General features: G+C 39.0%; 3 protein-coding genes, 1 long non-coding RNA gene, 1 other non-coding gene and 1 pseudogene across 7 annotated transcripts in view; 5 read left to right on the top strand and 1 right to left on the bottom strand.

Moving 5' to 3' along the window:
• Positions 1-11999: 11999 nt before the first annotated feature.
• PTGR1 (prostaglandin reductase 1) lies at positions 12000-38447 on the bottom strand. 3 transcript variants are annotated; one of them, XM_039870707.1, is made up of 10 exons: positions 38093-38447; positions 33170-33285; positions 31866-31911; positions 30196-30249; positions 27223-27390; positions 23618-23735; positions 20957-21112; positions 18586-18694; positions 15375-15493; positions 12000-12381 (listed from the first exon to the last, which is right to left on the bottom strand). In XM_039870707.1, the coding sequence occupies exons 2-10, from the start codon at positions 33273-33275 to the stop codon at positions 12271-12273; spliced, it is 987 nt and encodes a 328-aa protein (XP_039726641.1). In that variant the 5' UTR covers positions 33276-33285; positions 38093-38447; the 3' UTR covers positions 12000-12270. The 3 variants fall into 3 exon arrangements, with proteins under 3 accessions (XP_039726641.1, XP_039726640.1, XP_039726639.1); XM_039870706.1 differs by lacking the exon at positions 38093-38447 and adding an exon at positions 34600-34681; XM_039870705.1 differs by lacking the exon at positions 38093-38447 and having other exon boundaries at positions 15375-15464.
• On the top strand, positions 13975-14093 carry LOC120608804 (5S ribosomal RNA). Its single transcript, XR_005654524.1, has one exon. It is a non-coding gene; the product is annotated as a 5S ribosomal RNA (ribosomal RNA).
• Positions 26003-26121, top strand: LOC120608797 (uncharacterized; annotated as a pseudogene).
• A 5112-nt stretch (positions 38448-43559) lies between the features above and the next one.
• DNAJC25 (DnaJ heat shock protein family (Hsp40) member C25) lies at positions 43560-59658 on the top strand. The gene is made up of 4 exons (XM_039870708.1): positions 43560-43948; positions 55605-55757; positions 57053-57523; positions 59225-59658. The coding sequence occupies exons 1-4, from the start codon at positions 43628-43630 to the stop codon at positions 59345-59347; spliced, it is 1068 nt and encodes a 355-aa protein (XP_039726642.1). The 5' UTR covers positions 43560-43627; the 3' UTR covers positions 59348-59658.
• A 7823-nt stretch (positions 59659-67481) lies between these two features.
• GNG10 (G protein subunit gamma 10) overlaps positions 67482-71600 on the top strand; it is a 6506-nt gene continuing 2387 nt past the window's right edge. Inside the window, exon 1 of the mRNA XM_039870709.1 lies at positions 67482-67621. Coding sequence (XP_039726643.1) covers positions 67541-67621 — 81 coding nt within the window. The 5' untranslated portion in view covers positions 67482-67540. The remainder of the gene's footprint in view (positions 67622-71600) is intronic.
• Positions 67662-71600, top strand: part of LOC120608755 (uncharacterized) — a 4078-nt gene continuing 139 nt past the window's right edge. Inside the window, exons 1-2 of the long non-coding RNA XR_005654515.1 lie at positions 67662-67796; positions 69892-71600. The exon at positions 69892-71600 is cut by the window's right edge and continues 139 nt beyond it. This is a non-coding gene — a long non-coding RNA (uncharacterized LOC120608755). The remainder of the gene's footprint in view (positions 67797-69891) is intronic.

Consider the following 71600-nt stretch of genomic DNA (forward strand, 5'->3'; position numbering starts at 1 on the left):
TTGTAAGATTCTTGAGAAGAGGCTTGTTCCAGGATGTTTACTTTAAAATGATTTTAATGTTTTTAGAAATGTTTTAATGAGTTTCTATCGAAGAAATTTCAAGTCACACAAGATAAACCTTCTCCTGTCAATGAATTTATTCTTACTATTTTAGAATTCTTTTTTAACATGGTAGGATATACATAACAACATAAAATTGACCATTTTAACCCCTTTTGGGTATACAATTCGGTGCATAAAGTACATTTACATTGTTGTGCAATTATCACCACATTCATCTCTAGAACTTTTTTTGTTATCCCAAACTGAAACTTTACTTATTAACTACCAACTCCAGACTATCTCTTCTGCCAAACCTCTGGTAACTACTATTCTACCTTTTTTCTCTTATGAATTTGACTCTTCTAGGTACGTCATATGTATGGATTCATTCAATATTTGTCCTTTTGTGCTTGGCTTGTTTCTCTTAACGTTTTTAAGGTTCATGTTGTAGCATGTGTCCGAATTTCATTCCTTTTAAAGGCTAAATAATATCCCATTGTATGTATATACTACATTTTCTTTATTCATTAATCTGTCAATGGACATTTAGATTTTTTCTACTAGTTCGGCTCTGTTGTTAATAACACTACTATAAACTGTTGTACAGATATCCATTGGAGTCCCTGCTTTCAGTTCTTTTAGGTAAACACCTAGAAAAGGAATTGGCTGGATGTCGGCAAGGTTCATCTTTATAGCATATGATAGGATTTCCTTTTTAAAGGCTAAATAATATTCCATGTATGTATATGCCATATTTTTTTTTTATTCGTTTATCCACTGATACACATTTAGGTTGTTTCTACCTCTTGGCTATTGTGACTAATGCTGCACTGAACAAGGGAGTGCAAATATCTCTTGAAGATCTATTTTCTGTGTTTGGGGGTATAGACCCAGAAGCAGGATTGCTGAATCATATGATAGTTCAATTTTTAGCTTTTTGAGGCACCTTCATGCCGTTTTCCATTAGCAGCTGCACTATTTTACATTCCTACCAACAGTACACAAGGGTTCTAGTTTGTTTACATCCTCACAACACATTATTTTTTGTATTTTCGATAGTGGCGGTTCTAACAGTTGCGGTTTTGATTTGCATTTCCCTGATGATTATAATGATGTTGAAAATCTTTTCATATGCTTGTTAACCACTTGTGTATCTTCTTAAGGGAATTGTCTATTCAAGTCCTTTGCCTCTTTTAATTGAAGAGTTTTTTTTAGTTGTAGCTGTTTTTTTATATATTCTAGATATTAACCTGTTGTCAAATTTATGATTTGCTAACCATCATCTGAGCCTTCAGTGAGTTATAATCATTTTGCTGCTGGGTGATCTTGCCTCAGTGTTGACGGCTGCTGACTAATCAGGGTGGTAGTTGCTGAAGGCTGGGGTGGCTGTGGCAATTTCTTAAAATAAGGCAACAATGAAGTTTGCCACATCAATTGACTCTTCCTTTCATGAATGATTTTTCTGTAGCATGTGATGCTGTTTGACAGCATTTTACCCACAGTAGAACTTCTTTCAAAATTGGAGTCAGGCCTCTCAAAATTTGCTGCTGCTATGTCAACTAAGTTTTTGTTGACATAAACTCTTTGCTGTTGTTTCAACAGTCCTACAGCATCATCACCAGTAGATTCCATCTCAAGAAAGCACTTTCTTTGCTCGTATGGAGTAGCTCCTCATCTGTTAAAGTTTTGTTAGGAGATTGAAACAATTTAGTCACATCCTTAGGCTCCACTTATAATTCTAGTTTTCTTGTTATTTCCACCACATTTGCAGTTGTCTCTTCCACTGCAGTCTTGAATGCCTTGCAGTCGTCTGTGAGAGTTGGAATCAACTTCTTCCAAATTCCTGTTAATGTTGATATTTTGCCCTCTTCCCATGAATCATGAGTGTTCTTAATGACATCTAGAATGGCAAATCCTTTCTAGAAGGTTTTCAGTTTACTTCGCCCAGACCCATCAGAGGAATCGCTATCTGTGGCAACTATAGCCTTAGGAAGTTTATAAGACTTGAAAATCAAAATTACCCTTTGACCCATGAGCTACAGATTGGTGGTTGTGTTCACAGGCATGAAAACAACATGAATTTCATTGTACATCTCAATCAGAGCTCTTGGGTGACCAGGTGCATTGTCAACAAGCAGTACTATTTTGAAAGGAATCTTTTTGAACAGTAGGTCTTAATGGCGAGCTTAAAATATTTAGTAAACCTTCTTGTAAACAGTTGTGCTGTCATGCAGACTCTGTTCCATTTTTAGAGCACACGCAGAGTAGATTTAGTATAATTCTTAAGGGCTCTATGCCCTTATTTATCGGAATGATAAATGAGCATTGGCTTAATGATGAGCACCCCCGACTCCATTTTGAGTGAGGTTTTTTTTTTTTTTTTTAAATTAATTTTCACAGAGTCAATTATACTGCTTGTTGCCACAGTTCAGTACCTGCATTGTATTGATAGGGACTTTTATTTTTGTTACTGTTTTGTGTTTTCCTCGGAATCATTTCTCAGGTGTGGAACTGCTTCATTAAAGAGGGAAACATGTTAAGATTCTTAAAACACACTGTCATATTGTTGTCTATAAAGTGTAGCACATTCCTAGGGTCTCTCCTTGTGTGGAGACGTTGATGGCTATAAAGGTCTGACCTAAGGAAGCATTTTCCCAAAGCTGGGGCACTTGTGAGTATCTGTCCGAAATGCATGTTCTGGTGCTCAGGTTGTAACTTGCTAGCAAAATAGTTTCCACTCTGCTAACAACTGGTGAGACCTCTTTCTCCTGGACTCTCTTTTTTCTTGTGGGTTCTAAGGCTGAGAGAGTTACAGGTTGGAGTTCTCTAGTGTCCCTATAGAATGGTTCTGACAACCTACAAGCTTTGCTAAATCTGTAATTCTTCTTGGTGGTTTCCCCCTTGATAGTCATGATGTTTATAGTCTCTCTGTAAAATAGAACTGAGGAGAGCATTCCTCTCTAAAGCAGCAGTTAATAGATACATATTCCCCAGTTTTTTCTGTTTTGAAGAATCTTTTTCCTCCCTTGATCTGCCAACATGATCAGAGCCACCTTTTGGCTCTGAGCATCTTTAACGCAGTTGTTTTAAAGTCTTTGTCTAGCAAATCTGACCTCTGGACTTCTTCAGGTACATTTTCTGTTGATATTTATCCCTTTAAATGGGTTATGTTTTCCTGTTCCTTTGTATGTCTTATGATTTTTTATTGTTGAAAACTGAACCTTTGAATCTTACAGTTTGGTAGCTCTGGAGATTATATTCCTTTTTTCTAGAAATTTTTTAAAAAGTTGTTTTAGGGTGTCTCTGTGCTGAGGACTAGTCTGTGGTGAATGCTTAAAGTTTTCTCAGGTCTTTTCTGAGCTTGTCTTTCCCTGGGCAGAAGTAATGGCTTTCTAATGACGCCCTTAGATGCATTTTTTTCAAAGTCCTAAAAAAAGAAAAAAAAAACAAACCCCTAACAGGTGTTCTTGTTTTTTAAATCCCCCTGGAAGCTACTTTAGTTAGTGGAGGTTGGAAAAATGGCAACTTGCCTCTGTGTCTCTTCTTCCTCCACGATCAGAAGAAGCCATCCAAAGTCAGAACCCAGGACTCTGAAATTTAGAGGAAAAAGTCTAAATTGCCCGCTCTGGCTCCAGCAAGCTGAACTAGAAATGTGGGTTTCCTCTCCACAGCCACCTGCCACAGGATTGGCTGGTGAAAGATGGGTAGCTGCTACTGTGCTGAAAGCTAAAAACCATGATTATTAATTGAAGCTTACTAGTCAGGTTTTCCTCTGGAAGCTACAAGTTTTACAACTGACTCCTGTATTTCAAAATAGGCACTTTAAATATTTCTGCTAGTACAATTGTCTAAGTAGAGAAATGATTCCTGGCACCACCAACTCTGCCGTCTTCCCTGACATCACTTCTCCCTTGTCTTTGATTTCTGTCCTCCTTTCTGGCAGATTTCTTTAACTTTTATCTTTCAACTCTACTACTAAATGTCTTGAATGTTTTATTTCTGTTGTCATATTTCCAAGTGCATTTTCTTATTCTGTGTTCTTTTTTTTAACAATATTCTGTTTCTGTTTCATGGTTGACTGTTTTTCCCTCTGAGGATGCTGCTCTAGTGTCTTTTAGTGTTGTTCTGCTCCCTGCATTATCTGTCTGCTGAAATTTTTTTTTTTTTTTTTTACCTGTTTTCTACCTTTCGCATTGGATGTTTTCTTCAAACTTCTGGTAATCTTAGACTACTCTCATTTAAGAAGAGGGCTCTAAAACACTGATCAGGTGTTCCAGTTACTGCAGCCCTGTCCAATAGGAATCTGATGTGAGCCATGTGTGTGACTTCAGATTTTCTCATAGCTACTTTCAGAAAGTAAAAACAGCAGAAGAATGTTATTTTATTTCACCCAATATATCCATATTTCAACATGTAATGTGTAAAAAATTACTGGTGAGATAATGTATATTATTTTTTACACTGTTTCCAAAACCCAGTGTGTATTTTATAGTTGTAGCACATCTTCATTCACGCACCAGATTTTCATTTAAAATACTTAATCCATATATAGATTTAGAGTTGAAAAGTAGATTGATATAATTTTTCTAAACGTACTTAAAGTTTTCCAGTGATTGGATCAAATATCAAAAAATGATTTTCGTTTGATATTTATATCCACATTGACAAACCTGCTCATCTGTTTATTAGAACTGATTTGATTTTGGAGCAGCAGCATTATCAGTTTCAAAACTATGTTTAAGTAAATTCACTGACTGTCAACTCAGTATAATTAACATCAAATTTAGCAAGGCTGCCTAAATGTAAACAAAACTAAGTTTATCAATATCAACAAACCATTCTTCACATTTGTCTTTTTTTGCTGCCAATTTATACAGTGATTTTACATTTAAAATTTGCATATTGATCGATGTTACAGATGTGTAAACTCATTTTTTACTTTTATGAAATATTTTAATTTTAACTGCATTTTTGCAGTAAGTAGGTCACACTGTTTTCCCATTCTGAGGACTTTCAAATTTTAGCTCGTTCATGTACAGTGTGATATTAGGGAGAAACATGAATCGCACTGCCCCTTTTTGTCTTAGATTATTGAATGTTCGGCAGTCATTCTTTTTGTTTCAAGAAAATGTTAAGTTGGAATTACTAATACAGGAAATTTCTGTAAAACTCTTTGATAACTCAACCAAGGAACATCTTCAACAATTCCACAATAAACTTCAACAATAAACTGGAAATGATTATTTTATAGCATTTACATGTATATACTGAAGAATTTTAACATCTGTATCCATGACTCTTTTTTGGAGTCTACTTCAGAAATGGAGCACAAATCTTTTCAATATTAAAGTAGAACAGAGCAATGAGGGAAACATCATTCTCTTGCTTTAAAATCCCAATATATCTGTCTTTTGACTTAAGATAGCTGGAATCCCATTCTTATGATGGAAATGAATTTTTCTATTGCTAAAATTCTTTGACAGATGGAAAATTGTCAGAAATATGTCCTGAGTTTGAGTTTTTAGACAATGAATTGACATTTCTTTGTAAATTTAGATATTCTGTGAGACAGAATACCTAAAGTTTTCATTGGGTAGTGTCTTATGTTACATGACTCACCTAATGCTAAAGATGAATTCTTTGAATCAATTTATCTTTGATATTATTAGAAACTTCTTGTATTCTGTAAGCAAAATTAGGTTAATTGAAATTTTCAGTTTTTTAAAAATGTCTTTTAAAGTTTTTTTGTCATAAATTTCTAACTGAATCACCCTAACTAAAATTTTTTTATTATCTCTCCATCTAAGATTCTTCTTTTTGTCTGTGTGCAAGAATTCAAACTGGTTTATAGCTGGCCAAGTTTACAAGCTCAAATACTGTTAAAAATTGTTTAAATTCTTTTGTTGGAAATTTAGTTTTCATATGATTAATTTCATGGGTTCTTTTTTGACTATTAGAATATTTACCAGACTCACTATATCGTTGCTGAAAAATGACTAAATGTTAGATATTGTTTTAAATATTGTCTAGTGTAGTATCTTTAACACTTTGGTATACAGCAGATAGCTTTTTCATGTTGCTGTGCCTGCAGTAAATTGCAATTGCCATTCATCAGTGAACGTGCACTATACCCTCTTTACTGTTTTTTCTTTATAGTTGTGGTACCAGCTTCTGTATTGCACTGAATTTTGCCTCAGTAATATGCCTTCATTTAAAATTTAAAAATATTTTCCTGTATTTTTTTAACCTAGAAAATTTAATTATAATTAAAGTAGTAAGTATCCCATTTTGTGATTATGATTTACATAGGTATTGCTGTAACTTGTGCTGTCTGCATCGGTATGCGTTAACTTGTGCTGTGTACATAAAATATCCAAGTAAACACATCGTGATGTTGCTTCAGTGCATAGAAGACAATCATCTGAACTGAATCAGTCTGTTGATACTGACTAGATTGGTGAAATGTTTATCTGTAATACTAGAAATAATGCACGTTTCTATACAAGTATTACAAGACATCAGCAATGTCCTATACGATACAACAGTTAAAGTGAATTGTAGTTCTAGCAAAACAATAAAGTTGTGTTTAATGGAAAAAAATATTTACTGTGCTTCGTTTTTTTTAAATCTCGAAATGTGGAACTATCTATATTCTCAGTTCTCAGTAGCCTTAGATGACTACTGTATTGGACAGTACAGAGTTGGAGTAAGCAATGCTAAGCACGGTGAACCCTAAAAAATCAAAGTGGCTTAACTCAATAAAAGTTTATTTCCTAGCATCCTTTTAACATTTTATTGCTTTCGAACATTTTGTACCTATGCCATCTGGAATGTACCACTTCCAAGATTCAGGAGGCAGGGAAAGCAAGAGCTGGAGTGTCCTACAGTGTTTCTAAGCACTGGCCTGGAGACAGCTTCAAACTGTGGGTCCCAACTGGGTGCCAGTGTGTCCCAGTGCACTGAACTCACAGGGGCTTCCCAGGATATTTAAAATTTTAGGGAACCATACCTATAACTATTGGACATGGCGCCAACTGCTACTATAGTGTTGTTCGGACCTATTTAACAAATGGAAATGTCCGTTATTTGTTTTGCCCTATGGGCACTGTGAAAAAGTGATTATGGTACTAAGGATGCTGAACCTCTGGCTTAGAAATCACCTTTATTCTCTACTGGCCAGAAGTCATTCCTATAACCTTAACCTAACTGCAAGGGAGGCTAGGAAATGCAGTCTTCCCTCACCGTGTGCACATAGATTGCTTCTGCCACATGCCATCCTTCTGATCACCACACCGTTCATCCTACACATAAGGCATACTTTATTTTCCCAGGGAGACAATTCATAGTTTGATTTGGTCAGTGTTCAACTCAACGTCCAGGGCCTCTGTGTTAGAAGCTTGAGTACGTGAGAGCAGCAAGGTCAGTTTGTAGGCTTATGAAGGGTGACTGTGTATTCACCTATTTTTTGCCTTTGGGACTCTAAATGTCAGTGTCTGTCAGAATCATTCTTGGAACAGTGTAATTTCTCTAGAAGGACCTTCTAATCTGGCAGAGCCTATAAACCTGGCTGTTGGGGAGTAGGTAGAAGAAAGCTGCATGGTGGGGTGGGAGTTGGAGTTCACCCTCCTTACAAAGACTTCTTAATCTGTTTTTAGCCTCACGTCTCATTTCCACCCTCCTCCCCCGGGGGCCAGGGTGTCCAAGTTAAAAGACTTTTAAGTTGCATTTGGCGAAAGGCGACACCTCAGTTTTCTGTGGTGGTATGGAGGGGTGGATAATCACCTAACCATGCAAGGTAGAATTGGCATCTTGGGCTTGAACTGATCTTCATTCACTTTTTGAAGCACTGTCTTTCTTTTTAGCCGATTTCTACCTCACCACTTCCAGAGTACCTGATGTTTCCACGTCCCAAACCTTTTCAGATTTCATCAGTATCCTTACAGAGGGCAGTTGTGCCCTTCGCTCCTATGCTAAGTCAATAAAAATTCCTCTAAACAATATGTCTTCGTATATTGTTTGAGGTTACACGTGTCTCAATGTTTTATATCAGCTTTATTGAGATAAAATTTACCTTTCAGTTTTATTGAGGTATGATTGATAAAACTGTAAGATGTTTGAGGTATACATGATAATTTGATACACATGCATTGTGAAATGATTCCCCCCGCCCACTGCGTTAACACATCCATCACCTCACACAGTTATCCTTTTTTGTGTGTGTGAAAACATTTAGGTTCTGCTCTCAGTTTTAGTTAGTTATACAATACAGTGTTATTAACTACAGTTACTATGTTTGTAGCCTTTTACCAACCTCTCCCTATTTTCCCCACCTGCAGACCCTGTTTCTATGAGATGCCACATATAAGTGATACCATGCAGTATTTGTCTTTTATCTTTCTGGCTTATTTCACTTAGCATAATGCCTTCCAGGTTAATCCATATTGTCACAAATGACAGAATTTCCTTCTTTTCAAAGACTGAATAATATTCTATCATATATATGCACATATAAACATACTGCATTTTCTTTATCCATCTGTCGGCAGACACTTGTGTTATCTTCATACTTTGGCTATCAGAAATAACGATGCAAAAATTTAGCTCCTCAAAGTATACATACAATTCAGTGGTTTTCCATCACAGAGTTGTACAACCATCACCACTATATAATTCAAGAATACATATAATGTGTGGCCTTTTGTATCTGGCTTCTTTCACTTAGCATAATGTTTTTGAGATGTATTCATGTGGCATATATCAGCACTTGATTTCTTTTTATAACTGAATAATATTCCATTGTATGGATGTACTGCATTTTATTTATTCATCACATGATGGACATTTGGGTTATTCTTTCGGCTCTTATGAATAGTGCTGCTATGAACATTTGTGGACCAGTTTTCGTGTGGATGTAGGTTTTCAGTTCTGGGTAGATAACTATGAGTGAAATTGCTGGTTCATATGGTAACTTTATGTTTAAAACATTTCGAGAAACCGCCAAATTATTTTCCAAAGCATCCACACCATTTTACATTCCCACCAGCAATGTATGAGTAATTGGTAAAACTGATTTTTCACCTCTTTGCCATCACTTGTTATTTGTTGTTTTTATTACAATCATCCACTGGTTCCTCTAAATTTTTCTTAAAGTAGAATCTGTATATTTGTTTCTTATACTCTGTGTTGTTTTGGATGATTTTTCAGAGGAGAACATGGCAGAATTCTTTACCTGAAAATTAGGAACGCTATAGATCTTGTTTAACTTTTTCAGTTGGGCTGGGAATATGCTGTCGATGATGATATCCTGCCTGGTTCTTCATCTAGGAATGTCTATGGGATGTTGACTGTCTCTTTACTATCAAGATGTCACTGAAAAACATTATATGCTTGAGGTACGCACAAGTTCACAGAACATAAACTCAGAATGCCTGAATTGTAAAATATCGCATGCTGGCAAAAATCACATTTTTTGACGCAATTAATTGTATCATATTGAGTCCAATTAGCTCTCTGGCAGTAGTTCTGATCTATGCTGTAAGCATCAGACTAAAATAATGTGGCAAGAATTTTAAACGTATCGATCTGAAATACTGTATTAAAAAGAGCATTGTTTAATACTTTATTTCAAAAATGCATAAATTGTGCATAGATTGATAGTCAAGTGTACTTAAAAATGTTCTGAAACTCCAGCAATAAGCAATCAAAAATGTAGTAAGAAAAAATTCCTATTCACATTAGTGGCAAAATAATAAGATGCAAATATCAATCGAACAGGTGATATGGAACCAAGTATCTCTGAATAGAATACGTATTAAAGATCTATTTCAAATCAATGGAGGAAAGATGGATTATTTCCTAAATGGTGTTAGAAAAACTGGCTTGTAACTTGGGAAAAATAAAGATGGATACCTATCTTACTAGTGGGACCAAAATAAATTCCAGAAAGAGATATAGATGAGAGTGGAGGAGACATGAAGTCTCCTGTCTCTTCTTAAGCTGAAAAAATACATATATTAATGCCCACGTGGGAGGCATTCTCACAAAGTATGTATACTGTGGTTGTGAACCTTATAGACTTCGGCTTTCCTTTGACTGTTTATTTTACTTTGTCCAAGCCAGCCAGGAGTCCCAGCAATTTGGTAGCAAGCAAGCTCATGTCTTGTGGTCTGCATTTTATACTGGACCTATTTTTCTTCATTTCTAAAATTAACTTTATTGAGGTATAATTTACACACAATAAGATGCATACATTTAAATGTGCCAGTTTATGAGTTTTGATAAATGTCTACCCTTATATAATCCTCACCACAAAAGAATATTAAAATCACTCCCTAAAATTCTCTCGTCTGTCTGCAGTCAGTTGCAATCCCCTAGTCCCTGCTCCATCACAGATCAAACATAAAAGTTAAAACTGTAAAAATTTTTAGAATAATTTATCGGAGAAAAATTTCAGGACCTTGAGCTAGGGAAAGATTTCTTAAGTGAAAAACTAAAAGCACTAATCATCAAAGAAACATTATCAAAATTAAAAAATATGGTCTTGACTTCTGGTTTCTGGTCCAGCATGTGTTGCATTTGGCAGTTGTCACTCTGTCCTAATAGGAAAAAGAGTTTAATGAACTTAAAAGGCAATAACTCTATTAGATATGGCAAAGAACTGAGGTCACAGGGCAAACTGCTGCCCTCAAAGCTGGTGAGGCAGACGGGCAGATACAGAGAATCGCTGGTTACTGGAGTAGAAGCCCAAGGGCAGAAACCTCTGTGGGAACCAGTACCAGGGTAGGAAAACGGAACCCTTTTTCTGTTTGCCCCAAGAATACTCAGCAGTGGCGCTTGTGGCTGCAGCATTTACCCTGAAATAACTCGCGGATTACAGTCTCAGCCTTACCCACAGTTTGCCACGAAATTTGTCGCTTTTATTATTTTCGTGTTGCTGTAGTGTAGTGATAGTCTTTGGAAACAAATGACATCATTCTGTTTATAGCATTGTTTTTAGTAGTTTAATTGCTGAAAATGACAAGTCCTAGAAAACGCAGCATTCCTATGTTTGATGTTAAATGAACGCCGGCAGTGAGCTGCGATTTTTTCTAAACAGAAAAAGGGTGAAACTGTAATTGATGAATTGCTGGAGATTCAATGTGGACAAGTTTGAGAGTTAAAAATGCCAGTGGTGCCCAGTCCTAGGGGTAACCCCACGTTTTCCTGAGTTTTATCTCACACATATGTTTTATTACCGACCTATGAGAAGGCGACGCAAAAGGGCAGAGACTATTACTTTTTCAGTTGTATTTGCAATAGTGAATAATTTGTAATATTCAGAATTCAGAAAGTATAAAAGGTTATACAGTGTAAAGTTTTTGTCTTATTCTTTGTCCTTCAGGCACTCCTCAGTTCTCTTGCTTGGAAACAAACGATATTATCACATCTTCGCACAGATTTTACACACACACACACACTTTTTTCTCCCATTTTTTTTCTCTGTATTACAATTTAACCCTTCCCGATTTGGTGGCAGAATTGACATCTGTATGATACTGAATCTTCTTGTCCAAGAGCATGGTATCTTTCCACATATTCAAGTCTTTTGTGTTCCTCAGTAATGTTTTAATCTCACACATTTTGGTAGGCTTATATATAGTCTCGTGTGCTTTTTTCTAACTGTTGTGATTGGTAGATTGCTTCCTTGATCTGTCGTGTTATTAGACTCAGCTGCAGAGGAGGAATAGGGTGGACTGCCCCGAGACCTCTGTATGTTAACAGTGATTATTTCTCTTGTAATCATAAGTAACAGGGGTGGCAATCTTGACCTTAAATTCACCAATTTCTGCAGGGAGGTAGCTAATATATGCCAGGCATCATGCTGGTGTTTTAAATAAATAAATAATGTGTATATGAAGCATGTGTTACTGTCCTTATTTTACAGATGAAAAATCAGAAGTTCAAGGTCACAGAAGCAGTTAACTTTTGCACTCCAAGGTCATTTTTATTTATTTATTTTTTTTATCATAACTCAGAAGGAACTGTAGTAAGGTGACTGGCTATTGTTCACTATGAAATTTTCATTCTCTGTTGCCAATTACATACAATTTAAATGAACTTTATTAGGTAGATCAGACTCATTACAATCACTGATTTTTTAGATAATGAAGGCAGTATGCACCTTTACTAAATGATTAAAAAGAAATTAAGTAATTATTAAAATGATTTCTAGATTCCATGTCACTTTTTTCACACTTTCACGATTGTTTTCCCCACATTATCTCCTTTCAGCATTCCCATAAATGCAGCTGGCATGTTCTCAAATCCTTCAATGACATATTCATGGTACTGGATTTTGCCCTGTATCAAAACAAATATAATAGATTAATATCCTATTCTAAATTTATCAGGTACATCATAGGACACTCGGAACTATAATCGTGGCCTTGTGCTCTGTGAACTAAGTCATTTGGGGGGCATGATCCACATACAGCGTACGTAAAATATTACAAAGTACACAAAAGAATAGGTGTCAGATCACAGTACAACAATAGGGGAAATGTCATAAGGAAGTGAGTAAGCAATTTCTAAGTAAATTATACAAAAAAAGTTTAATGATGTAATGATCTCAGGAGAGGTGGAAGGAGATGGAGAAAGGCGCACCCTTCAGGGTATTATTTGCTTTCATCCTTCCAATGACATAGCTTCATTGCCTCCCTTTGACCCCTGAGAGGCAGAGCCTGTTCAGGAAATGTAAATACCATGGCACTCTAATAATTCATCTTCCCTTCAGGCCAAGATTCTTGCAATATGTGTTTAATATTCATTTAGGAGTGTTGGGAGGGAATGGTTCATTTAGTGGGGAAGGTTTTTCATTCTCTTTTGCTACAAGGCACAATCTACCAAGTGGAACTAATTCACATTTTCAAGTTTTTTTTTAAGGGGTCTTATGTTGAGACCTGAGTTACTTGATACCATTTTTTCCCCCTAATATATTCCAGTGATGGTTTAACACCCTTTATGGATTTATGGAGGGACCATTTGCTTGAGGTCACTCAACTAGTTAGTAAGGAAGCTGGGATTTGAACCCTTGACTAGAAAGCCCAAGCTCATTCCTGCTCTTGAAGAGGCAAAGCACCTGGGAGGGGTTGAAAGCTACAATTCAGTTTAAATGTTAAAGTATAGGATGAATATTAATATTAAATGTTAATAATAGGGAGATTAGGGTCTAGGATATGGAACTGTACTATCTGTGATTTTTCTGTAAATCTAAATTCAAATTTTTAAAGTGTATTTAAAAAAAGGAGAGATGAGAAAAAAAAGTAGATGAGAGAGAAATTAGGCCAACTCACTAGCTACTCAAAACAAAATTATAATTAGGTTCCCTTTCTTGGAGGCGTTGGAGACACCAGCACAGTGGTTTCCTTTTGTCAGCTATGATCGTGGAAGTGCTAGCTTCAATTTCACCAATAGGGACAAAGAGGCTACACATCGGGAACTTAAAAATAATTCAGCTCTTCCCATCTCCCTGGAAAGAGCCCAGCCCAGCACTCCAACTGTTAGACTGGGAAAAACGCCAACCTCCAGTGGTGGCCAGAGGAGCAACCTATTTCTTTGAATTGGGGAAATGATCATAAAGCCAGGAATTAGGAAGTATGATACCACTTTTCCCCTCTGAAACTAAAATAATGTACCGTGGCTCTTCAGATTTCTGTTGACTAAAACTGTGGTTTTGGTGGGAGAAATGATCACAGCACAGGACAAAGGGATTGGCTTCTTCCTCTGGATCTAAAGGCACAGCTGTAAGGAGCCTCTAATGTAGGACCTGGAAGAGCCATGGCACAAATATATACTCCTCTAACATTCATTCATTCGACAATATTCATGTAATACCTACACTGGTTCAGGCACTCGTCTAGGTGCTGAGGATACATCAAAAAACAAAATGCATGTGTCTACGGCCATGCCACCTTGAACAAGCCCAATCCCATCTGATCTCGGAAGCTAAGCAGGGTTGGGCCTGGTTAGTACTTGGATGGGAGACTACCTAGGAAGACCAGGTGCTGTAGGTATAAAAAACAAAAAATTAGGGATTGTAAACTGACAAGGTCCTCGTAATCTGTGAGGTTAACCAAGGGTTGCCTTGCCTGAAAAAAAAAATGCATGAACCTTGCTGCCCTCATGGAGGTTACATTCTCATGGAAGGGAGACGGGCAATAAATATAATAAAGAAGTAATAAAGAAGTGAATTATAGTATATGTTAAAAGATGATAATTACTATGGATTAAAGATAAGGAGGATTGAGAATGAAAGGGGATTGCAATAGGGTCATTTTAAAAGCTGCCTCATTAAGATAGCTTTTTTTTTTTTTTTTGCAAAGATGTGAAGTTGGTGAGAAAAGCAGTTACAGAGGGTGGTGAGGCGAGGGAAGGATTGAGAAGAGTGAGCAAAACACTAAGAAATGAAATTATAGGGGTCATGGGGGCCAGATTGTATATAGCCTTATAGGTTTTATTCTAAGTGAAATGGGGGGTTTCGTAGGGTTTTGAGCATAAGAATAACATGGTTTGATTTATGCTTTAAAAGATCATTCTGGCTGCTGTGTTGAGAATTGTCTGTAAGGGCACAAAGGTGGAAGACCAGTTAGAGGCTACTGCCACATCCAGGCCAGACAAGACGGTGGCTAGACCAGGGCGATGGCCATGGAAGTGGGAGGAGGGGTCAGATTCTCTATGTATTTTGAAAGTTGAGCCCCTAGAATTTCTTGAAAGTTTAGATATGTGCATGAAAAAAAAAGAGAAAGGAATCAAAGACGAATTTAAGGTTTTTGGATTGAGCAACTAAAAGGGTAGGAGTGCCATAACTGAGTTGGTGAGATCTGTATACGGAGCAGGTTTGGCAGGAAAGATCAAAACATTTAACTTTCTACATGTTCAGTCGAAGATGTGTATCACACATCAAAGTGCAGCTGTCAAGAAGCCTGGAGCTCAGGGGAGAGGTCCAGGTGGGAGACAGACATTAGGAGCTGTCAAGATGTCTCATCCAAGCCACGAGCCTGGATGAGCTAAGGGCTAGACAGAGTGTAGATAGAGAAGAAAAGAAGCCCATGACCAGTGCAAAAGCCCGATATGTGGATTTAAGAATGGAATGAGAGGAACTGCAGACAGTGACTATAGACAACACTTCCAGGTATTGTTGTAAAACGGGGAGTAGCGAGATACCCCTGTATTGGCAGTGGAAGTGAAGTCTGCAGTGTCAAAAGGAAACGAGATCTAGTGCACACTTGGAGGAAGTGGCTCAAGGAAACGAGATCTAGTGCACACTTGGAGGGAGTGGCTCTAGGGCCCCTTACCTCTGAGACCCATTTCAGCAAGTCGTTCAGAGCCTTCTGGCGGACATCTCCTTGCCAGCGGTAGACGATGAACCCTTCCATGCGGATTTCCTGATAGATAATAACCCTAGGAGATGGGCCTGTGAAGAAGAGGGCACATTTGGGCAACAGGGTACAGGGAGGTAGCCATGGTGCAAATAAGCCGTGCAAGTCACGTGACTGTTCTAAAGCTTTTTCTTCCGTCTCCTCTACTCCTTCTGATCTAAGGGGCTGCTCACAAATCAACATGCACTTTGTGGTCAGCAGAATAATGGCCTCCAAAGATGTCCATATCCTAATTCCCAGAACCTGTGAATATGTTGTTTTACATGGCAAAAGGGACTTTGCCGATAATTAAGTTAAGAACCTTAAGATGGTCCGATTATTGTGTATTATATAGGTGGGCCCAATATAATTACAATGGTCTTGCAAGAGAAAAAGGGATGCAGAAAAATCAATGTCAGGAAAAAAATATGTGATGAAGGAAGCAGAGTTCAGAGAGAGAAATCTTTCTGTGCTGGCTTTGAAGATGAAAGATGGGACCATGAACCAAGAAATGCAGACAGCCTCTAGAAGCTGGAAAAGGGAAGGAAACGGACTTTCTTCTTGAGTGTTCAGAGGGAGTGTAGCCCTGCAGACTCATTTTAGACTTCTGACCTCCAGAACTATAAGATAATAAATTTGTGTTGGTTTAAGCCACAAAGTTCATGTTGATTTGTTACAGCAGCAGTAGGAAATACATGAGGAATCCTTGCACAGGCCAGGCAGCTAGGCAATATTCACCGCTCATATGCCAGAAACAAGGTCCACCAAAAGCTTCTCAACAGTTCTAGGGAACAGAAAGAGGTCCTGAAGGTAACATATGGAATCATTTCTGCACTGCTCAAGAATGACACACCTGCCCCTGTCCTTGCCATTTCAGGGTACCAAGGGTTAGCCTGAACAGTGGGTCTCGTACTGTCGTGGGTATCAGCATCACATGGAGGGCTTGTAAAAGGACATTGCTGGGCCCCTCCCCCAATTTGATGGTGGCTTTGGAGTAGGTCCCAAGAATTTGAATTTCTAACAAGTCCCCAGGAGATGGAGATGCTGCTGGTCCTGGGCTCACATTTTGAGAACCACTGGCCTAGAAAAAGCACAAGGCTACCCTGCAGCCTGTAAGACAGTACTCTTCTGTGTGAGAGAGAAAAGGCTGTATTCATTGCCTCGTTTATTTTCCCAAGGATCTTTAGTGACCAAAAACTGAGGGAATAACACCTGAAGTTCAAGGAAGTCAGGTCCAGTCAGGGCTGGAAGAGCCAAGGTGAGTGGCAGAATCTATTTTCAACATTTTTGATAACTGGCATCACTCAAGCTGCAAGTTCTTACTCGCTACTTTGAAGAAAGTTACATCAGCAGTCAGAAAAATTGGGCTTTGTCCTGAATTAGGAGAAAGTGATGCAAAATAAATGAGACATGAGGGTGACATAAAAGAGTGATACATCCAAATGATAGACTGATCTTGCAGAAAGAGTGCTTCTTCAGAAGACCCACACGAACCATATTTCTTGTTGGGTTAAAGACTGGAATCTTCATTTACTCATCTTGGAAGAGGACGAAATACTGTTTCTGGGCTTGTCCACCCTGATGGGAATGTGGGTTTCTTTTTGGGAACAAAAAACTAATGTGGCATAAAAGTTGGGTGAAATCATTACTTGCCTCTGAGCTATTCTAATAGTGAAATATGTTAGAATTTCTGGAGATCAGAGGTAGGGCAGAATCCTATCTGATTAAAATGGAATGGGCAAGGCCAGCTGACGTCTTAAAGACCTATCTGAGCAGCTGAACTTTCAAAGATTAACTGCTAAAAAGACTAGATCAAGGTGCTGGATTCAAAACATTTGGCTATACCTAATTGGACTGTGGTCAGGAAAATGCATCTTGGAGCTTTGCTCAACTGGCAGGCAGAAGATTTCCCATGAGTCTAGCTTAGTATCAACTACGAAAATACAGGGAGAAAAAGGTCCCTAAAAATAAGATTGCTGAGTGAACCTGGGGTTTCCCTCTTGGAGAAGGTGATGTCTTTGATTTTTCACAGGCCGAGAGGGAACATACAGGTTGTCCTTCCTCAGTGCCTTCTACTCTCACCCACCTGTCTCAGTGCAGCTGTGTGTTGCTGACTAGCAGGGCTGTGAGGTTTCATTCTCATGAGTCCAGACCATCATAGAATGAAAAATCAATTTATTTATGGTTGCCCCATCCTGATGATAATCTGGAAACTTCCTGTTTGTTCTGTCTCTTTTTTTTTTTGGACTAATTATATTTGGAATCTCACCCAAAGCATAGGATTGTTATAGCAGAAAAGAACTCTGTATGAGTTGTTCAGAAGACCTGTCTTTGTTTTGAGTCTGTCACTAATAGCATTTAAAGAGTCGCTGGTCCTCTCCACCACCTATCTCCACATCTGTAAAGCAGGAGGCCTGTACCACATCTGTCAGAGATGGGGAACCAATGAATACAGTTCTCCAGTTGATAATGCTTTTAGACCACTATGAGTATGGACGTGAGAGGGGGTGGTCTGAGCATAAAAGAGTAGAGACGTGGGGGACAGAGGGCATGGCAAGGCACAGAGAAAACAAAACAAGGACAATCAAGGAACAGAGCGAAAATGTATGCTCTTTCCCTTTTAGTGGATTTGTCAGTTGGGTGAGGCCAGGGTGTCCCACCGTACTAGGAAGCACTGTCCACAACTTACTGAAGGAAATGGCAGCCTGTTTTTCCCTTCACCCACCTGAAGTCACCCTCTACCCATCCCCGCACCTCCAGCAATATCCCGAATGTCCTGAAGAACCCTAATATTTTACCAATTAGACCAAGGTGTTCTGTTTCTAAATCAAATCATGGCTGCCTTTTTACAACTTTGCAGGAACCAAAAGGCAAAAAACTAAAACTTTTAATAACTGTAAGTGTTTCTTCCACATTTTTAGATCTTGTTATTTCTCTGTAACACAATCTAATATAAGCCGATTTAGCACCAATATATAAAAGTATATATTTTTATTTTAATAAATACTCTTCCATCAAGAATATCAGGAAACCTTTTAAATATTTTGATAGTCATTAAAATATTTATAATATTTTCATGCCATATCTGTGAATCTTCTCCCTGTCTAGTCTCTTCCTGTATCTGTAACCATGTGCATGAGTGAATTACCTGGAGGAAGTGGGCAAGTACTATTATATGTAGAGATGGCCCCACATATAGCAACTCTTCCGAATTTCTTCATCTGGGAGATGACAACGTTTGAAAATTCTCCACCTACCTAAACAGGACAAAAAAAAAACAAAAACAAAAAAAACCCTTTAAATAATCTAAACACTAGAAGATTCCGGGAAATCATTATGTCACAATCTTCATTTCATATTACTTGTTTTAGCAGCAACAAAACTGACTGAATTAGCACAATAGTGCAGAAAATTGCAATATGAAATAGACATTAGAAGGTGGGCATTACCATTTTACTGTAGGAACATACTTTATATAATTTACAAATTTTACTTCCTTATTTTGTGAGGTTCTCTCATCAGTTCAATAATCTCGTTGCCCTAAAAGTATGGAAAAGTACTCAAATGGTATATAAAGAACAAAGTTGGAGGACTCACATTTTCCAATTTTGAAACTTACTTCAAAGATATATTAATCAAGACAATGTGAAAATATAGATTGATAGAACTAATTTGAGAGTCCAAAAATAAACCCTTACATTTATAGTCAACTGATTCTGACAAGAGTGCCAAAACAATTCAATAGGGGAATAAAAGAGTCTTTTCAATAAATGGTGTAAAATAACTGAATACCTACATGAAAGAGAATGAAACTGGACTCCTTTGCACTATACATAAAAATTAACTTAAAATGCAATGAGGACCTAAATGTAAGAGCTTTAGCTCTCAGAAGAAAACAAAGGAGTAAATCTTTATGACTTTGGGTAGTCTTAGACATGACACCAAAAGCCCAAGTGACAAAAGAAAAAATAAACTGGACTTCGTCAAAATTGAAAATTTTGTGCTTTAAAAGACACCATCAAAAAAGGGAAAGACAACAACAGAATAGGAGAAAATATTTGCAAACCATACAGAGTCAATCCTCATTATTAGTGGATTTTGTATTTGCGAAGTGGACTACTTGTTAAAATTTATTTATAACCCCCAAATCAACACTCACAGAGTTTTCCCTGGTCATTTGCAGACATGTGCACAGCAACGAAAGAGATGCAAGGTTCCTAGCTAAAGTCAAACAGGACCACGGCTCTGCCTTCTTTTCAGCTCTCATAGGATATTACCAGGGGGTGAAGATGGTAGGGGGCAGTGCAGTGAAGTTCAAGAAGCTCTGGCTCTGGGGCCAGTTGGATGGGGCGTGACTCCCAACTCTGGGAGGATTAGTTAGTGGGGCAGCCTCAGGCAAGTTACATGATACTTCTCTGAACCTCCTATTCTCTTTTGTAAAATAAAGAAAATGGAAGCGATAGGAAGAGTTATTTTTAGGATTTAAGATTGTAATCTAAGTGAGATATGTGGAGATATGTGCATATATGTACATGCTTTTCCTAGGAGCAATAATGGTTTAGTGTCTGTGGTGACTTTATAGAACATAACTACCAGGAATATACTAAGAACATAACTACCAGGAATATACTAAGAACTGTATCTGATAAGGAACTCCAGAATGTATAAAAAAGTCTTACAACTCAAGAAATAACCCAACTGAAAAATGGGCAAAGGATTCAAACATACATTTGTCCAAAGAAGATACACAAATGGCCAAAAGGCACATGAAAAGATGCTCAGTATCACTAGTCATTAAGGAAATGCAAATCAAAACTACAATGAAATTATCACTTTAAACCCACTAGGATAGCCATAATCAAATGACAGATCATAAGTGTTGGTGAGGATGTGTGGATATTGGAACTTTCATATGCTACTGGTAAGAATATAAAATAGTGCAGCCATTTTGCAGAATAGTTTGGCAGTTCCTCAAAATGTTAAACATGGAGTTACCATATGACCCAGCAATTCCATTTGTAGGTAATATACCCAAGAGAAATAAAACACATATCCACACAAAAACTCGTACATGAATGTTCATAGCAGCATTACACAGAATATCCAAAAAGTATAAATAACTCAAATGCACATCAACTGATGAATGCATAAATAAAATGTGATATAGCAATACAATGAAATATTATTCGGCCACAAGAAGAAATGAAGTACTTATGCATGCTTCAACATGGGCGAACCTTGAAAACCTGCTAAATGTAAGAAGCCAGTCACAAAAGACCACTTTTTGGGGGAGGTTGGTAGTGACTGTTAATGAGTATGGCGTTGGTTGTATAATTCAATGAATATACTAAAAACTATTGAATTATTACACTTTAAATTGGTGAATTATATCTCAATAAAGCTCTTTTTTTTAACAGGCATATGTACATTCCCAATATTTTAGATGGAAACTCCAGAAGTGTGTTCCCTTGTATAGTGCTTTGTTAGTACATCAGATATTAAGTCTAATGTGTACTTACATTATCGAAATAACAATCATAACCATCAGGAGAAGCTTTTTTCAAAGTTTCTTCCAGAGACTCTACTGTCTTGTAGTTAAAGGCAACATCATATCCAAGCTTTTTCATATAAGCAACCTTTTCGTCAGACCCTGCTGCTCCGACCACTTTGCAGCCCTAAATGGGGAGAAAAGTGGAAACGATTTATAAGCCACAAGCATGGACAAAATCTACCCTCCTACTCTGGTATGGCCAAGTTCCCCAAGAACACCCTCCTAGGTGCTGAGCCACATATATGAGGATACCACAATGGACCAAAATGTCCCATAAGTGAAATTAGTCCCTGAACCATTCTACAACCCAACCATAACTTCAGCTTGCTTCTGACGGTCCCACAGTTCCTTTCTATGTTGATTTGGTTTGCAGTTTATCTCGACCCGCTGGCTTGACAACATTCATTTGACTCTTGTTTCCCTATTTTCGGGCTTCTCTTCCCTTGCATTGACTGGCATGCTATCTCTTGGTGAGATGGTTCTTTAGACTATTTTTTTGCCTCAGCTCTGGGACTCACATTATAGACAGCCCTCCTGTGACTGCCCCCTTATTTTTTGATTTGGCCCAAAGCACTGGATTAGACGCTGTTTAATCAGAGAGAAACTGGAGAGCATTCTGAAAAGCACTTTCAGGATGAGACAAGAGATTATATTGGTACATACAAAGTAGCTCTTCAGAAAGCTCTCTTGTATTCTGAATGTGAATACAAGACCAGAATGTGAGCTACTGTGCACTTTCAATTGAGGAAAGAGCTTTGTGTTCACGTATATATCTGTACAAACTATGACTGCCCTATACTTTCCTCCATTCCTCATGATTCAAGAAAAGACTATTTTGCAAAAGTTCCATCCTATGTCCTTTTGCCTTCTAACCTTATGATTTCTCAAAGGATAATCTCATTTACTCTTACGACCTCACTGCCTCCTTCATGCAGATGGTTCCCTCATCTATAAACTCCAGCCCACGCCTCTCTCCTGAGTGAGTTCCAAATCAGTATTTCCAATAACCTATGAGTCTTCACTTGGATAGCCTGTAGCACCTCATAATCAGTGTGTCTAAAATGGAATGTATTTTTTTCTTGCTTTTACTTGTTCCTCTTCTATGCTCTATTGCAGTGAATTATACCACTCAGTTACCCAAACCTGAGTTATATGGGTCATAGGATAAGCTTTTCTTTCTCTTAACATCCACATCCAATCACCAAATATTTTTTACTAAATATTCTTAAAAGCTGGCTCTGACTTCCAATCTCCACTGTCGGCACGTCACAATTTTCATCTGAATAATATATTGTAATAGCCCCTAACTGGACTTCTTGTCTCTAGTACTCTGTCCCTATGAACTATTCTCCTACTAAGGCCAAAGTGATTTCTCTGAAATTCAGAACTACTTATCTCTTCCTTTAAGGATTAAGCACAAATTTCTTAGCATGACAGTCTCCAGTGGAGTTTCTGAAAGCATAGGTTGAAGGGTAAGTCCTATCAAACTTTTGAAATAAAAATCCCTTAGAGTTTTAATAAAACATTTACATTTTGAATATTGGAAATATTACTAATTCATTTTGTAAGTCTAGTCTAACCCCAAACTAAACACTGATAAGTTCCAAACGAAAAAACTTTAAACCAAATTCATCAATGAATATAGATGCAAAAATTCTATTTATAATGTTATCAAATCAAATCGTAAGGTATCAATTCATAATATACCATAGATAAATAAAGCTTACTCTAGAAATGCTGGAATGGTTCAACGCTGGAAAACCGATGTTATTCATTAACTGCTAAGTTAACCTAATAAATGCTGAAATGTCATTTAATAAAATTCAACATCTATTCCCATTTATTTATTAATATAAATAAATTCTTCCTGCAACCTCTATGGTAGCCTCATCTCTTATTGGTATTCCAAGCTCCCATTAGCACTGGAGACCAGTCCAAATCCTTGGCTATTGCTTGTAGCCCTGTACTCATCTGTATTCTACCTAACTCTTCCCCTGAATCCTGTATCCCAGCTTCTGGCAAAGGACCAGCCAAGCCAGATCACCTTCAAACATTCCCACTATGTGACATATCCAGACCTTGTCTGAGGTGTCTGCTGCCTTGTACTCCCACCATCAGATCAGAGCTCTTGAGCACAGATACCTGCCCAAATCAGAGCCAATGTTTCCATGACCTGGGTACCTCCCAGGAGTTAGTTACCAAGCCATGACCCCGCCACTCTGGGCTGACTTGCCATCGCCTTTGCAGTGGGATCATGTGGGCAATGACTTTTGGTTGGCTGACGTCAAGTCCCTCCTCTTATTGTTAAGGGCAATCACAAAGAGAGGAGATTAAGTTGTAACAAGAAATGTTCAGTAAAAACTACAATAGTAGTTACTGCTTACAAGCTCACTACTTTAGCCAGAGGCCATTCCTGACTTGATATGTGAAATGCTGTCAAGTGATATTCAGGTCATCTTTGCTACAGGATTCTCCTCATTCCCCCCATTTCTCAATCATTCTCAATCTCCAACTTCTAAACAAGACTAAACACCCTGAGACTAGGGAAGATCTGCTGTGTTCAGTGTTGCATTCTTAGTGTACACTATGGGTTTTGAGTAAATGTTTGCTACTGGAAGAAGACACTTACCTTGAGCTTAGCTAGCTGCCCCACAGTAGAGCCCACTGCTCCTGCTGCTGCATTAACCATCACTGTTTCGCCACCCTTTACACCACAGATGTCGAATAGGCCAAAGTAGGCTGTTAGGCTGAAGAAAGGAAGTTAAGGCTATGTGGATAGATTCATTGCTTTCCCCTATAATTCATTCAGATATACCTCAAAGACATTCTTAGCAGCCCACTGCCATAAGTCTAGGTAAAAGAAGACAATAGGAAATGAATATTACCAGCCACTAATGGTCCACCTCCTTACTTGCCCTAGGAATAAAGATGATGGGAACTAGGGAGGGAATGGAGAATTGGCTGGAAAGGGTCTGCATCCTGTCCATCACCAGGTCAAATCTCAGGAGTGAAAGAAGACGGGTCCCCCTTAAACTATGGGTATCCTAGAATAGAGAGCTTATACCTCATTTCCATGTAAGTCCCAGGGAGATGGCAAGCATCATGGAAAAAGCCTACGTGTCATCATGGTACAGATACTAATGGTATGAGATGTCTAGGCATGAGAGGGTCAGAGAGAACCACCTTGAGTTTTGCATGACACCAAAGAGGTAAGGAAGAACTTCGGAAATTTCCCCATCTCACCCCAAGTGGGATGTTGAAGTTAGCTTGTAGGGAAAGAACTACTAGGCCTGCAAGGAGGCAGCTCAGACAGTGTTGATGGGGATTGGATGAAGAAACCATCACACCTCAGTGGACAGCGTGGGAAGGGATGTGGCTGAGGACACAATGGGAAAAGTTACACTTTGAGCAGGAGACAAGCCGAAGACTAAGAAAGATCAAGATCAAGAAGTTGTTCTCCCACTCTACTGACACTGAACTTATATTAGCCTTTAGAGCTTTGCATCACCCGGAAGGAGAAGATAAAGGAAAATCTGAGTTTGAAACCTCAAGTGATGTGAGAAACCACTGAGTTTAACTGAGGTTTTATTTTACTACACCAGCCAAAATGAGCACTTAAAGTGCAGTAGTAGAAATTTTTTAAGTTATATTTTTGTGCCCCTATGTCTGAGCCAAAGAAATCTATACCCATTATGGTGATTATTAAGACACTTGTAAAATTTCAGGCAAATTCATGTAAAGTTATTTCTAAATAAAACAAAATCTATGTGTTGGCATAACTTAAACTTACTCAGCCTCTGACTATATTTGGGAGTCCATGAGAGTTAAGCATCTAAAGGAAGGCAGTGAAAGGCACAGCCAGCACCTTTTCTAAGGGCCCAAATATCTAATACTCCCTTTACCCAGTGTTTTTCAAAAGATGGATGGAGCATCCCCTGCCTCGGAATTACCTGGAAAGTTTATAAAAAATTTAGGTTCCCAGGTGCTACCCCAGAGTCACTGGTTAAGGAATGCTAGGATGAGGAATCCAAATTTTAAAAAGACTCCAGGTGATTCTTATGAATATTAGCAACTGAGAGCTACTGCATTAATGAATGCTGATACCAGAGTGTGCTGGGCAAGTTAGCCTAAGCCCAAAAGAGAAGCAGAGGGTACATTTTCTAATTGTGTCATGCCACTCATGACAACCAAAATTCTCCTTCTCCCAACGTACTTTCAATTAGACATATCGACCTAAGATACATAAGGCCTTTCCTACACATCGCTTCTTTTTAAAAATAAGATGAAGATGGAAGCCAACAGTAAAGAAATTTTAGAGGGAAATTAAAGATATACTTTGGACTAAGCAAGACTTAATAGAATGAACAGGCTGGAGAGCAAAACACTTGAATTCTTCTAACTCAGCTGAGAAAAGAGAGGTCCTACTGAAGGAAATAATACTTCAGGGGAATGTTAAATCTGTGAAGCTTGGATAAGTGAAAAACACCCCTAGGTTTCAAAGTTTAACTTCTGGTATAGTCCATATCAGAGTCCCAGCATTCTTGAAGGATCAATCTATCCCACTGATAAGCGGCTCATAATGGCAAGAATTATCAAAGGATGGGTGGTTGTGTCACTAGAGGAAGCTCGAAACCAGTATATCATAACTCCTCAATCATTGAGAACAACTGGTATAAAGCTGATCATCTGAAGTAAAAGTGCACTTCTTACAGATTCAGAACAGATGAATAAAAAATACGTACAAGGAATAAATTATCCTGTCTTAGAAGTCAGGATCTCCTAATATTTTGCAATTACTTTCTCTCCAACTAAGTCATGGGAGACTTGCTCTGAGGTTTCCTCACATCCACCTTTATCCCTCCCCTCCGGACACCTGGCTCAATTTAGAAAGAAGGATAGCATAACAAGGTGTGCGGCATAACAAGGTGAGAGGAAGAGCTCCCACTGGTAGAGGGTGCAGGGCAGGCAGGAAAGACGGGTGCTGAAATTCTGTTCAGTGCCCACTAATTTAATTGTCTACAGCCATGCCACCGTGAATAAGCCCGATCCTGTCTGATCTCGGAAGCTAAGCAGGGTCAGGCCTGGTTAGTACTTGGATGGGAGACCACCTAGGAAGACCAGGTGCCGTAGGTGTTAAAAAAAAAAAGGGATTGTAAACTGACAAGTTCCTTGCAACCTTGCAATCTGTGAGGTCAATCAAGAGTTGCCTCCCCTAAAAAAATAAAAAAAATAAAAAATTTAATGTAACAAGGTATTAAGCATCCTTTAATTTCACAATGATGTTTCTTGGCTGTGGCAATTCCAAGGAGTTCAAATTCTGAATGGAATATGAACTTGGTGTGTTTGGGACTGGTTAGAGGCTGATTGTTTGAGGTATATATTTCTATTTCATTCTTTAGAAATCCTTCAAAGTGTGAAAAAGAAAGAGGGAGAATGAAAGGAAGGAAGAAAAAGGAAGGAAGAGAAGAAGGAAGAAAGAAAAAGATTACACGACTTAATGAAAGAACAGAAATAAATGAATTCCAGGCTCGGAAAGTTCTGGAGACTCCAAAAGGAATTCAATCGACCTTGCTTCTCTAAGGCACAGAAGAAAACTCGAGGTCCAAAGTGCAGCTGGGACCTGGAGAGTAGACACAGGATGAAGTGACCAGGAGTCTTCCTGAAGGATATGAAGAACTTCCTGAACCGAGGGACACTTGAATATTTTAAATCTGTGCCAAGCTGAGTGACTGTACAACCATACTTGTGATTCATCTCAGTTATTTAAAATTTAGGTCCCCCTACTCCTCAGGAAAATCAGACCTGTATAAGGAAAAGTGAGGAACGATACAGATACAGAAAAGCCAAGGTAGGTTAAAAATCTCTTTCCCTTTTTAAATTCTGAAATGGAGGCAGAGATGAGTGATGAGTGAAGCTAAGACCCTCCCAGGGACAGAAGGAAGTGGTGTCTTTGTGCTAACATTTGCCAGCTACTGGAGAGGGATCATGCCCCAAGGTGCTTCTCACTGCCCCTTCCTCTTTGTACCTGAGGGTCTCTGACCTGATTTTCCCACTCTTTCTTTCAGTCCCAAGGTTAACTCTAGCTCATTTTTCTTCCCTTTAGTCTCCTCATCTTCTCTAATCAGCCCTGAGCCTATAATATTTTGTCTCTTCATACTGACCAAGTTCTGAACAAATTTTGGAAATCCAGTGCATCAGGCATTCAAACAAATGAAATATATCCACAGAACTCACCCTGGCATGCCAATGGTTCCCAGTGCCAGAGAGAGTGGTAATGTGTCTGGCCACTCTTCAGGCAGCCTTTCCAGTTTTTTTCCATCAGAAATAGAGTGTGTTGTCCAGCCTGAAAAGGCCAGTACAATAGTTCCTGTTGGGAAAGCCGAGTTTTTACTTTCCACCACTCTGAAAGATAAGACATGAAGACGTGTGAAACCTTTTCCCCTTCAAGGGAGTGGGGATGCTCTGTGGTTAGTGTACACAAAAGAGCACTGAGGTTGATATTCTATGATTGAATACCCTGCCCATATAACTCTATTGTAATTCTTAGCCACTGGTTTCTCCTTCTTCTTTAGAAAAAAATGAGCCATCAAAGAGGAAACTCAACTAGTCCAGCATCTGTCCCTGTCCTAACCCACTTTTCTAAGCAAGAGTTGTCCATCTTCTGTCTCAAGGTGCCCTGAACACCAGCCTCTTCTGTTCTTCAAGAGTCACCCTCCATCCCTTAGCCCTTCCTCTCTCCTGAATCTTTAACATCTTCCTCTCTACTGTCCCTTCCTCTCAACCAATAAGTGTGCTTAACTCAGCCATTTTATAATCCCATCTTCTCTCTATGTCCTCCATCCTCTCTTTCCTTTTACACTCACTTGATAAGCCAATGAAACCTGCCTTCCACCCCTACTCCTCCACTAAGGTCGCAATACCCTTGATTGCAAAATCCAGTGGACACTCTTCATTCGTTACCTGATTTTACCTTTCTAATGATTTCAACACCTGGGGTCATCCAAAACTCTTCCTTACTGGTGTACAGGATACTAATTTCTCCATGCTTTTTACCTCTCCCTCGAAGCTGCTTCTTTTCTGTCTTATTTGCTGATTCTCTTTCTCCCATCTTTTCTCATTCTTACCATTCTTTACTGTCTTCCTCCCAGATCATATAGTTGTATAACATACATTTATTTTAGAAAACTTGAAACATATATCAGTTCCAATCCCATAATATAAAGATAACTGATAATATTTTGATGCATTTTATGGCAGTCTTAATGACAATTTTTAAATATATATATATTGTATATAGTTACATAATTGTTTTATAACGTAATTTTTTCTCTCAACATTATCAGTCTATATAATTTTTCTCACATTAGTAAGAATCCTTCAAAACTGTAATTAATTTAATTATTTCCCCATTATTAAACATTTAGACTATCTCCAGTATTTTTCCTAATGTTAATTATACTTCAATTAATATTTACAAAAATTTATCATTTCCTGTGGCAATATTTCTATAAATGGAATAACTAGGTCAAAGAGTATTAAAACATTTGTAACTGTTGCTGTATACTGCCAAATTCCTTTCTGGAAGGTTATGTCAACTTTGCTTCCACCCTCAATGTATGAGAATATCATAACAACATTTTCATCACTGGGTATTATCTAAAAAAAAGAAAAAATTACCGATTAAGTAATAACAAATACATGTTTGCTTCTTTGATTATTAGCAAGAAATGTGTAAGACCTATGTGAAGAAAACTGTTAACAGGCCATAAGACAAAAATAGATAAATCTAAAGGAATATACCTTGTGCTTGAAGAGAAATATTGTGATGGCATTGGTTTTCTCTAAATGAATCTATAAAATCGTTGAAATCCCAGTAAAAATCCAAATAAGATTTAAATAAACAGTATAACTTGCTAGTCATTTGGACATAAAGTTAACACTTCACTCTTCATTCCAAAACAGAAATGAAATGACTCAAAGTTTTAAATGTGAAAAATTAGAGTATACAGTACTAGAAGAAAACATGAATAAATATTTTAGCCATTTTGGAGAGGAGAATGTCTTTCTCATCATTCAACAAAACCAAGAAGCCATCATTACAAATATCAATAATGTTATCACATAAAATTTTTAAACTACGATTGGACATAGGAGAAAGATAAATGAAGACCCAAATATCTGCAAAAGTAAGATTCCTAACATACGAGAAGCTTTTACAAATCAATATGAAAGACAAAAAGACCTAAAGGAAAAGGGCAAAGGATATAAACCGATAATTCATAGAAGAAATTGATCATTCTTTTAAAAAAAGAATGTCAACATCACTAATAATGAAAGAAATGCAAATTAAACTAAGCATGAAGTATCAACATAGTCATCTCAGATTGCCAAGACTGATGGTAAGCAATGGGCATACAGGTATGTGGGACAGTTTCTTTAATATGCTAGTGGTGGGCATGGATACTCATCAATCATTTTGAAGAGGAATTTACCATCATCCTTTCAAATTAAAGATGTACACCTCCTTTGACCTAGAATTTATACTTTTGGAAATTTAATGTTCAGCAATATTCGTCCAAGTGGGCCAAGGACACACAGACACATATAAATGCATACATGTTCTTTGCAGAACAATTTGTAAAAGAATTGGAAACAGTTATCAGTAGATTAGTTAAATGGCAGATAACAATGGAATAATGTGCAGTCATTAAACGATAGGTAGTATACTGAAATACTATCAGCAAAGATATCCATAACATATCAAGTGAGAAAAAGCAATTTTTGACGGGCATTTAATTCCATTTTTTTAAAGTATAAATATTAGTATGTGTACTGAACAATTTTTGAAACAATAATACATTAAAAACATTTATCTCTAAGGTTCAGATGATGAAGGAACTTTCCGTTCCAAGATAGATACAAATTTTTGTTTTATTTGAATTTTTATGATAATCACAAACTGGATGAATACAATTTTTTTAGTAATTAAATGGAAGGATAGTAAAGTGAAGTTGAAATGATTTCAATTTCACAGCCTTCCCTTTCTCTCAACTAGATGAGAAAAGGGCAGATTTTCCAAGTTGCTTCCAAGGTCAGTGAGTGAACACAGGCTGAAGAAATTGTAGGTGCAACGGAGAGAGAGAGGGCCCAACAAAAGGTAAAGGGGAGACATATTTTCCAAACTCTGGGACAAAAGGAAGTAACTACCTGGCCACTTGCTGCCCCAAAAGTGTATCACCCTCCTTCATCGTTTGGCTTATTCTGAAAAAAAGAAAAAATTCCATGCTTAATACATTAGAGCATCTGGGAAAAACTCTTGAGTTTCAAGCCAAATGGAAAACCACTAGAGAAGTGTGTGAAGAAATGAAACTTGGATACGTGAGAGCAGTACAATCAACCGGGTGTAATGAATGCAGGAGGAACACTGTTAGACGTAGTTCTGCTCTGTGACCCCAAAGAAAAATTCTGATAATATTTTTTAATGAAATGAACATAAGGAACTTACTACAGTGCTCAGCTGTGGATGATTTTCTACCAATGATGTTCAAATCATAACCAGGTACCACTGGGTACTTGTTACCCACAACACTAGCTGTGATACTGTGATTTATAAGAAATGTATATTTGGTCTATATCCTTGTCCTCATTTCTGGCACAGAGCTCCTAAAACTTTTGGAAATTCCTAGGTGGTGGGAACATTAAATGAGTCTTTTGTTACATTAATGAGAAGACTTTAGGGAAGAATGTCCACCTAAGGATCAGGGGTGGTTGCCAGGAGAAACAGCCACATGACTAGAGGGTTGGAACTTTCAGTCCTATCCATACCCTTGGCCTCCTGGAAAGGGAGGGGAGCTGGAGGTTAAATCAATAACCAATGGCCAGTGTTTTAATTATGCCTTCATAAAAATCCAAAAGGACAGTGTTCAGAGAGGTTCTGCGTTAGTGAACACATGGAGATTTTGGGAGAATGGCACCCTTGGAGAGGGCGTAGAAGCTCTGAGCCCTTTCCCTATATCTTGCCTTACGCATCTCTTCTGTCTGTCCCTGAGTTATGTCCTTTTATAACAAACCAGTAACTTAGCGAGTAAACTGGTTTACCGAGTTCCTGAGCAGCTCTAACCAATTAATCAATCCCAAAGGGGTGGGGGGTTTAGAATGTCTACTCTATAGCCAGTTGGTTAGGAACACAGGTAACAACCTAGTCTTGCAAACTGGCATCTGAAGCGGGGTGGGCAGTTTTAACTTTAATCTGTGTAACCTCTATGTAGATAGTGTCAGAACTGAGTTAAATTGTAGGACACTCAGCTGATGTCTTAGCTTTGAATCTCTATTAATCAGCTATGAAGAAAATTATTTAAAGGAATGATGATGATATTATTTACCTAGGCAAAAAATTACTGAGGAGTTAGGGGCCCATGAAAGTTTTTATTCTGTCCCCTCCCAGAGTTGTTTATTGAGTACACATGTTTGAGTCAGCTGCAGATTACCTAAATTAAGAGTGTACAGGTAAATGGAAGGCAAGAAAATCTAATTTTAGTCTTAGCATCTTCCTCTACTTAAATTCTTTGCCAGTAGTGAAATGGACAAATTGGAATTTGGTTTCTTTTTCCTTTTAATTTTTCTGGAAGCAATTCTGTTGAGAGACGAGAGGCAAATTGTGGACATTAAGATAGATGACTGTGAAATAAAAGGGCCAGGGTAATCCCAAACCAAGCTTCTCAGGCCTTTGCCTGAAAAAAATGAGCACCCGCAAATCCCTTCACCGATACTTGTACTGGGTGAATTAGGGGGAAATGACTGTTTTGAATCAGTTGGGTATTTTAAAAGACGAACTAACTTCACAATATAGTCTAACACACAATATAAGAAAATAATACCTCATGTAAGGATCCACAGTGAGGAACAAAGCTTCCAGCAGAACCTCTACAGAAGAAAACATTACATAGGTAATTAGAGACTAGAAGGGCTCTCACATTTGGTCCAACACAGTTGTTGTTGTCCTTGTCTTTTTACCATCACCATCATCACCATCACCATCACCATCACCATCACCATCACCATCCTGCCATCACCACTACCACCACCACCACCACCACCATCATCATCATCATGTTATTTACTCAGCACTCCATGCTTTTCATGGAATATTTCACATGATATTCTCAACAATTATTGTTTCCATTTTATTTAGCTTAGGTTAAGTAGCTGGCCTAGGGCTACATCTGTAACCACTACGTTACAGTGCCCACATAGGGTTTCATTACCAGCCCCAGTTAGTATTAAAGAATATGCATGCTGCTAGAGTGACCCGTATGCACATATTCTCTAGAATTTTGAAGCTGAGCCCTGGCTATCGCAATTTAGATGGGACTGATAACCTGGCCATGCTACTTGACTGCACACCCTTTTCACAAAGCTTACCTACCTGTAACATTCCTTGTAGCCTGCTCTACAAAGCTAATTTCCAAACATGGTAAGAAGTGTGTTGCCATTTCTCTCCCTTAGATTTCTTTAGGTTTGCCTTATCCCTCCAGTTTCTCCAAGTGGATGGGAGGCTCCTCAGTGAAGGATGGTTTTCCCCATCTTGTCTGTGCACAGGGACAGTTTGAGCTCTGCAAAGGCAGTGCCAGCCCACTCTCATCACTGAGATCACCAGGACAAAGAGGAAATCCTGCCCATAGTCTGGTCAAAGTCATGAAGAATAATGCACTCAAGCATGAGTTTCCATTACCGGGAAAGAAGAGGGATCCTCCAATGTGACATCAAGGCTTCATGCAGAGAACCTTGAAAAAGTCTCTGTGGCAGATTACACAATGGCCACAAATACCTCCTATCTCTGCCTATGGGCCTCTTTGTCACTCTTCCCATCAAGAAGTGTATTTCCCTCTCCTTAATCTGGGCTTGGCTCTGTGACTTGCTTTGACAAGTGAATTAGCAAACATGATACAAGTAGAGGTTTGAAAAGTGCACCTCGGCAGAAAGTGCACCAGACATGGCTGTGAGGCCCAGATGAAATCTACAGAAGAACCACCAATTTAACCCAGCCCAACTGCCAACCCACAGAATTGTGTTCTAATAAATGACTGTCGTTTGAAGTCATTAAATTTGGGGGTAGTTTTTTATGCAGCAAAGGCTAACTGATATAGTCTCTTCCAACTCAAATCTCATGAGTATGACTTACCTCCAGTTTTTAAGGGTGGGAGTTCAGCTGTCTTCAGCTCAAAGTTACTATCTTTAGGGTTGCCTTCGAATTGCTTCTTCAGGGTCCATCTCTTAGCCTGAACCATCCTGAAGCTCCTAGAACATGGTAAATATGTAGTCAACCGCGGTGAAGTGACCAGCTTTCTAGCCATTGCACTGAGGCCAGACAGAAGGATTAGCCATCATCTACTTCTCATCATTATCATTCAACATCAATCACATTTAATATTCGTTATGTTTTTGTTGCTATGCTAAGCACTTCATATGCATCATCTAATTTTATCCTCATAACTTCCCTATAAGATCGGCATTATTATTATTGCCAGTGGACAGAAGGGAAAACTGAGGCTTCGTCAAGAAATCTTCAAGGCCAGGAAAAATGTAAACCAACACAGAAATTCTTCCCAGCCATTGTAAGGATTTCTCTAGGGCACTGAAGAGCTCGACGTGCAAATATTCCGTTTCTCACCGCACATGCAGCGCATCCTAGTAAATAGGGTCAAATACAAAGAACTGGTCAGAAGTCCACACCCATCTTTCAGATGGATAGAGCAACCCGTTCTCAAGACAAAGTCTCAGGAACACCTGAACACCACCGGGTGGCGCTGCTGATCTGCCCAAATTTCAGGCAGTTTTCTTTGGCACCAGAGGAAAAATCAAGGATTTGTATAGCTGAAAACTTGCTTCCACACAAAACCGAGAAGTGCTTCCCACTGCTCTGAATTGCCTTGCATCACGTGAGATCTGTACCTCCTCCACGAGTGAATCGGCTGCTGATAACGCCCGCAGCCGCTGGCGATTTCGCTCTGTTCCCGTCCAGTGCTCGGGAGAGAGGACACTTGTGGCCCAGAGGTCCGGGCAGTCCGATACGCAGCACTGATGGTCCTTCTTCTTTCCCCCAAAAGGTAGCCGCCGCGCATTCTGAACTCTCTGTAAGCCCAGAAGCCCCTGGAAAGGGCCTGGCCGCAGAGGCGGGCACGGTTCAGGGAGACTCCCACCAACCGGAAGAAGGGACCAGGTGCAGTGCCCAGGCTCCCACCTCCTCGCCCCGCACCCACGCTCCCCGGGCCCATTAACGAAATTCCGATCCCTTTTTTTCCTTCCACACTTGTCCCAGTTTTGCAGTCCCCCAAGTTCCTTGGTCAACCACTTCCCCGGAGAAGGCAGCTCTGGGGGGCTGTCGAAATGCACGCAGGCCATGCCCTTCCCTCCAGCACCCGTCTCGGATCCCTCCAAAAATCTGCAGGGACCGGAGGCCTCGGGATATCTACTTCCAGTTTCCTTGGAGCGCAAGACCCAGAAGTTATTCAGCCTAAGGAGAGGGAGAGCAACGCGCAAACCTTGGCAAAGGGGTGTCCAGAAACTCAGCAGGGGAAGAAAAATGGAGTCGGAGTGGCGATGTTTACTTACGACAGTTCGGAGGGTCCAACTAACGAGAGGAGGCTGCTGGGAACTACGCCGCGAAGCCTGAATTTATGTATGGTCCCGGAGGCGGTTATGTATGGTCCCGGAAGCGGATCCCATGTATGATTCCCGGAGAGCGGATTTATATGGTCGGAGGCGGTTATGGTCCCAGGGGCGGGGCTTCCTCAGGGCAAGCCGCTGCCACCCTGCCAACGAACAGAAGAATGTCGGGAGCAGGTGCGGCGAAGTGGGGAAGGAGACAGAGACAGAGACAGAGAGAGAGAGAGAGACAGAGAGAGAGCCGGCTCTGGTGCCCTGGCTAATAAGAAAAGCGCTTTGTGAGAATTAAATGTCTTTTTAATGGATAAAATGAAGTGCTAAGACTAGTACACGCGGGTGGTAAGCTCAATTAACGCCAGCTTCCAGTAACACTCTTAACACTCTTTTGACCTCCCCACTGGCCTTAAATCAGTCTCGGACACACCACAGTGTCTTGTTCAAGTACAAACAACCCAATCTTTGTCAATCATGTCATGTAAATAGTGAAACAACGCAAAGATGTTTAAAGAACTTAAAAACGTCCCCTTGATTTCCTCCATTTGAGATTGTAAAAGTGGAAATTCTCCAGTTTCAGGGAAGAGGTATCTCCAGGCGCCATCCCCTAGGGAGAGCAGTAACTCAGTTACAGGGAGGTGATATACCCCGGAGCCAGCCCCAGGGAGAAGCGCAACATTCCAAGGAAAAGATGATAAAACTGTCTATTAGGCCCTGTTTGCTGGGAGTTCCCCTGTTAAGGGTGGAAAATTTTCAAGTGAGCAAACTAGCTAAGTCAGCTGCAGGGAAGAAATATCTTTAGATATCAGAAGTTGTCCTACTTGCTTGTGTGTGGTTTAGGAAGTGTATTGTATAAAATATGTAGATGGCCAATGTCTGCTTCTGTAATCCATTTACTTGTTAATTAAGGGTGTTGTTCCGGGCAAAGATATGCTAAAAGCCAACTTCCACTTCTGTAATCTGCTGGCTTGTTCAGGAGACCACCAGGATATGGTCTTGAGCTTTATCAGCTGCCTGCTCTGAAAGCTCGGGGCTGATCTCCTCTAGCCCTGCGTGGTAGAGAGTCAGTCGCTGGCTGGCTAATAAAGGCTCATAATTAATCTCGATTGGCTCCGTGGGTCTCAGAATTGTTCGCGCCAGAACACCCCTGAATACATTTATCTGTGTACAAAGAGTTAACGACTAACTTCTGCTTCTTGTAATCTGTTCATTCAAAGATGTAGTAAAAAAACCTTATAAGCAGCCTGCTGGGGAAGCTGGGGGCTGATCTCCTCTAACCCTGCGTGGTAGAGAGTCAGTCCCACGCCGGCTAATAAAGGCTCGTAATTAATCTCAGTTGGCTCCGTGGGTCTCAGAAGCATTCGTGCCACAAGATAACTGAAGTTAACATACAGAAGGTTGTTTCCTTCTGTTTTTAAATAAATTGGATCATTCTAAAGATAGTACTCTGAACCATTTTTCTGATTTAACATCATGACATCTCTCTAAGTAAACAGATAGAGATATAGCTTGTTACTTATGTAGTTCATGGGTAATATTCCATAATTTGGTGTATGACAATTTATTCTCCTAATGTTGAAGTTGTTTCTAGTCTTGTTTTGCCCTGTCATTATCAATGAGACTGTGATAATTATCCCTGTATGAAGAGCTTTACATTCTAATGCTTTTATTCCTAAAAACTGGAGTAAGATTGTTAGGTCAAAGAACATGTATTTTTAATCTATGAGGTTGAATCATATGAAATTGTTGCTATTCAACCACTTTGACCTAAAGAAATAGCAATTTCATAAGGTTGAACCTAATACATTGCCAGGTTGCTTTCCAAAAAAACTATAGCAATGATATTCCTACCATCAATGAGAGTTTCTGTTACCTAAAGCCAATATCGGGTCTGATGTTATTGTTGAATTCACTTTTTGCCAATCTGTTGAGTGCAAATGAACTTACACCCTCCATCCCTGTCTAAGAGCTGAGATCTGACTTTTGCACACTTGTACCCTGTACCTACCTGTATCATTTAGGATATTTTTTTTCTTGCAAGTTATATAACACTCAAACTAGGTTAGATAATAAGACAGATTTATTGGCTCATATGACTAGGTTTTTTTTTTTTTAATTGCACATAAATTAATGAGAGAGGGAAAGAGAGAAAGAGAGACAGAATTTGATAGACCAGTGGTGATAATATACCATAAACTGATGAATATGAAGAACTCCATCCTTTGGCCCTGAGGTCCAAAATCAGATATTAACAGTGAAGAAACCATGACCTCTCCCCATTTTCTTAAGCAGGTTAAACATTTTGCCAAAGTCTAGCTGTATGGATGGATACGAGACATTAGACTTTCCTTTTTTTTATCTGAGATATTTGGCCCAAGCGATGACATCCAACTGTAACATGTCCTTTGTCATTCGGGGTCACAGAGTTTATGATTTCCTCTATTCTCTAGTGGAAATATTGCAAAGTAACCAAAGTAACAAGCATATACAATTAATGCCAGAGAACAAGATATAGAGATTTTGAAAAACATTTCATGCTCAATATCTCTAGTTGCCTATCCAATATGCAATCTCTCCTTCATTTTTCCTATGTACACACCCCAATTTTGTTCAGGGTAGCAGCATGCTCAGTTAAAGAACTCTGCTTTCCAGGCTTCTTTGTAGCTGGGGCATTGACCTAGTTATAGTCAAAAAGACATAACCAGAAATCTGTTGAGTAGAGCTTTTATGGAAGTTATTGTTCTCCTGATTAAAATGAAAAGTAACAAACTCAACAGACATGCATCTCTTGTTCTTTGTCCTTCTTCATGCCTGCAAGTTGGAGGCACTGCCTGGTGGTGCAACATTTTGTGACTACTGCCATCTGTAGAGAGTGGAGAAGAAAGCCACTCTCTACAGATGGCAGTAGACGAAGATAAAAGAAATCTGGTTTCTTGAGTAGTTGCCTGTGCCCAAGACTTTCTACTTTGGACTATTTTTTACATGAGAGGAAAAAAGTGTTTTTTAAGCCATTGTGGTTTTCATTTCTGAAATCACTGAAAACAGCTCTGACCGCCTAGGAATGGAATAGATTAAACCTGTGCAAATGTGTTCTGGTGAGAATTTATCAAGTCCAGTTGATAAATTCTTTTAGTTGTAGGGAGGACTATCATGGCAATTGGTCAAGGTGCCACACCCCCAGTCCCCAGCCTGTGGGGTGAGAATTTCCAAAGCTCACCTGGCACATGTGGACTGGATTTTAGGGAAACATCTACAATTAATTACAACAATCCAGAGAAGCACATATTATTGTTATCTTCCTCAGAACCTCAGGAAACTGAAGTTCTAAGAGGTAAAAAATAAAACTTTGACAAGATGATATATCTAGTCAGTCAGTAGCAGGGTTGAGATTTGAATCCAAGTTAACATGCTCCATAGCCCTATACTTTTCAGTGTTCCATTTTACCTTCCAATACAGGTGAGATGGATTCCTCTTGCTGAGTTTTAAGTGTTCTTTGTATATTTTGATAATAGTCCTTTATCGGATGTATCTTTTGCATATATTTTCTTCCAGCTTTTGGCTTGTCTTTTCATTCTCTTGACATTGTCTTTTTGCAGAGCACAAGTCTTTTAATTTTAGTGAAGTATAGCTTATCAGTTATTTCTTTCATGGATCAAGGCTTTGGTGTTGTATCTTTAAAGTCACTGTCATACTCAAGTTGAGTTAGCTTTTTAAACTGTAATTTTATATTTTGCTTTTGAGCCACGCTTCTCTTACTCAGGCCTGCTTCCATGTACTTTCCCTTCTAATAAAGCTTTTCTTTTCTGCTGTGAAAAAATAAATAAATAAAAATAAACTGTAATTTTATTTTTTAAATATGTGTGCATGAAAGCATTTTTTTTTCTCCACTTTGAAGGGAAAGATTTTAATTTTGAGACCTCTCGCAATGTGTATAAGTTAATTGTGAGTGTACTTGCAAACTTGCAAATGTTACAATTAAGAGAGACTTCTATTATTGAATGAGAATGTGTGCTTGGTCTGTGACAAGTGAACATCAAATGAAATAAAGTTAAGTTTATGAAAGTTACAAGTCCATGCTGATACTAGAAAATTAATTGTATTCCATATGACTTTCCAATACTGTTTTATCAAAACTTAGAAATGCTGTAGAGATCAGTCCTAATTACTGGAATCCTAATACAGTTGTGATCAAGTTGCTAATCACTAAATACTATTAGCCTATAAGTCTACCAACTCACTGAAGTCATTTGGGTAAAGGTTATCTGTGAAGAAATTACTGTTTACTATGCTTATTCTTTTCTATACCTTATAAAAAAATTCAAAGTATAAGTAGATAATTAAAGAATGGAACATAGAGACTACATGTCAAAGTTCCATCTGTGTTCATCTAATTTTGAAATTTGGACTAAAGGAAATAGAGGTAGAGTCCAGAGTTTAGGTAATAAGAATGTTTTGGCTTAAGATGTTACTATACTTAAATAATTCATTTACACTGGTTAATGCAACCCACCCAGAAAATTGTTCTAATTTATTGAACATGTTTTTACCTAAGCAGTTGAGCCCCAGGTAATAATAGCCCTCATCCCCACTCCTTGCCTGGGTTCTAGTATAAAATAGAGTAATGAATGATAGGATTCCATGCTTCCTCTAATACAGCCTTGGGAAAGAAAGTGGAAGAAAGTTCTGTTGTGTGGGCATGGATTGTGGGGAAACATAAATGTTTAGTCCTGCAGCTGCAAATAGTAGTACATCCCGTTCTTTGAAAAAAGTAAAACTTTCTACAAACACTGTTAGATTCAATAAGCTGTTATTATTTTCTCATATTGCCCTTATTTGGTTTTGGAATCAATATTATACTAACCTCATAAAATGAGTGGGCAGGTTTTTAAAGTCTTCTAATTTTCATAACAGCTTGCTCTTTTCAGGAGAGACAATCTGATAACTTTTCAGTTTCCTCAATATATAGGCACCAATTGGGCATTTTATATATCTCTAGGAACTTTTGCATCCCATCCAAAATTTCCAATTTACTATCTATATGGTGGTTTTCCTAATATTTTATTCCAAATGCTGTTTCATGGACTTTCCTTCAATGTGAGAGATGTAGTGAGACCTGGGTGGTCAATACTTTTCAAGCACGTTGTCCACCTCTCTGAGAAGGGTATTTCTGTCCAGGACGTAATCTCCCAGGACTAGTCTAGCATCGTACGCTTGTCTGGCCTGGCACTTTCATGGTCCTTGCTGGCTTCCCTCTAGTTTGCCTTATCTTCCCTCAGAGCTCTAACCCAGGTTAGGCACACTCCTTGATGGTGCTGGCCATGGTTAATGCCTAAGAACGGTAAAAGGCTCTATGGGGTACAGAGCACAAGTAGTAGTAATTGCATGCTTAGTAGGTCCAGAATTTCCTTTTGGGATAAAGAAAGGATCTGTACTAGTTTGTATATCATTACAAAGGTACTTAATGCCACCGAACTGTACACTTTAAAATGGTTCAGTTGCTAAATTTTGTTATGTGTATTTACCATTGTATATATATAAAAAAATCAGTCTCAGACTTGGGGCAAGAGCCTCTTCTGAGTTTCTAAGTCCTTTATCCATTTATTCTTTCCTTAGCCCCAGAGCTAGTAGTGCCCTTTGCATTTATAGTTACTTTAAATTTTTTTATTGTGATAAATATAACATAAAAGTTACCACCTTAGCTGTTTTAAAGTGTACAATTCAGTGACATTAAGTACCTTCATAATGTTGTATAACCATCACCATGATCTAGTTCCAGAACTTTTCATCACCGCAACAAGAAATACAGTACCCACAAAGCATCCACTTACTATGTCTTTTGCTCCAAGAAGAGAGTGGGGTTGCCACAAGAGCATGATACCTGCGGCTGTGGTGAAGAAACTGGCTTCTGCTGAGAGCTAACAGCTGCTACCTATATGGTGGCCAAGACACTGGCTGGAGCTGTATCAGTTTCCTAGGGCTGCCATAACAAACTGCCACAAAACGAGTGGCTTGAAAGAACAAATTTATTCTCTCACAGTTCTGGAGGTTGTAAAGTCTGAAATCAAGGTGTTGGCAGAGTTGGTTCCCTCTGGGACCTCTGAGAGATAACCTGTTCCATGCCTCCTTCCTAACTTCTGGTGGTTGCTGACAATCCTCAGTGTTTTCTGGTTTGCCATAGCATAACTCCAATGTTTTGCCTCTGTTTTCACAGGGTTGTCTTCCTGCGTGTGTGTCTCTGTTTTCTCTTCTTAGAAGGACGTGAGTCATTGGATTAGTGCCCACTTCTTCTCTATTGTGACTTCATTTTAACTAATTACATCTACAAAGACTCTATTTCCAAATCAGGGCACATTCACAGGTACCAAAGGGTAGGACTTGAACAAATCTTTTTGGGGAGATACAATTCAACCCACAACAGAAGCTATCACCAGTGTGTTGGCAAAGAAGCTGGCTCCGAACAGGGAACTCTCATTATTGATCTGTTTACTTGGAGAAAAACATCTTTTTCCTTTTCCAGCCTTGCAGTGTGCCTCAGCACCGTTCATAGGCAGAATTTAGCATCTAGATAGGAAATGGGGAAATGCAGTCTGCAGAGTCCAGCTCCCCAGGGCAAGGAATGGTGGATTTACAGCTCAGAGGCAATAAATTAATAACAATCACAGACCAAAGTTCTGTCTGCTTTGAAGTGAGCCTTCCCTACACTAGTTTGGTCTCGACTACAAAGGTCTAAATCAGCTGTGGGACTATGACTTGGGATGGGAAAAGTCCAAATAGAGGAGACACTTAGGCTAAGTCCTGCAGGACATAGGAGCTTGGAGGGTGTCACAGTGGGGCAGAGATGATATTTTAGGTAGAGGGACCAGTATGAGTAAAAGCAGATTATGTGAGACACTAGATTGTCACAGACTCCTGGGAGCCACGCTAAGGTATTTGAACTCCAATCTGAGGGTGAAGTTGGGTAAGAGTAACATGACCAGATTTGTAATGTAGAAAATTTTCTTTTTCTCAAGGCAGTATGGGCATGTCTTCCACTTGGGGAGGAGAACCCTGAACAGGTAGCGAGGAGCTTCTTTAAGCAGAGCTTGCAGGGAGGAAGCAAACTGGAAACCTCCAGTTAGAGCGCTTCAAGTTTCAGTGAGAATCAGCAAATGATTCATATATAGAAACGACATGATCCAGTGTGGAGCTGCCTGGCATCTCAAATACAACATGTCTCACTCAAATAAATGCATCATTATACACCGTAAGTCTTCTGTGTTTCTTATTTCAGGGATGGCTTCTGGTTGCCCAATCCAGAAACCTGGGCATTATCATGACTCATTCTTCACTTCTCCAGAACCAATGACTAATTAATTACTGCCCATTTTGCTTAATGTGTCTCAACTTTTCTCCATCCTTTCTCCATTCTCAGTGCTCCACTGAAACAGGCCTGTAACATCTTTTACTTGGATTCTTATAAATGTCTCATAACAGTCTTCCCGATATCTCCCAATTCATTTTCTAAGACAGAGTAATTGTTCTAAAATGCAATCAGAAGTTGTCACTTTACTACTTAAAAATTCCACACTGGTTTTCCATTGTTCTTAGCATAAAGAACAACTTCTTCGACATGGAATAAAATGACTCTTCACAATCTGTTTTTTTCCAGTTTTATTCCCTCCACTCCTCATCCCCACCCCCAGTCATAAATCTTTTTTTTTTTTCCTTGAAAATCTTTTTTATTTTCTGGCCTATGTCTCTTTCCTCTTCTTGTTACTTACTTCACAACTTCCTTATCCCAAAACTCCTCCTTCACTCCCACCCCTCAAGTCATCCTCTACTTGTCCTTCAAAGTCAGTTTAGATTTTAATTCCTCCTGGAACTGACCTTAATAATTGACCCTGACTCTAATTATTTAGGGTTAAGTTACTCTCCTATGTGTTTCCATTAATTCTGTATCTCTCTCTTTCATATATATACATACATATGTAGTGTATGGTATACGCTATATAATGTTATATATATCTTTACCTTGTTCCATTATTTCTTTTTTCTTTTTTCTCTGTTCCATTTTCTTAAAAGAATTTATTATATCTTAAAGTTTATTTATTTTCTTGCTTATCGTCTGTCATCCTCCACCAGAATATATGCTCCCTGAGATCAAGAACCTTGTGTACCTTGCTCACTACTATGTCCCCAGTGCCTACAACAGTGCCTAACTCATAGTAGAGACTCAATAAATGTTTACTTAGCGAACGATAGAAACAATTTTTTGAGGCAAAGATATTCATATTACTGTTTAGTCCCATGCGATATTTGCGACATATTTACACTGAAAATTATTGTCGTTTATCTGAAATTCAAATTGAACCGAGTGACCTGTATTTTTCCTGGCAACCCTACCCCCGGAACACATTTGGCAATATCGAGAGACCTTTTTGATTGTCACCACTGGAATGGTGGCGTAGAGAACAGGGACGCTGCTAAGCATCTTACAATGCATAGGACAGTCCCTATAAGGCAAAGAATTATCCGTTTCAAAACGTCAATAGCACGGAGGCAAGAAACCCTGGACTAGATGGCCATGAACTTTAGGGCAGACAGAGCCTAGACTTTCTAAGTTCATCTTCCTTTTGTAAAGGTAGCATGGCGTTCATGAGAAGGCGTCTGAGGCTGCAGAAAAGATCGCGTGTGAAGGGCATTGCGGACAGTAAAGCGCTCTGCACACGCTGGTGAATTGCGCCTTTAGGTCCGACTAAGGATAAATCCTCTGGCCATTGGGTTTAGGAAGGTGCTCAGCGACATACCAGAAGCGGCCGGGTGGCTAAGGCGTCCTTCGCCCTAGCAACGGTCGCGAAGGAGGCGGCTGCCGCAGCAGCGCCCCGTGCGCCTGCGCGGAGGCGCCTGTAGCTGACGTGGAACTGGGCCCCGCGGCCGAGCTCCGCGCGCCGCCAAGTGCGGGAGAGCGGCTCGGGCGGCAGAGCTGCGGCCGAGGCCGGGATGGGGGCGCCGCTCGCTCGGCGATGGGGAGCTGGGGCTGCGAGCCGGCGCTGGTTGGTGCTGCTGCCCCCTTTGCTGCTGGCGCGGCCCGCAGGGGCCCTGGTGGAGGGGCTCTACTGCGGCACGCGCGACTGCTACGAGGTGCTGGGTGTGAGCCGCACGGCCGGCAAGGCGGAGATCGCGCGGGCCTACCGGCAGCTGGCCCGGCGCTACCACCCCGACCGCTACCGTCCGGAGCCTGGCGACGAGGGCCCCGGGCGCACGCCGCAGAGCGCCGAAGAGGCCTTCCTGCTGGTGGCGACCGCCTACGAGACTCTCAAGGTGAGGCCTTGGGCCACGGGTGGGCTGCAAGGACCCGCCCGGGAAGCGCACGGCGAAGCGAGATCTGTGATCCCCGTGCAGGGCACCACCACCACCCTTAGGACGCTCGCGCCTTCCCACGTGGCCCTGTGTAGAAGCCCACACAGCCCACTGACAAAAATAGGAACCTCCTCGAGCCCTTGTTATGCAAGGCATATAACATATCTTGGGCATTTACGATTTAGCGGAAGCATTTTAATAACGTGCAGCCCACATTCGGAAAACAGAGTGATTATTACCAGGATCTGCGGTAGGACACAGGAAAGGTATTCAATATTGAGTGACAGTGTGAGAGCGCCAGTTTTACATGACAGAAACTTGGTTTCTGGGGATGATATTAATTGTAACATTTAATCGTGGGTTTAAGGATCTAGAAAAACACTAAAAAGAACAATGAGCAACCAACCAGTCGAAAGACCGGATGTTTGACTCTTGGCTCTGATACCCCAGTATGACCTTGGATAGTGACTTGTAGCTGTTTCTTCATATGCAAAATTGAGGCCATGATACCTCTTCACAAGGTTTTTTTTATGAGGATTAAATAAGTATGAGAAACCCCATACGCAGGACCGGCAAATAAGTGCTTAATGACTTGGTGTTCAAGACAGAATGTCTAGCAGGAAATATTTTGAGTATGTATGTAGTCATTTGACAAAAAGCTTTATTGAGAACTGTGGGGATGAGGAGATTTAGCCAGATCCTGTTTTCTTCTACTACTGCAAAAATCAGCAAACCATATAAGAAATCACAAATTATAAATCATATTTGATGGAAGTTTACTTCTTCAAGGGCCCCATCATGCTAATGGAACATCAATTGTAGTTGTAAGGTATTTCTGTCTAGCCTTTTTTTTTTGAGGCCAAGTTTTTCATGTTACAATATAGTCTGCTTTAAATGACTACTTTGTGTGGGTATACTATAATTTAACCATGGATTATTTTTCCAGATTAGCTTTCCAGAGCTGAAAATTCTGAGTCAAGGAGTTAAGGACTCTTCATTCATGCTTCTCAGAACAATTTAGATAATATGGAGTCATAAAGTGACTAGTTCGCTGAGTTGTCACTAGCATTGGTAGGATTGTAATTTTTATTGGCAATTAACTGAGGAATGGGTGGGTGATGGGCTGGGAGGGTCCTGAAGCTAGATGGCTTAGTTGCCTATTATTTAGGATAAAGAATTATTTAGGAAAGACTTCATGAAAATAGGAAAGAACTTCTCCATCCAGGGCAGCCCAGCATCTGAAGCTCCAATTTGTGTTTTTGTGCACTGAGGAAAGAGAATGGTCCAAACACAACCAGAAGGCCTGCTGGTGGTCCTCCAAAGCCCTGGTGGCATATAAATAAACACAGGACAGGTGGAGAACTTCTAGAAGGAAGGGCAGCAGAAACACTAGCAACTGTGCCTTCTGCTATGGTTGGAGATGGGTAGACTTGGCATGAGAATGGTGAGCATATTAGTAAAACAAGTGCCAAAAAGCAGAGAAATTCTTCCTGGTAGGTACCTCAAAACTCAGTTCTTGCCATTTTCTTGAAGAGACAAATTCAGAGGCCGGCCTGGTAGATTTGTAATAGTTGCCTCTAAAGGTTTCTACCCCTAAAGTTTAGCATTGATCATTCAGCTAATAAAATAATTTATCCCCTCGAGAATAAGGAACTTTTGGGCAGTTAAAAACTAGTATGTCTGGAGAGAGTAACACTTACTTTTGATTTCCACAGGAAATTTGTCTCCAAACAGGAAATTAGAGTATGGAGTTGCACTGATGTAAGGAGTGCGGGAGAGTTCTATAGTTTACCCACCCCCATTCAGTATTGCAAGAGAATGGAAATTATCCATGAGAGAAAAAGGATGTTTGAGGATAGTTTGGACCCTTCAAAATCAGACTTAGCTGAGTTCTATGAAAACCCCCATTTTAAATTGGTAGAAATAGACATGGATTCTACTTCTAATTGAAACACCTCAGCAAACTTTTTAAAAAACTTCATTCAGATCCCTCTACTGGAATAAGGAAAAAGACTTTGACTTTCTGTGTGTGGAAGAAGTTATTAAAAACAAACAGGGTAGTCTGATTTTACTTCTATTATAATGGGAAATTGTGAGAAAGTTGCCAGAGAATATCATTTCTGGGTAATGCAAAGATCTAATGAACTGGGGTCATCTAATTCGCATGGCCTCAGCCTTCCAAATTATCCCATTGAGGCAATGGGAATATAACTGTTTTGCATGGATTAAATCTGCAGGCTGGAAAGAACTTGTGAGGGATAAGAAGTCTTTGTGGCCTTTGCTAATATTAGGTCAGATAGAATAGTGGGAGAAGTCGATGAGTCCTAGTGGCTCTAGAAAAAGATGAGGTGCAGAAGCCTATCTAGAATTCCACGTGTCATCTTTTGGAGGCAGCGACCGCAGACCTGGGCCTGCATTTCATTTGTTTGCAGTTTTTGTTGCATACTATATCTTTCTCCATAAAGCAGAACAGTAAACTGTGTGAGAGGTGTACTTATCTACAGAGCCAGCCAAAAAAGAGAGAGGAGATTGGGAAGACTATGCCCTTCCCAATCATGTTTAATTATGTTGGCATATGGAGGAAAAAGTTGACTTTGTATTTGCTTTGCAGAGTGCACAGGTAGATTCCATCTCTGGAACAGTGTACCTAACAGAAACTGTTTCTTTCTTGAAATCAGAATTAATTTAGTTGTAAATTCACTGGAGCTAGGAGCTTTTTTCTCCCCCATAATTTTTTCATAACCTTGTTAATTTCTCTTATTATTGGTCTGTTCGAGTCTCTTTAATATTTTTAACATGTATAAGAAGCTGTATTATATACTTATAACCGTACAGTGGCGTTCTACCAAAACTTCTAATAACCAAGGATCTCTGAATGTTGTTAATAAATATATCACCAAATGGGAAAATTTGTGTAAGATTTATTTTGTCTTGGTCAAGATGGTGGTTGTTAAAAAATAAGTACACTAATGCGATTTAAATACATTTGGTAAGACAAGGAGATATCACACTTGGTCATTGTTATTTTAACAACAGAGATTCTGTCTGCATAGAGGGATTGAGGAGAACCATAAAAAGGACTTCAAACCATTATGATTTCACACACTGCTTTATATTTACTTCATGATATGAGTGAAGGCAATGAAATATTATTTAGTGTATTTGACTACTGGGGATCCAGGGAATCATGGACTTTGGAAGTTAAGTATACGACTCTCACTTGCTGTGTCAACATTGGGTTGTTTTATGTGGATATAGCACTTATCACACTGCACTGTGAATATTGAGTAACCCTTCCCCCTTTCCACTAAATCCATGGGACCTAGCACAGTGTCTGGCACATCAGAAAATGAATGTTTGTTAACTAAGAACTCGTATCTAGAGATAGATTCAGATAGAATGAAAATCGAAAGTGGATTTCTGGTGTTTTGACATTGTTATATGAAGCCTACTTTAGCATTTTACGTCAAATTAATTGTAGTTTTAAAGAGATGTATGGATGAAGTAGACTGGTTGGGTATAAATGAAATATTCCTGCATGAGAGAAAAATTGCACTTCTATTTTTAAAGAGAAATGGTGTTTTGAGGGTTTTTAAGTGAGAACATTAATCATTCTTGAATATAGATAAGAATTGGATGAAATAGATAAAATAAGAAAGGGCGTAACATAAGCAGATGAGGGAATAATAGGTGGAAAGGATGCATGTGAAACTATGGTTGGTAGAAAATGAGAAAGTAGTAGTTGAAATGCCTGGTCTAAAATGCATTCGACTGCATTTTGCAAGACCACAGAGAAGAACATAGAAAAGGCCTTGGAAGTATTACTGGCGTAAAGGTTATTAAGAAGCTAAGAGAGCGCCTTCTATTCTAGCGTCGTGTTGGAAGAGAAGTCACAACACCTGAGTTTCTTTTTTTTTTTTCTATCAGTCTGATGTGGCAGGGCTTCAGCACTCAGGAAGAATTTGGCAAAAAGGAGAGTTCTGAACTCGGCCCTTTTATGTTGCTGTTTATTGTTCTTAGTATATTTTCTTCCCCTATTCTCTAACTGGTACTGACATAGGTGCTGGGGGAGGAGATCATAACAGTGAAAAGGGCAGAGTTCCTGTCATTAAGCTTTTACTATAACAAGGAAAGACAGATACTATTGTTTGGTTATTATTTATTTAAGTTACATAATACAAATATGTGTAGATTATATCACAGCACTGAGAGGACACAATTATTCTTGGGGGCTTGGAGAAGAGTGTACTCTTTGAATAGTCACCAAAGTTAATGGTGAAGGGACATTTCTGGTAGAGGAAAAACTTGATCAATAAAATCATGGCTTATCCCAGGACCGAGATGTAGTTTGATGAGGCAGCATGGTAATGAGTGTTTTCTCCAACAAGGATTATTTTTATCATATTTCTCCCAGGGACTCTTTCTTTTTTGGGGGGAAAATTTAACTGCACTTATTAATACAACTATTTTTCTTTTCCAGCATCGATCCAGATTTTAATCATTCATAATAATTGGGTATTCATAAAAATAATAGAAATGATATAAAACTTTATAACAATTGTGATGCTGATAAATAGCCAAATTAAATAAACTTGATAGCAGATGGTTTTCATTTCACATGCCAACTCTGATTCGTCATGAGTCCCTGGAACACTTGTAAAGGTTTAGAGGCCTTGTCTGGGTTTACTGGGAAAGACGATGTGTCTGATAGTGATTTTCCCATGGGCTCAGAAGAAGCATGTGGTACTTTATGTGCCACATTTGCTGTTTTTGCTGTGAACGCATAAGTGTTGTTTATCTTATATGGATCCCTTCATTTCAGCTGTTATTCCCTACTATGGCCAAGGCTGATTATATACCAGATGTGTTTAATTCTAGTGCTGTGACATGATATTATCCACAATCAGAGCTTTTGATGAACAAAAACTACTGAGTTGATATAATTCTAGCCAGAAACTGAGCACTTAACATGTGTGTGTGTGTGTGTGTGTGTGTATTTTTTTTTTTAGAATCGAAGGAAAGTTTATTAGAAAAGTTTATTAGAAAGTTTATTAGAAAGTGTGGTCTCCTTTCAAGCACTTGACATATTAATTTAGCTTGTACAGATTTATCATGGGTCAACAGAACATTCTGAGATATTCATAGCACAAAGACCCTTATTTCATTTTTTCATAGACTTCAGGGGATCTGCTACTTCTAGGTAAGAAGCTTGTCTGGTACATTGTAAGGAGAGTGTTTTGGGAGGCTGGAACATAGTTTGGGATCACATGATGAACAACTCTTTAAGCTATGTTCTGGAGTTTGAATTTTATGTATTGAATAGTTATTAGAGGTTTAGAAGTGGAGAAATAACACAATCTGATGTTTGTTTCAGAAAGAAAATTCTAGGAACAATTATTGAGGATGGTTCGGAAAGGCAGGAAGGTATCAGTGGCTAACTGATTTTATTTCTACCATCTTCTTCTGGAATCTCATTCCTCGTTGGTAACTTAAGAGTCTCTTAGTTGGTTCATTTTACGTTCCTTTCACTTAATTTCTGTTAAAGCTTTGGGCGCAACTTTCTTTCTTCACTGCTGACTGTCTTTGCTTCCTCATCTCCCTTTCATTCATGCTGTCGTAGACTGACAAGTACATCAACACACATACTATAACTGTTAAGGTGAACAGTGGCGTTCCAAGCGTCAGGTCTGAGGGCTGCTCTTCATTTCTTCTTCCTGGAACTATGCGTGGCGTTTGATGTTGTTGATCATGTAGTTCTTTAAGATGTTCTCCCTTGATGTAATTCTCTCCCATTTCTCCTATTTTCTAGCCATTTCTTGTCAGTCTTTTTATAGTCTCCCTTTCCTCTAACTACATCTTAAGCATTGCTTTTCCTTAGAGCTCCGTCTTTTGGGGACTCTTTATTTTCTAAGCTCTTCCTTGTGAAACTCAGCTAAATCCATGACAACTCTAAAATCTGTATATTCTTTAGGTTTATATTTTCAATAGTCTCTCACCTGTAGCACAGGTACCCCAAATTAAACATGTCTGAAATCAGTCTTGTTATCTTTGTTAAAGCATAAATTTTAAAAGAGGATATAATCACAACTCTCACACAAATACAAAATGAGCGTGTATCAGAAATTTTTTTTAACTTGTTAATGAGGGAACCAGTAAGATGTTAAAACTGGTTTAAAAGAGAAAAAGTACCACATAGTTATATTCAGACAAGGAATGCTGCTGACCTGACTATAAAACTGACCCACATAATAAGGCAATAATCAGTTGTATTACAGTGGACAGAATATATCTTTCTGTGAACAAGAATTATTTGCATTACTTCCAGTTTTCTATAAGTTACTTCTGTCTCTACAAAGTTATAATAGACTTTTCAGAGACAAAGGGGCATCCTTCCTATAGGAATAAATAATCCCTGGAGGCTCCAGGGATTGGAAAGATATCCAGTAATTATTTCTTCTCCCTATTTCAGAATCTTCTACAATATCCCCCTACGTCTTCTCCAAATTTGCTGTCTTCATCCTCTGTTCTTTATCTTAGAGTAACATGGTCCACACAGTAATTATAATTAAAAAGTTCGCTATTATGCTCAATGCGATGCTTGTATTTCTTTAATCACTAAGTCCTATTCTACTTAGTCTCTAAAACCTGTTTCTCCTTCATTCCACTCTTTACAATACTATCAGTTATCTTCAAAATTATATACTTCTACTCAATGCTACCAGTCTCATACTTTAAAACATTTTGTTTTTGAATAGCAGAGACAATAACACCCTAACATTTTGTGTGGCATATAAGATCCTTTACAGTTCTTATCCAAACCTATCTTCCTGATCACATTTACTATTCCTTTCTTCCTATATTCCCCCAGTACTCACGCTTCACTTGAATCCATTATATTCGTTGATTCTTTTGTACCTTAACACTTGCCGTTCTCTTTGCCTGGAACAAGTTTTACCATATCTTACTTGCTTTCCAAGATCCAGCAAGTGATCATTTCATTTCATCTCTTCTGTGAATCCCATGACCAGTGGTTTCAGGCAGAGTGAGTCAGTCAGTCCTTTGTTCCACAGCACATCAAATTGTGCTTGTCTTGCTAGATTCTTCTGGAGGGGAGAGTTGTTGAGGCCAGGACCTCATCTTATTTGTCTGTTTATCCTCTTTTGAGTTAAACACAAGGCTTAATGTCCTGCATGATTATTCAGTGAATTGAAAAATGACTAAAGTTTTTAAAAGCTCAGGTAACCAAGTTGATGGTGATAATTATTCTATTTACTGACATACAGAAGAACAGATTTGGGCTTTGAGCATGTTGAATTTGAGATATTTTTGTTATATTTAGGAAATGATCAAATCTTTGAAAATAGGACACAGGAAAAACAGGTGTGATTGTCACTAATGTATATGTGATACTGCAAATCATGGAAGTTATTGACATCACATGTAGACTGAGAAGACAGTTGCACTAGTGACTGGCGGGCAGGGAACCAAAAAAGAAATGAAACTGATAGCAGTTACTTTTCTTCCTTTTTAGTGGGATGTAATGGCCTGGAAAAAAATTTAGGGTAACAGATTGTTATTTTTTTAAAGGATCATTTGTATGCGTACAGTTATGTAAAAAACAGGATTCATATATATTTTTAAGAATGAACAAAATATGACTGTGTTTCCATATATTATTGTTTCCCGGCCGTTAACATCCTAAAACGGTTTCTACTATCTGTGTGATAGAAAATTTTAAATGTAAAACTGGCTGCAATATCAAATTATTGCAATTTATGTTTATTGAGATCAAACAATTCATTATTTCTTCCAAGGGCAAGAATGTAATATATTTTTGCCTCTGGGGAGGGGGGAATGATCATTTTCGTAAGAGAAGTAAGGGTTCCGTGCTTTCTTTGCTTGTGGGTTTCCTTTTGTTCACTTTTGATCTAGATATTGGTGGTTATGTTCCAGTCCTCCTGCATATGTCCAAGAGGATTGGGAGTGGAATGGACACCAGCAGAAGCACCATTTTTTCCTGTAGAGATTAGAAACAAGGAGCTTATTGTCCTGCTTGTCAAGGCTCTGGACAGAGAGGAGGAAGAAACGAGTATAAAGGTTTTGGTTTTGGAAAGAAGTTGGAATCTTCCTGACCCTGAGACCTTAAGATCCACAAAATTGCTGAAAGACAAAGTACTACCTTATTGAAAGGTAAGATATTAAACTGTTTTAAGGTTTAAGCTATTTAAGCCACAGTAGCCTACTTTTATAAGTTATGCAATCAGGCAGTCATTTTTGCTAAGCTGAAGACATAGTCACCCATCCAGCTTTTCTGGTTAGATAGAGAGCTGTGTGGCTGGAGTGATGTTTGCAGTGAGGGAGAGCCTTTACAAAATTTCACTCATCTGTAAAATGACGTTTACTGATTGCCAGGCATTGTGCTAGGCCTTGGATATACAGAGATTAATGAGTTACCCTGCCTATCTTCTAGAAGTTCTCATCAAGGAGAAGAAAAACTGGTGATTACAATGTGATAAGTGCTATAATAAATAGGTACTATGTGTAATAAGGGTGGTCTAACTCTATCTGAAGCAGTAACATTTGTGTACTAAAGGATTAGTAGGAGCTCATGAGGTTGAAAGAAAGGGGTGGGCATTTGAGTTAGAAAGAATTCTGTGTTCAAAGACAGGTATGCGAGAGCTGTCTCATGCAGGTATTGGAAGGACACAATTCCTGAAATTACTGAGTGTTTGCTATGGACAAAAGAGGGGAGAGTGATGATATGTTGCTAGGTAAGAAAGGGCCAGTTATGGAGGCCCTGTTGGTTGCCAAGGAAATTTTGTCTTAACCTTGTTAGTCATGGGGAAGCAGTGGAAGTTAAAACAATTTTTTTTTTTTTTTTTTGTGGGACTATCTTAGTTGTGAGATGGATAGGAGAAAAAAATAAATATGTAGTTTTTAAGTATGTACCTGTAGCTCTCTAATTGAGTCCCAGTCTCTGTTTTTTCTTTTTTGCTAACATTTCTTATGTTCTTACTAGGTTGATTTTAAACTTTGTAGGTTACTAATGAGTAGGATTTTTGACTTAGGCTGTTGAAAGCTCCTAATTCTCTAATTTGTGCCAACCTTGAACACCTTCTAAAGTGCGTTATGTATGCCTGAGCCTAAAATCATTTTCTTCATTCTAGAGAGAAAGCTATAAACCCGAGTAAAGATTCTGGCTGATTAAATGCTGTAACAAGGAGGTGGCCAGCCTTCTTATCTCTAATCATGACCAAAACAGGGTCATAAATTTATGGTGACCCCAAGGAAAAGGAAACTACCCTAAGAGAAGTCAGATTTGACCCTCAAGCCTTTTGTAGAAATTAGGTAGTCTGAGGACTCGTTAGAGGGCTCTGATTAGACTCTGTAGCCTCTGGTTGCAGTAGAGAGGCTAGACACAAGGTGTAGATTTTGGAGTTGCTGGAGCTTTAGGTGACCATCCTGTTAGAGGAGCACAGAACTTGACGAAGTCACAAATCCAGGGACCAGTGAGAAGATGGTGACCTTGGGGAAGATCTGGGTGAAATGCTTGTGAATCGTGACCTTCACTAAGAGAACAAAGAAGAAAGGGTAGCCATTGGAGGCATGACATTCACATAGCAGATGTCAGTGACACTCAAAGATCTTGTTGTATGTACTTCAACCAGCAGGGTACAGTCAGGCTGGGGAAAGGGCTCCGCCTAGATAGTGATGCTGGAGGTCTGTAGGAATTGAACTCAGTGTGGCAGTCAGTTTCAAAATTACCTGTAATCTAGTTGGAGCAAGGAGAAGAATCATGTTTGAAGAAATACATTTCAAAAGGCATCTGACAAGATTGGGAGGCTGAGTTAAAAGTCAAGCTTTCAGGCCAAAAGCAGAGTACTTCTGTAAAATTAGCCCTAAAGCAAAAAAAAAAAAAAAAAAAAAAGGAGAGATACATCAAGAGACATGGGCTTTAGTCTTCAGAGCTATCATTATGACCTATAAAGTTTTAAACCTTTTAGTTTAGAAGCTCTAGAATATGATAATGAATTATAGAGGAATATGGATTGACAGTTGAGGTATGTAGCAATTGCCACAAGAAAATCTTTTTTGACAGAAATGAACATAAAAGGAGAGAATTTGAACATAATAGCCTGAGCTCAGCCCTTCTTATATAATACAGTTCTCATATTGGCCCTCTATATAGTGCCATGGAATAGACTTTAAATATATTTACATCAACCTATACTATATAATAGTTTACCTATTTTCAAATTTTAGTCAGAGGTTAAAAATATTTCGAATAATGAATATAATAGAATTGTCACTGAGAATGCACTTATTCAAATTCAGAATTCTTAATCTAAAATATATAATGATTTTAATGTGTATAGGGAAGATTTTTTTGTTATTAGCAAACTTACTTTAAATCTACAGAACTGCATGTTGGAAGACTCAAGAGAAGGCTCTGAACAGACCCCAGAACCCCTATGGTAGCAAAGTACTAGGTGTAAATTTTGAAATGCCATTGGCTAAGAATCTGTAACTTTATGGATGTTGAATAATTCATCTTAAAAAAGAAATTCTCTAGATGAAAAAAGGTTTTTGTTTTCGTAATCACTCACTTATAGAGAGTAAAGAATTTGTTGTGGTTTTAGTCTTTTAACATTTTTTGGACACAAGACAAAATAGGTTTCCTCTGCGATAAAAAGCAAATCACAACCTAGTTTAATAGCTCTTCAACCTCTGTAGCTCAGTAAAAGAGTGGCATTTATCCCTGTTAGAAATCGATTAAAGTTAGAGAAGGTTTTAAGAAGTGTTTTATTTGTGAACATTCAGAGCAGCATTTCAGAATGCTATAATTTTTTCAACATTTGTATGATTATGTATATTTTAACTTATTCCTGAAGTGGGCTGTGACAGTGTGTTATAATAGTAAAATACTATGTATTTGTAACATGTTTTTGTATATTGTATGTCATTTTATATTCAAAACAACTCTGTAAAATTAGTAGAGCAGGTATTATTATCTCTATTTTACAAGTGACAGTGAGGCTCAGAGGCTAAACACTTCCCACAAAGCCAGAGTGACCGTTATGCTGCATCGGTATTTCTTGGAGACGAACATTATTCAGTTTTGTAGGCACAGACTGCCTTCATCTGCTTTTTGCCATCTTAGTCATCGCTTTCAACAGAAAACTTTCTACGTGAGGCTGGAAAATGACTGAATATGTGCAATAGAGATAAACATTTTTTTCCTATCAACAGATATTGAGAGTAGGTGTCAGCGTGCTCATAAGTTATAAGAACATGATGGATGATATCCTTATTAGCGCAACACTGGCTAAAAAGACATTGTTGTTCTTAAAGAGTTTTTATTTTTCCAAGGGACTAACAATACTCAAGACTTTAGGGAGATGTTTTTATTATGCTTTATAGTTAACGTTAAAGTTCTGGAAACAAATTTATGTGTGCCTCTGAAGAGTGATGGACAATTTTTTGATTTTGACAGTTTCAGTTCTTTTACTCAGATTAACCTAACATAATTATAAAATTCTAGGTTTGACTTAACAGATTATAAACTAAGGCCATTTGATGAAATGTCTGTGAAATGGGATATTTTGTTATTTTACAGGATGAAGAAACACGAAAAGATTATGACTACATGCTGGATCACCCAGAAGAATACTATAGTCATTACTATCACTACTACAGCAGGCGCTTAGCCCCTAAAGTGGATGTTAGACTTGTGATTTTGTTCAGTGTGTGTGCTATTTCATTGTTTCAGGTGTGTATTGTTGGATATGTGTCGACATGTTTGTGCTTGAGTGACAGGTGCCAATCATTAAAACTGAACTAGAAGTACCTTTTTGTAAAATTTTGCTTCTAGTTGAGATTAATTTTTTTACATTAGAAAGATATTTATTCAACCAGTTGGTAATATTGAATCTTTATCAGTGGGAAATCCAAGAAATTGATGATGAATGTTGTATAACTACCAAAAAACCCAACGATGGCTCTTTTTCTGATTGCCTCCTTTAGAGTATTTTCCATTTAACAGCCAGAGTGGATGTCAACCTGATCATATCATTTGCTTTTGTAGAACTTTTCAATAATTTCCCATTAAACTTAGGAAAAATCTGAACTACTTAATGTGACCTAACAAATCTTGACACCTGTCAGGTAGTGCTTGCTATCATTGTAGCAATACATTCCCCCATCCATTTCATATGCCTGCTAAGAGTGCTTTTGCTCGAGTCGAACGCTACTCAAATAGATTAAAAGAGCTACAGCCAAAAATTAAATACATACATACATACATAGCGAGCTACAGCTTTTTTTTTTTTTTTTTAATGCCTACAGCACCTGGTCTCTCCATCCAAGTACTAACCGGGCCCAGCTCTGCTTAGCTTCTGAGATCAGACGAGATAGAGCGTGTTCAGGGTGGCATGGCCATAGACAAGAGCTACAGCCTTTTATGTTGTTATAAAATATCATAAAAATTTACCTTTGGCCTGAAATGAGTGTTTCCTACCATTACCCTTAAAGTAACCACACCTATCATATACTCCTTTAGAGGAAAAGAACATGTCAGGTGACTAGAGTGAAGCAATTTGCTAGTTTGAAAATTGCTTCTCTAGTTTAATATCCAGAAATAAGATTCAATTTGTACAACAAAAATAATTTCTATTGAAAACTTAAGGTTGTATATTTTAAATATATCAGCTTTTGTAGAAGTATCCTTTCAAAGAAGAGAGCAGGGATAATTTTACTTTCCTGTTTCATATTATGTAATACCCTAGCAATACATATATAATTTTTTGGTGATTCCATCAACCTATTCTCTGATCTTCAGTATCCCTGCTTGATTTAATGGCTTTTTGGCTCAGCTCAGGGCCTACCTGACGTATCCAGCCTGGTATATAGGGGCATTCAATTGTGTCTTTCACTTACTAAGATGATTGAGGTCCTTGTTTTTAATCAGAATAGGTTTCTGCGGGGGAGGAGGGTGGTGATGGTGGTATTCCCCAAGATGAATTTTGCTAATAAAAATGACCCATTTTTCTTTGTTAAATATTCTAGTTTTTCAGCTGGTGGAATAGCTACGATAAAGCAATCGGCTACCTGGCCACAGTGCCCAAGTACCGTATCCAAGCCATGGAGATTGCCAAGCAGCAGGGGTTGCTCAGAAAAGCCAAAGAGAAGGGCAGAAACAAAAAGTCCAAAGAAGAAATTCGTGATGAGGAGGAGAACATTATAAAGAAGATTATAAAAAGTAAAATAGATATAAAGGGTGGCTATCAGAAGCCCCAGATACGTGATCTTCTCCTGTTTCAAATTCTATTAGCTCCCCTTCACCTGTGCTCATACATAGTCTGGTATTGCCGTTGGATCTATAATTTTAATATCAAAGGCAAAGAATATGGGGAAGAAGAAAGACTATATATCATACGTAAATCTATGAAGATGTCAAAGTCTCAGTTTGATAGTCTAGAAGACCATCAGAAAGAAACTTTTCTTAAACGGGAGCTCTGGATAAAGGAGAATTATGAGGTGAGTAATTAATCTGCTGTGATTTTAGTGTCATCTTCCTTACCAAGGTAAAATTGGGTGTATGATAAGGGATCCCAGAAGTATGCTCAAATTTCTGAAGTCCAAGGGCTAAATAATGAATAAAGATCTTACTTTTATTGAAAGTATGACTGTATTTTATAGTGGGACAGTGGGTCTTTAACCTGTAATTTGTCTTTTTAAGATGAATGTTAATGGGTAGTAAAAATGCTGAAAGACTTAAGAATGGTCTAATTTGTTGTGTTAAACTGCAGTAGGAATATATGTTTGCAAGGGTGTCTACAACTTTCTATTAATTGCGCTAAAATTTGCTCTTCCCCAAATTTCCTTCCAGTCACATAAACTTAGCCACAGAGCTTTAAAAAACAGAGAAGGAGTAAGAGATGGAAATTTTGTTGAAATAACTACATTTCAAAATGAAATGAGCACAGAATCTTCCGAATAACAACATATGTATGAAAAATTACTTTTATTTTAAATTAAATTGACTTACCGTAATGCCTCTAAACTTTGGGCATTTTAATAAATGCTATATTCTTCATTGTCAGCTATAGCAATTACTTCTAGGTGATCAGCTGCTTAGCCAAAGTCCTAAAGGAACTAGTAATGTCACCATAGTATTATTTTAGGTTTTGGGTAAAATTAATTGGTTAATATATTAAATGTAAGAATAAAGGACACTGAATCCTTCTTAAGAAAGCTGAGATATAGTTGTTTTTTCAGTTTCATAGGCATTCCTTTTTATACGTGGTATCCTAAATAGATTTTACTAAAAGTAAAGTTTCAGTCCGAATTATATTTATGTAACTTAACTTACTATGAATTGCTAGACTGTTTTGGCAAGTAATTATATTCAGGCTGCTTATAAATAACGTAAAAATGGAAGGCAACATACTGTTTTGCTCCTAAATTGTTTGAAAAATTTTTAAGTGGGTTAAGCTGCTTAATTCACAAAACCTCTGTCTTTCATAGAGTACTATTCTGAGCTGAATTATCATGTTATTATAGGAGGTTATCTTAGTGATTACTACCTAAAATTTAGAAGTAAAAACATTTCTTTCTGAAATTTGATGTGATTGTAACTGGTTATGAAAATTTGTCCATTTAGCTTCAGCTGACATCCACTAAACGTTACAGAAATGCATATGTTCTTCGTTATTTACCTATGTGGTTTATTTAACCTTCTTTGGGAACTTTAATAAAACATTTTGAAAACCAGTCATTGTCTTTGAAGATAAAATTACATTCGGAAACAAATGTATATATAATGTCATTTTGTTCCTTGGTTAGGATCAACAAATACTGAAAATCATCAGTTAAATTTATGAGTACCATGCTAAATAAAGTGTGATTCTTTAATATTGGACATGAATCATAGAGAGGAAATGTTTAAACTCGGCTTATATATGATATCAGTGAGAAAAAAATGTATTCCCAGGTTACAGAAATGGGTGACAAAAAAACTACTAGTCCTTGAACAAGTTGTTCTTTTTTATTTAACACTGAATGTTAAAGCGCTTACTCACTTAGTATTTTCAGGTGCATGGTCTTCAGAAGACAAACCAGTACATTCATTGGAAACTTTTACCTAAACCTATATTTGAAAAATGTAACTGCCGTAAAGCTAACAATAAGTGTTTCCCTTTGGATTGTAAAGTCAATTAACGTTATTTATCCTCACAGGTCTACAAACAGGAACAAAAAGAAGAGCTAAAGAAAAAATTGGCAAATGACCCTAGATGGAAGAGATACAGGAGATGGATGAAGAATGAAGGGCCTGGACGGTTAACATTTGTGGATGACTAAAGATTGCTGGGATGCTACAATGCCAAAACTTAGCCGTGATATTTTCATAACCGAGTTATTTTAGAAATGTATCAGCCGCTCCTCAGCGGTAACTAAAATTCCTCAAGTATTTGATTGAACAGAATAATGATGAAATTTAAACTTTACCTTAAAACTTTATACATCAGACATTTATGATTGTTCAATTTTTATAATCTATTTGTGGATTTTGTTAAAAGATTCAACATGATTTATTCGTTGCCATTTAAAAATTTTATATGTTTAGTTAAAAGATTTGACATGAAAATTTATTAGATACCATTTAAAATTTTTATGTGTTAAGTGTATTCTTCAAGTGTTTCTTTATTCTTTGTTATAGTGCTCCATTTTCTGCTTTCATGGTCTCTAATATTTTCACAAAACATAAAAAATTATAACCGCATTTAATTACATTATTCTGAGTGTCTTTCTAGACACAACTTCAGCAAAATGATTTCAACTATCATGTCATCTCCATTATAGTCATTCTAGGATTGAAATATGTTTAAAATATCTCTCTAGGAGAGTCTTTCTCCCTAGTCATAATATTCTTAGTAAGATCAGAAACTCTCCAGGAGAGTGAATCTACCTTCATGTCCTTGTAGGATGATCTTGATGACAGTCATTATAGGACTAGGTTACTATTCTCAGACACTTTTCCGGAAGAGACCTTGTAAAAAGGTCTTTTGTACCATAGTATTGCTTTTCCTCTACTTCAATTTAAAAAATGATGGAGCAGAAATAGTGTTCTGAAAAGTTGTTCGTATATTATGAAGTCCTTGAGTGGTGAAAAATCCATTGTACGTGAGTGCACTTACATGCATTTAAACCAGGAAGAAGAGGTGCCTGGCTGTGTGCTGTCCTTTCAAGCAATGAAGTATTTATGTTTATACGTGTGGAAGTGAAAGTAATTCACATAATTTGAAGCAAGTATGATACTGCCCTAAAGTATCCATACACATTCATGGTAGTGAATCAATATTCCTGTAAAGGATTTATCCCATTGCTTCATATTAATAAAATGATTGCAATATATCACAAGTTTGTTGGTATGACATTTTAAATCAAAGAGTAACATATAGCTTTTGTATTATATAATTTTAAAAGATTAGTATATATAGTAGATATGTAGAGTCTTTTTCTAGTTAAAGTAAACTAGTCCTTTCAGGAGCTCAGCCCAAATATGTGACATGTACAAAGAGGCAAGAGTTCCAGCCTTGCTACTATAGACAAAGACTTGAGGTGAGTTATCTGATCTTTGAGTTATTAATGAGTTGCTTCATTAGAAAGTCATGGGAAGAGTTTGACCAGATTATCACTAGGGCCCTTTTGCAGCTCTGAAATTCTGAAATGATATTTATATTTTAATAAACTTTAGATGAAAGTGTTTTATGCATCCATTCTTTTTTAGAAGGGTGGAGAAATTACAGAAATTGCAGAACTAAATTATAAGAAGCTATGTTTCAAACCTCAAATACCCAAGTCTTAACCATAGATCAGTGTATTAAGGGTGCTGTGGTTGTCTGTAGAGCCAATAGCCCCTGTCTTAGAATTCATTATCATCTCTTTAACACACAATAGTATTTATCTAAGAACAGAAGTATGTGGCATATGTTATAAGGACCAAAAGAAATACAGGCACTTGTCCCTTTGTTAAAATTTCAAAGAAATTTCTGGTATCCTAGGCATTTTTTACCTAGTGATAGGGAAAAATAAGAAGACCAGATATGGTAACATTCATTAAGGTTAGCTGGTTAAAAACAATGTATCTTTAGATGTTATTTTGCTTCTTTGCTAGATTGCTGTATTCCTGATTTTCTAGAATCTCATTTCTGGAATTATCCCTGGTAGCCTGCTCACTTGGTAAAAATTTGGTTGGTCTTTGGAATCACGATATTGCATGGGTCAAGATGAATGGGCTCTCCTTAATGGAAGGACTACGATTCTTCTCTGCCCTTCCCTCAACAAAATAGGCTTCAATATCCTAGAGTAAAGGAAGGGCTGTTAGTTGTCGCAAGTGTCATTCAAGTATGCTGGGCCATCCCTCACCAAAACCACAACAATTTCTCCCATTTTAGAAACATTTGGAATAAAATCCTGGGTAGAGGACCCCACGACCTCACATGCTAGAAGAATTTTCTTGTGCTTCATTTTAGGACTGTCACCATTCCTTTTTTGCTTGGCATTCAGGAGTTTATAGCACATAGCTGTTCATTGCTGTCTATTTATTATTATCATTTCATATAATTGAGATCTGTGCTAAAATTACTCATAGGGTTATATTCATGTCTAATGACTTCATAACGGATTCAACAACTAACCCTTTCCTCATTGGTTTTATTCCTTGATGAATTATTCAAGTTCTACAAATCACAGGCTACCGTTTCATGACACATCTATTAGGTACGTACTTGAATCTTAAACACTACAATTGGTGTATGGGATTTTAAAATGTTACATGAAAAAAATAGTTGAGATTAGAGAATTAACAGGTATTTTAGTACTATTGAATTTATGTTTAGAAAATCATAGTTCATTTTCTTTGTTGTTGTTTTTTTTTTAAGACTGAAAGGGCAGTACACTTTTAACACCCAAACCTTGAAAATAATGTAGCTTGCAAGCCATCAGCTAGTGTTATGAACGAATCTGCTGTCCCCAAACTGAAAATTCTGTGGAAGTTAGAGAGAAATGGCTTTTATTAGACATTCTTATAAATAGATGTAGTTACTTTAAGACATTAAATGAGACATGGTCTCTGTTGAGCTATAATTGTGCAGATAAATGTTGGTGTTGATACAAACTAGTTGTGTGTGGATGAAATGTAATCTTATTTGCAAAATGTGATACTCTTCACATTTAAATACGGGCTAAGGCCAAATCTGGAATCTAATAACTAAGTAAACTTTGCTAAACAAGTTATTTAATCTTTTCGGTTTTCTCAATTGTGAAATGAGGGGATCTTTTTAATTAAGATTTAAAATTCTGTAAGCCTGCAAATTCACATAGGTTTAGGGTCTGAAGAACATTAGATTGCCTGCAATTGAGAAATGTTATGGGTATTTAATTAAAAAGCCTACACATTTAGTTGAAAACTTTAGTCATCTTCTTAGTACTTAAAAGATTCAGAATATCCTTGACAATTGTGTATGGAATGGATCACATGGTCTTAGGTCAGTGACCTAAGATTTATTACAGACTCCTCCCGGTTTCATTACAGGATGGAAAAACTCATTCAGCATTCTCTCATAACCTCAAGAAGAGTGACCAGGAAGCAGCAGATGGCTCAGGCTTTGCAGCCAGATAGACCATGGTTTGGTTTCTGGCTCTGCAACTGACCTGTAGCTTGACTTTGGGCAGGTTAATCACTGAACCTTGTTTTTTCATCCTTAATAGCAGTGATACTAACTATTTCATAGAATTATTATGAGAAACAAGATGAGGGGAATGTGCTGGCATATAATAAATGCTCAATAAATGAGTTTCCTTGCCTTCAGAGAACAGGAATCATTCTCATTTATTAAAATCCATGGTAATAGAGTGTTTACTGATGATTACAAACCCATTGTTTCTTTATTCTATTAATAGGTATTTAAATTCCTTACCTTGTGCAAGGTACTGTGCTAGAGTGGAAAAAGTAATGCTCCTTAGGGTTGGAACTGTGTGTTTTAAAAGCAGCTGCCTGCCCCTTCTTGCCTTTGGGGTACAAGGTGAAGTGGCTGAGATGACAACTCAGGAAAGAAACTTTCAGAGACAACAGAATAATCAGCCACTCACTAGTTTAAAGCCTACATTTACTGAAGAGACACTTTTAATGAAATAAAGAGGCATGCTTGGAATGGTTGCTCAAAAGGATATCATGGAGCCCCAAGTTCCACTGCCTCCAAAAGTCTCAAAAATGCTGGTGAAAATCTCTCTGGAGAAGCTGAATCTACAAGCCTACTTGTGAATCTTTAGTTCCTGTTTCTTTATTCTAAGTCCTAAAGATAATGCAATGGGAATAAAGAAGTGAAATAATTTTTTATGGTACGTTATACTGTATCACATTAGATACAGCTGTTAATGTGTTTTCCTTTTTTTTTTTTAAATCATTTTAGAAAACCGAAGATATATACTGCCATTTTGACATAACATTGGCAGAAACACCTTCCCATTATTTATTTTTATAGAGAAGAGAGAGTTAAAGCTCCTTTTCTGGAAAAATAACCCACTGTCAGGAAGAAGGTAACAAAAATAACATGTTAGAGGAGTGAAGAATTGTAGATCGCAACATGGAAATGAAAGGACACTGACATTTTAAAAAAGTACTGAGATTCTTAGAAACAGTGGATGTTTTTATCTTAAACAAAAAATAAATGTGTAACAAATTCTTTAAAACAATATACTGGTGATCTGTGCATTTTAGCTGGGGCGAAGTGGAAAGCATACTTTGTCCCTGTGCCTCACCTCTCTTAAGAGCTCGTGAAAGAACTGCATCTGTGGCAACAGACTAGTGCTCCAGGTGAGCAGGATTTCTCTTGAAAGCTAAAAGGAAAGTCTTTTTCCCCACTCCTGTTACCGAAATAAAGGGGGTTTGTTTTGCCAGCTTGCATCAAAGCCAAATAAGGCATGAACTGGGATTTGCAGCAAAGAAAGTAAAAGTTTATTAAAGGAAATGGCTCCAAGCCTGGAGACTGGCAAGCTAGTGCTCAAAGACTTGGCCTCTATGGTTATAGGTGATACAGGAGAAAATTCATTAGTCATGGTGTCTAAGGGATTTGAGGTTGTTGGCTCTATTGACTGGTTGGAGCTAGCAGTTAATCATTGCATCAGGTCCTAGTATCAGTCATGGCATGTTCTATGTTGTTTCATGGGGATGGTGGTAGGATTCCGCCTTTGATAAGTCTGATCCTGACTAAAGGGCTTAATGATTAAAGGAGTGGTTGTGCAATATGTACAGAGGTGGAAGGACAAGGAAAGAAAAGTAGCAAGTGAGTCATGCTATTTGACTAGACAAGGCCAGTTTGTGTGGAGAAAAAAGAGAAAAAGTCATTTTAAAGAAGTAAAGTTTGTGCCTGGTTACACTCCCACTTTGTGTGATATGAGGCAAGTCATTTTCCTTAGTGGGTCTGTCTTAGTTTTCTCATCTCTAAAATTGGGGATGGATGACATTATTTGAAGGTCTCTTTCTACTCTGAAGTTCCATGATGCAAAAATAATGGATGAGAAGACATTTTGGTAAAGTATGAAGCAAAAGCACAGCTGGGCAGCCCTCAATTACAAGTGGCATCCACCTTGTCTGTGGATCACTGTGGGTGGCTATATGCTAAAACCTGGCTGTTTCTTTCAAAGCCAAACCAGTCCTCTCCAAAAACAGCACAATTGATCATCCAGAGGTGGGCAGGGGAGAGGGGTGTGTACAGGCATGTAGGATGAAGATGGGGCAAACCCCTAGACCTTTCCTACTACCTCATGGCTGACACAACAAGTATTACATTATGTGTCCCTCACTGTGCGCATCCCCAAAGCTGCCCTTTCTAATTAGAGATAATCTTCTCATTTCTTCAGCTGTCATTCTGCTGTGCAGCCATCTCCCATATCAACAGTCTTGCCATTAAACATTTCAACCGCCTAGAGGCACATAGTAGTACAGGTGAAGACTTTCTCCTCCGCCACTCATCCTTGTTCCTAACTCTCCCCTCAAACTTACTCTCGTTTCCTAATTTTTGTTAGAGGCACCAGTTCTAGCCCACTCTCTGCTTCAGAACCCTCTGCTCCCCTTCCTTTGCATTTCATAGGCCATGAAGTACGGTTGATTTAATTTTTTTGAGATTGTTCCCCTCCATTCCCACCTTTACAATCCTATCTAGGGCCTCATCCCAGCCACACTCTCCACCAAAGAGAGACAAAACAAAAACTATTACTGAAGTTAACTCATCTCCCCAACTTCAGTTCATTTTGTATCATCCGAGGTCAGTATTCCTCAAATGTCTTACTTTGTGGCTACTGTACTGTTTCTACAAATTTCTGTTGTTTCTTTTGAGGTTTTCTGTGACTTCTGGCCTTAACAGCTTTGTATCTTCCATTACTCACTGAAGCTTTCTCTGTTCGTTCGTTCGTTCGTTCGTTCATTCATTCATTCATTCCATGTGTACATAGCCTGCACTCCCCCTTGTTGGAATGCTATCCTTCTTCCTCTGTGCCATCCACAGGACACATTTTTCAAGGTCTAGGTCTCACCATCTATGAGGAGTTTTTCCCAATCCTTCCAGTCTATATCTTTGCTCTGAGTTTTTGCCACATCTTTTTGCCACACACCATTCTATTCTGTTTTACTAATCTAGTAATGTTTCCAGCATATTCTTTCATCTTTTGACTAGAATATAAGTTAAGTTCTTTGTAGTGAGGGAACTTGCCACTAGAGAGGATTATAAAATTTGCAAATCTGCTCTTGTCATTAGATAAGAAAATTTTAACACCCCAAAGACTCAACATGTAGCTCACAAAATGAACAGAATAAATGCACAGGCTCAACAGTTAAGGTTTCTAAAAGACTCGAGATATTATTTTTCATCTATTAGATCGTTAAAGATAAAGAACCACAACAGAGAGTTGCGAGGATGCAGAGAACTATGTAGCCTCCTGCTGGGCAGGAATATCAATTGCTACCATCTTCCAGAGGCTCAAGTAGGGAAAAGTTTAGAAAACCATTTACATTCTTTGACCCATCAATTCTACTTTTAGGAGTGTAACCTAAGGAAATAAAGCAGACATGCCCAAAGCTGTATGCTTATGGTGGTCCTCATAGTGTTAAAAAAAAAAATAGGGCTGTAGGTAAATAATATTTCCAACTGTACAATGGAATATCATGCAGTCATTAAAAATAATAGTCATAGAGCTTTACTCCCTCTGGTGTTCCTTTGGGGAACTACTCTTTCCCCTTCTCAGTCTCTGTGGTGTCCAGGAAGTGGGTTTTGGGCCCAGGGTGGAGCTGAACTGTGATGCGGTTTCCATGAAAGCCTCAGATGACCCCAGCGGGGAGCTCTGGAGCTGGATTTCTCTTTCAGTGTTGTCTCAACTTGAAGCAAAGGGGTTGGGGTTCAGTCCTTATACACCCCACATCAGTCACTGGATGAAGGCTGACACTGGGAGGTGTGACCTTGGTCTGAATGGCTCTCAGAAAGGGCAGTTCCCACAGAGGGACTAAGCAAGATGCTTCAGCTGCTGCTACTCCCAACAGCTGGGATAATGAGTGCCTCAGGCCTCTGGGGAAGCTGAGTGGTGCAGCACAGCACCCACTAGGGGTGGATTTTCCACTGAGGGAGGTTGGCGCCCCTAACATCCATTCCCCTTGTTCAAGGGTCAACCATATTACCTTTTTGCATTACTCAGTTTAAGTGGGTTCTGACAAAGGTGTACAAGAATAAGGAAATAATCATACTTTAAGTGAAAAAAAAAAACTATAATATATATTTTACATATAATAGTGATGCCAGTTTTGTAAAACAAATGCACACACTAAAAACAAAACGCAGCATAATAGAAACAATAGTTACAGTTAAATGATGAGATGGGAGTGACAGGGCTGAATTTAACTTTCTTCTATATGTTCCGCAAAGACGTCAGGGTCTGGGGTTTTACCCAGCTCACCCTACCCTACCCTACCCAATCTACGGGTAGGATTCCCAGGAAACAGTAACCGGCCAATTTATCAACCTGTTTCCTGGGAATCTTACCAATTGTCCTGCACCTCGTCCAGTCTATCTTTACATGGCATAGAAGCCGTCAAGGTCTGGCCTCCCGATTTCTCTAATTCATTTGCCACCGTGGCTCCGGCCACACGGAGTCTCAGTCTGATTTATCGGGAAGGCGTCTTTGCCTTCTTCATCTCCACACTCCATACCTACTCCTCACCCTAGAAGCTTCGATGTGGAAACGTGCGCCCCTGTCCGGGCCCCACGACGCGGCTCCGGTTACAGGTGTAGGTGCAGGTCTCACCCATGTTTACAGCGCAGAAAGACTTGAGATTGGCGTCAGCCAGCTCGGGACCCCCAAACTGTCACTGAGCCGCGGCGCCTGCGAGCGCGGGGCGCGGCGAGGCGGGCGCAACGGCTTCCCCGCCCCGAGGCGGCGCCCGCGCTCGCGGCCTCGCCGCTCGGCCAGCCGCGCGCACCGCCCTCGGAGCGCCGCGTCGCCGCCATGTCTTCCGGGGCCAGTGTGAACGCCTTGCAGCGCCTGGTGGAGCAGCTCAAGCTGGAGGCCGGCGTGGAGAGGATCAAGGTGAGGCGGGCGGGGGCGCCCTCTCCTCGGGGCGCGGAGACGCCCGCGCGAGGAGGAGGCGGGCGGCGCGCGGGGCGGGACGGCGCGGGGCTCGGACGCGCCCGGCCCGGGCTCGCAGCTCCGCCTCGCCGGGTGGGAGCCCGCGCCGGGCCGAACCGGACCCAGACCGGCAGGGGTGCGCACGTGGGCCCGAGGGGCAGGAGGCCTAGCGGGCCAGGCGAGACCGGTCTGTCGCCGCGGGCGGCGGATCGGGACCGAACGCCCCAGTGGAGTTTCCTTTCCAGTGGTGTGGACAGTGACTCGGGGGCGCACGCGAGCAGGCCAGTCATGCGGGCGACGCGCTGGTGGCCTGGGCGCGGCCGCGGCGCGATGATGGAGTCCAGAGGCGCCGAGGCGGCTGAATGAATGGACAGGCCTTAGCGATGGGTTCAGAGGGAGGAGAAACGACGCCCAGGTTTCTGGAGCCGTGACAGAATGGATGGCGCTGCCATTTGCTACAGCATAGAGAAGGGAGAGCGGGTTCGGGGAAGCGGGGTGAGTTCAGTTTTGGATACGTGGACTTTGAGATGTTCAGAAGGTATTTAGCTGCATGGCCTGAAGCTCAGAGAACAAGGCAGAGAGAGGTAATTAGAATAGATAGGGGTGAAAAAAGTGTCTTAGTAAAGAGACCAGAGCATGGAGCCCAGGGACTGGCTGAGGACAACCAAGAGAAAGCAAGGTTACTGACGCAAGGAAGGAGTTTTCCAAAATTTGAGACTTAGTCAACATGTCCAGTGTTCAGTCTGTTGATTAAAAAGCACCCGTTGTTTAATTATTTTTAGCAACTAATATAGCATTATTTGTAGGGTGTATGAACACTGTTGTGATAGTCCATGTACCTCAGCAGTGCCTTTTCTCTGTCTGGCACTATCCTAGGTACCTAGAACACGGTGATTCTAGTGGGGAGGATAAACAATACACACATTAACCAATGAAAATAATTTCAGATGATAAGTGATGTGAAGATTATAAAACAAGAGATTATGGAATGCAGAAGTTTCAGTGACATATGCAGTACTAGGAGCAGAATCTAGATTGTAGTCAGGTAGGAAGATTTTTTTATAGAAATCTGGTTTTCAAGAGGAAACAACTTTTTTTTTCTTTTTTTTTTTAAATGAAAAGCCATGTTTTCAGGTTGAGGGGAAGGAATAAATGGAGAAGGAGATTTGGGGGAAGAGGAGACAAGGGGTCTCTCAATAGGGGCATGGGATCGGATGGGCACCTTCTGAGACAGGAAGAAACGACTTAGAATATGTATAAAGATAGATGTTTCTAGATTCGGACGTAAGAACTTGTATGACGACAGTTTTCTTTGTGAAATAGAAGGCCAAGTTTTCTTCTAGGGCTGGGGAAAGGGAGCTACTGGAAGCAACAAAAGTGAGGGTGGGTGAAAAAGTGCTGTTGAGAATGGAGGGGAACCCCTAGCAGGTGCATTCATGGACACCTTGTGATTCTCAAGATCCAGCTCCTGTGAGATTGGAGACTGACTGTTCTCCTTGTGGTTTTTTTCCCCCTCCAGCAGCATTCGGCCACCTAGGAACCTGAGCACCTTAGGTGAATGGTAGCTGATTCAAGTAGAGGGTTAGCAGGGGACATATGCCAGAAGGATGGAAGTGGGAATGGAGGGCAAGGAGTTTGAGGGTCTGCCCAGAAAGAGGCTGAGCCTAGCCTGGATAGAGATGGAACTGAGCCAGGCTCTTAATGGGCTGGACAGAAGGCAGGAGGTGTTCTTCCTGAGATCAAAGAGCAGGTGCAGTGAGAATAGGAAGCAGCACCGTGGATGGGTAGGAGAGGCTGTGATCAGAAAGTAGGATGCTGGAATGTAAATTCCAGATGTGGAGCAGTTACAGGTATTGGCTGTAACTGTCGGCATTGAGGAAGGGTTGTATGAGGAGAGGAGGTCAGAGAACTGAAACTAGGACTGTCGAAAGTGTTCAAGATGATTTCCTTTCCTGAAGTAGAAAGGAAAAGTGAGCCAGATGCCTGCCTACCCTGTGAAGATATTGTTACCTACATTTAAAAATAATTATAGGTGATGAAACTGAGACCTGGAGAATCTGAGTTAATCGTTTAAGGTCACACAGATAATAAACTTAGTCGAGCGGTATCCTCATGACAGCATGGTTCATAGGCAGCACCTTAGGGAGTCACAACAGTCCAAGGTCTGGTTTCATTTCAGGGCTCAGTGATGGATGTTCTCAGCACATTCAGAGATGTCTTCTCTTTAACAGACTTGCTAACTGGTGAATAAACCCGGACACCAATTTTCCAGCATATAATGGAAGGCATTCCTTCCTAATGATTGGAATGCCTAGTGTCCTTCCAAGGACCCCTTCTGTGCTTTGGAGAAGTCTTTCAGAAGTTGCTGGGTGAGCATGGGCTCAAACCAAGGAAAGTCATTAAAATTGGGTGGACATTATCTCACCTCCATTAATAGGTGACAGCTTCCAAGTGTTTGGACTTGTATTCTCCCGGTCCAAAATGCTGGAGAAATGCTGACCACTTTTATTTTCTCTGCATCCTCTCACCTTAACTTTTTGACATTTTCTTTAGGCGAGGGTCCAGTTAGTCCCATTTTCCAAGCGGTCTTGGGAGACAGTCTCCTTCCCCTCTGAAGCAGAGATAGTAAGCATGAGCATAATTGGTTCCAAATTTTTTTGAATTAATAACTTCTCTATAACCATGAGTTCCAATTATGATTAACTTGAAAATGTCACAACTTCTCTTGAGGGAAAAGTAAATTTAAACATTACTCTGACAGTATTATGCATTTATATTACATAACAAACTATTATTACAGTCTAGAAACTAGATAGTAACTGTAACGTAAATAGTTGATTTTCTGGTTGTTTGGAAGCTTGGAAAATTAACAAAAAGTGGTAGTACAAGAACAGCAATTGGAATCATTTTTGTACGATATAGTTGAGTTTTTACACAAAACATCTTTCAATGCAAGAAAAATAGAAAGTGAGGAAGGCTTCCATGTGCAGATATGCATCAGATGAGGTTTAAGAAGAAAGGCAGCATAATATTGTATCAGTACTGCCTAATTAACGTCTCCAAAAGTTAGTGGCTTAAAACAACATTTATTAACTCACAGTTCTTAGGTCAACAATTTGCGCTGGGTTCAATTGTATAGTTCCACTGATCTTTGCTGGGCTCTCCTATGCATCTGCAGTCAAATGGAGGGTTGGCTGGTGGCTGAGTGATTTAGGATGGCCCCGCTCATGTGTCTGGATGTTGCTAGGCAGGTGGCTGGGGTTAGATGACTGGTTCTCTTCCACAAGACCTCCAATTGATTAGCTTGGGCTCATTAGATGGTGATTTTAGGGGTCCAATCACAGCAAGAGAGGTAACTGCAAAGGCTCTTAAGGCCTAGGCTTGGAACTTGCCCATTATTTCTACTACATTCTCCTGGTCAAAGCAAGTCCTAAGACAAGCCCAGATTCAAGAAGTGGGTAAATAGAATCCACCTCTTGGTGGGAGGAGCTGCAAAATATTGTGACCGTTTTGCAGTCTGCTACAAATGTATTGCTAAGTATGTGTCAGCGTTATTCTAAGTGCTTTACATAAGTTAACTCCACCTAATTGTCACATCACTCCAATGAGGTAGGTACTATTTATTACTAAATACATTTCACTGAGAAGTTAAGAAACTGAATTTGAGTCAAGGCGGTTTGGTTCCAGAGGCTGCATTCTCAGCTGATAAGCTGTCCTGCCTCAAAAGCATGGCGGAAGAACTCTGTCACTTGTTTAGACCAAGGATAAGGTCCAGCCTTGCAAACATTGAGATAGTTTGCCCACATGGCAAACCTGGATATATCAGTGCATGCTTTATAAGTGAAAACTTGTAAACGGAGTACTAGAATAAGCTCTATTTAGTCTCAAAACTAGGATTCAAAGTGGGTCAAATACATGGCTTTTTCGTTCCTTTGTTGAT

This window comes from Pteropus medius, unplaced genomic scaffold, assembly GCF_902729225.1.
Source record: "Pteropus medius unplaced genomic scaffold, Ma_sr-lr_union100, whole genome shotgun sequence".
Taxonomy (NCBI): Eukaryota; Metazoa; Chordata; class Mammalia; order Chiroptera; family Pteropodidae; genus Pteropus; species Pteropus medius.

What these genes read in the sequence shown, in the direction of transcription:
- DNAJC25 (XM_039870708.1), top strand. Translation starts at nt 43,628, where the DNA reads ATGGGGGCGCCGCTCGCTCGGCGATGGGGAGCTGGGGCTGCGAGCCGG. An exon ending in GTGCTATTTCATTGTTTCAG is followed by an intron (nt 55,758 to 57,052) that starts GTGTGTATTGTT and finishes TAAATATTCTAG; the next exon opens with TTTTTCAGCTGGTGGAATAG. An exon ending in GGATAAAGGAGAATTATGAG is followed by an intron (nt 57,524 to 59,224) that starts GTGAGTAATTAA and finishes TTATCCTCACAG; the next exon opens with GTCTACAAACAGGAACAAAA.
- PTGR1 (XM_039870707.1), bottom strand. Translation starts at nt 33,275, where the DNA reads ATGGTTCAGGCTAAGAGATGGACCCTGAAGAAGCAATTCGAAGGCAAC. An exon ending in ACTGTGGATCCTTACATGAG is followed by an intron (nt 30,250 to 31,865) that starts GTATTATTTTCT and finishes TCTTTTTTTCAG; the next exon opens with AATAAGCCAAACGATGAAGG. An exon ending in TGCTGAAATGGGTCTCAGAG is followed by an intron (nt 12,382 to 15,374) that starts GTAAGGGGCCCT and finishes GTTTTGATACAG; the next exon opens with GGCAAAATCCAGTACCATGA.